Genomic DNA, 72089 nt, shown 5'->3' on the forward strand with positions numbered 1-72089 from the left:
AATCTAATCCCGAATACACAATCCTGAAACAATCTAATCCTGAATACACAAACCTAAACCAATCTAATTCCGAATAGACCATCCTGAACCAATCTGATCCCGAATATACAATCCCAAACTAATCTAATCCTGAGTACACAATACCAAACCAATCTTATCCTGAATACACAATCCTGAATCAATCTAATCCCGAATACACAATCCTGAACCTATCTAATCCTGAATACACAATTCTGAACCAATCTAATCCTGAATACACAATCCTGAACCAATCAAATCTTGAATACACAATCCTGAACCAATCAAATCCTGAGTACACAATCCCGAACCAATCTAATCCTGAATACGCAATTGCTAACCAATCAAATCCTGAATACACAAACCCAAACCAATCTAATCCTGAATATACAATCCCGAACCAATCTAATCCTGAATACACAATCCCAAACCAATCTAATCCTGAATACACAATCCTGAACCAATCAAATCCTGAATATACAATCCCGAACCAATCTAATCCTGAATACACAAACCCAAACCAATCAGATCCTGAATTCACAATCCTGAACCAATCTAATTCTGAATAAACAATGCCAATCCAATCAAATCCTGCATACACAAACCTAAACCAATCTAATTGCGAACACACAATCCCAAACCAATCTAATCCTGAAAACACAACCCTGAAACAATCTAATCCCGAATACACAATCCTGAAACAATCTAATCCTGAATACACAAACCTGAACCAATCTAATTCCGAATATACAATCCTGAAGCAATCTAATCCCGAATATACAAACCCAAACTAAGCTAATCCTGAGCACACAATACCAAACCAATCTAATCCTGAAAACACAATCCTGAACCAATCAAATCATGAGTACACAATCCCGAACCAATCCAATCCTGAATATGCAATTCCTAACCAATCAAATCCTGAATACATAAACCCAAACCAATCTAATCCTGAATATACAATCCTGAAGCATTCTAATCCTGAATACACAATCCCAAACCAATCTAATCCTGAATACACAATCCCGAACCAATCAAATCCTGAATATATAATCCCGAACCAATCTAATCCTGAATACACATACCCAAACCAATCAGATCCTGAATTCACAATCTGGAACCAATCTAATCCTGAATAAACAAGGCCAATGCAATCAAATCCTGAATACACAAACCTGAACCAATCTAATTCCGTGTATACAATCCTGAACCAATCTAATCCCGAATATACAATCCGAAACTAAGCTAATCCTGAGTACACAATACCAAACCAATCGAATCCTGAAAACACAATCCTGAACCAATCTAATCCTGAATACACAATCCCAAACCAATCAAATCCTGAGTACACAATTTGAAACCAATCTAATCCTGAATACAAAATCCCAAACCAATCTTATCCAGAATACACAATCCCGAACCAATCTAATCCTGAATACATAATTTCGAATCAATCTAATCCTGAATACATAATTCCAAACCTATCTAATCCCGAATACACAATTCTGAATCAATCTAATTGCGAATACACAATCCCGTACCAATCTAATCCTGAATACACAATTCCAAACCTATCTAATCCCGAATACACAATCCCAAACCAATCTAATGCAGAACCCACAATCCCGAACCAATCTAATCCTGAATACACAATTGCGAACCAATCTAATCCTGAATACACAATCCTGAACCAAACTAATCGTGAATACCCAATCCTGAACCAGTCAAATCCTGAGAACACAATCCCCAACCAATCTCATCCTGAATATGCAATTCCTAACCAATCAAATCCTGAATACACAAACCCAAACCAATCTAATCCTGAATATACAATCCTGAACCAATCTAATCCTGAATACACAATCCCAAACCAGTCTAATCCTGAATACACAATCCTGAACCAATCAAATCCTGAATATACAATCCCGAACCAATCTAATCCTGAATACACAAACCCAAACCAATAAGATCCTGAATTCACAATCCTGAACCAATCTAATCCTGAATAAACAATGCCATTCCAATCAAATCCTGAATAAACAAACCCAAACAAACCTAATCCTGAATATACAATCGTGAACCAATCTAATCCTGTATACACAATCCCAAACCAATCAGATCCTGAATTCACAATCCTGAACCAATCTAATTCTGAATAAACAATGCCAATCCAATCAAATCCTGCATACACAAACCTAAACCAATCTAATTGCGAACACACAATCCCAAACCAATCTAATCCTGAAAACACAACCCTGAACCAATCTAATCCCGAATACACAATCCTGAAACAATCTAATCCTGAATACACAAACCTGAACCAATCTAATTCCGAATATACAATCCTGAAGCAATCTAATCCCGAATATACAAACCCAAAGTAAGCTAATCCTGAGCACACAATACCAAACCAATCTAATCCTGAAAACACAATCCTGAACCAATCAAATCATGAGTACACAATCCCGAACCAATCCAATCCTGAATGTGCAATTCCTAACCAATCAAATCCTGAATACACAAACCCAAACCAATCTAATCCTGAATATACAATCCTGAAGCATTCTAATCCTGAATACACAATCCCAAGCCAATCTAATCCTGAATACACAATCCCGAACCAATCAAATCCTGAATATATAATCCCGAACCAATCTAATCCTGAATACACAAACCCAAACCAATCAGATCCTGAATTCACAATCTGGAACCAATCTAATTCTGAATAAACAAGGCCAATGCAATCAAATCCTGAATACACAAACCTGAACCAATCTAATTCCGTGTATACAATCCTGAACCAATCTAATCCCGAATATACAATCCGAAACTAAGCTAATCCTGAGTACACAATACCAAAGCAATCGAATCCTGAAAACACAATCCTGAACCAATCTAATCCTGAATACACAATCCCAAACCAATCAAATCCTGAGTACACAATTCGAAACCAATCTAATCCTGAATACAAAATCCCAAACCAATCTTATCCAGAATACAAAATCCCGAACCAATCTAATCCTGAATACATAATTTCGAATCAATCTAATCCTGAATACATAATTCCAAACCTATCTAATCCCGAATACACAATTCTGAATCAATCTAATTGCGAATACACAATCCCGTACCAATCTAATCCTGAATACACAATTCCAAACCTATCTAATCCCGAATACACAATCCCAAACCAATCTAATGCAGAACCCACAATCCCGAAACAATCTAATCCTGAATACACAATTGCGAACCAATCTAATCCTGAATACACAATCCTGAACCAAACTAATCGTGAATACCCAATCCTGAACCAGTCAAATCCTGAGAACACAATCCCCAACCAATCTCATCCTGAATATGCAATTCCTAACCAATCAAATCCTGAATACACAAACCCAAACCAATCTAATCCTGAATATACAATCCTGAACCAATCTAATCCTGAATACACAATCCCAAACCAGTCTAATCCTGAATACACAATCCCGAACCAATCAAATCCTGAATATACAATCCCGAACCAATCTAATCCTGAATACACAAACCCAAACCAATAAGATCCTGAATTCACAATCCTGAACCAATCTAATCCTGAATAAACAATGCCATTCCAATCAAATCCTGAATAAACAAACCCAAACAAACCTAATCCTGAATATACAATCGTGAACCAATCTAATCCTGTATACACAATCCCAAACCAATCTAATCCCGAATACACAATCCTGAACCAATCAGATCCTGAAAACTCAATCCTGAACCAATCTAATCCTGAATAAAGAATGCCAATCCAATCAAATCCTGTATACACAAACCTAAACCAATCTAATCCCGAATACACAATCCCAAACCAGTCTAATCCTGAAAACACAATCCTGAACCAATCTAAACCCGAATACACAATCCTGAATCAATCTAATCGTGAATACAATAACCTAAACCAATCTAATTCTGAATATAACATCCTGAACCAATCTAAACTCGAATATACAATCCCAAACTAAGGTAATCCTGAGTACACAATATCAAACCAATCTAATACCGAATACACAATCCTGAATCAATCTAATCCCGAATACACAATTCTAATCCTATCTAATCCTGAATACACAATTCTGAACCAATCTAATCCTGAATACACAATCCTGAACCAATCTAATCGTGAATACACAATCCTGAACCAGTCAAATCCTGAGTACACAATCCCCAACCAATCTCATCCTGAATATGCAATTCCTAATCAATCAAATCCTGAATACACAAACCCAAACCAATCTAATCCTGAACCCACAATCCCGAACCAATCTAATCCCGAATACACAATTGTGAACCAATCTAATCCTGAATACACATTCCTGAACCAATCTAATCGTGAATACACAATCCTGAACCAGCCAAATCCTGAGTACACAATCCCCAACCAATCTAATCCTGAATATGCAATTCCTAACCAATCAAATCCTGAATACACAAACCCAAACCAATCAGATCCTGAAAACTCAGTCCTGAACTAATCAAATCCACAATAAACATTGCCAATCCAATCAAATCCTGAATACACAAACCTAAACCAATCTAATCCCGAATTCACAATCCCAAACCAATCTAATCCTGAAAACACAATCCTGAACAAATCTAATCCCGAATACACAAACCTGAAACAATCTAATCCTGAATACACAAACCTAAACCAATCTAATTCCGAATAGACCATCCTGAACCAATCTGATCCCGAATATACAATCCCAAACTAATCTAATCCTGAGTACACAATACCAAACCAATCTTATCCTGAATACACAATCCTGAATCAATCTAATCCCGAATACACAATCCTGAACCTATCTAATCCTGAATACACAATTCTGAACCAATCTAATCCTGAATACACAATCCTGAACCAATCTAATCGTGAATACACAATCCTGAACCAGTCAAATCCTGAGTACACAATCCCCAACCAATCTCATCCTGAATATGCAATTCCTAATCAATCAAATCCTGAATACACAAACCCAAACCAATCTAATCCTGAACCCACAATCCCGAACCAATCTAATCCCGAATACACAATTGTGAACCAATCTAATCCTGAATACACAATCCTGAACCAATCTAATCGTGAATACACAATCCTGAACCAGCCAAATCCTGAGTACACAATCCCCAACCAATCTAATCCTGAATATGCAATTCCTAACCAATCAAATCCTGAATACACAAACCCAAACCAATCAGATCCTGAAAACTCAGTCCTGAACTAATCAAATCCACAATAAACATTGCCAATCCAATCAAATCCTGAATACACAAACCTAAACCAATCTAATCCCGAATTCACAATCCCAAACCAATCTAATCCTGAAAACACAATCCTGAACAAATCTAATCCCGAATACACAAACCTGAAACAATCTAATCCTGAATACACAAACCTAAACCAATCTAATTCCGAATAGACCATCCTGAACCAATCTGATCCCGAATATACAATCCCAAACTAATCTAATCCTGAGTACACAATACCAAACCAATCTTATCCTGAATACACAATCCTGAATCAATCTAATCCCGAATACACAATCCTGAACCTATCTAATCCTGAATACACAATTCTGAACCAATCTAATCCTGAATACACAATCCTGAACCAATCAAATCTTGAATACACAATCCTGAACCAATCAAATCCTGAGTACACAATCCCGAACCAATCTAATCCTGAATACGCAATTGCTAACCAATCAAATCCTGAATACACAAACCCAAACCAATCTAATCCTGAATATACAATCCCGAACCAATCTAATCCTGAATACACAATCCCAAACCAATCTAATCCTGAATACACAATCCTGAACCAATCAAATCCTGAATATACAATCCCGAACCAATCTAATCCTGAATACACAAACCCAAACCAATCAGATCCTGAATTCACAATCCTGAACCAATCTAATTCTGAATAAACAATGCCAATCCAATCAAATCCTGCATACACAAACCTAAACCAATCTAATTGCGAACACACAATCCCAAACCAATCTAATCCTGAAAACACAACCCTGAACCAATCTAATCCCGAATACACAATCCTGAAACAATCTAATCTGAATACACAAACCTGAACCAATCTAATTCCGAATATACAATCCTGAAGCAATCTAATCCCGAATATACAAACCCAAACTAAGCTAATCCTGAGCACACAATACCAAACCAATCTAATCCTGAAAACACAATCCTGAACCAATCAAATCATGAGTACACAATCCCGAACCAATCCAATCCTGAATATGCAATTCCTAACCAATCAAATCCTGAATACACAAACCCAAACCAATCTAATCCTGAATATACAATCCTGAAGCATTCTAATCCTGAATACACAATCCCAAACCAATCTAATCCTGAATACACAATCCCGAACCAATCAAATCCTGAATATATAATCCCGAACCAATCTAATCCTGAATACACATACCCAAACCAATCAGATCCTGAATTCACAATCTGGAACCAATCTAATCCTGAATAAACAAGGCCAATGCAATCAAATCCTGAATACACAAACCTGAACCAATCTAATTCCGTGTATACAATCCTGAACCAATCTAATCCCGAATATACAATCCGAAACTAAGCTAATCCTGAGTACACAATACCAAACCAATCGAATCCTGAAAACACAATCCTGAACCAATCTAATCCTGAATACACAATCCCAAACCAATCAAATCCTGAGTACACAATTCGAAACCAATCTAATCCTGAATACAAAATCCCAAACCAATCTTATCCAGAATACACAATCCCGAACCAATCTAATCCTGAATACATAATTTCGAATCAATCTAATCCTGAATACTTAATTCCAAACCTATCTAATCCCGAATACACAATTCTGAATCAATCTAATTGCGAATACACAATCCCGTACCAATCTAATCCTGAATACACAATTCCAAACCTATCTAATCCCGAATACACAATCCCAAACCAATCTAATGCAGAACCCACAATCCTGAACCAATCTAATCCTGAATACACAATTGCGAACCAATCTAATCCTGAATACACAATCCTGAACCAAACTAATCGTGAATACACAATCCTGAACCAGTCAAATCCTGAGAACACAATCCCCAACCAATCTCATCCTGAATATGCAATTCCTAACCAATCAAATCCTGAATACACAAACCCAAACCAATCTAATCCTGAATATACAATCCTGAACCAATCTAATCCTGAATACACAATCCCAAACCAGTCTAATCCTGAATACACAATCCCGAACCAATCAAATCCTGAATATACAATCCCGAACCAATCTAATCCTGAATACACAAACCCAAACCAATAAGATCCTGAATTCACAATCCTGAACCAATCTAATCCTGAATAAACAATGCCATTCCAATCAAATCCTGAATAAACAAACCCAAACAAACCTAATCCTGAATATACAATCGTGAACCAATCTAATCCTGTATACACAATCCCAAACCAATCTAATCCCGAATACACAATCCTGAACCAATCAGATCCTGAAAACTCAATCCTGAACCAATCTAATCCTGAATAAAGAATGCCAATCCAATCAAATCCTGTATACACAAACCTAAACCAATCTAATCCCGAATACACAATCCCAAACCAGTCTAATCCTGAAAACACAATCCTGAACCAATCTAAACCCGAATACACAATCCTGAATCAATCTAATCGTGAATACAATAACCTAAACCAATCTAATTCTGAATATACCATCCTGAACCAATCTAAACTCGAATATACAATCCCAAACTAAGGTAATCCTGAGTACACAATATCAAACCAATCTAATACCGAATACACAATCCTGAATCAATCTAATCCCGAATACACAATTCTAATCCTATCTAATCCTGAATACACAATTCTGAACCAATCTAATCCTGAATACACAAGCCTGAACCAATCTAATCGTGAATACACAATCCTGAACCAGTCAAATCCTGAGTACACAATCCCCAACCAATCTCATCCTGAATATGCAATTCCTAATCAATCAAATCCTGAATACACAAACCCAAACCAATCTAATCCTGAACCCACAATCCCGAACCAATCTAATCCCGAATACACAATTGTGAACCAATCTAATCCTGAATACACAATCCTGAACCAATCTAATCGTGAATACACAATCCTGAACCAGCCAAATCCTGAGTACACAATCCCCAACCAATCTAATCCTGAATATGCAATTCCTAACCATTCAAATCCTGAATACACAAACCCAAACCAATCAGATCCTGAAAACTCAGTCCTGAACTAATCAAATCCACAATAAACATTGCCAATCCAATCAAATCCTGAATACACAAACCTAAACCAATCTAATCCCGAATTCACAATCCCAAACCAATCTAATCCTGAAAACACAATCCTGAACAAATCTAATCCCGAATACACAAACCTGAAACAATCTAATCCTGAATACACAAACCTAAACCAATCTAATTCCGAATAGACCATCCTGAACCAATCTGATCCCGAATATACAATCCCAAACTAATCTAATCCTGAGTACACAATACCAAACCAATCTTATCCTGAATACACAATCCTGAATCAATCTAATCCCGAATACACAATCCTAACCTATCTAATCCTGAATACACAATTCTGAACCAATCTAATCCTGAATACACAATCCTGAACCAATCAAATCTTGAATACACAATCCTGAACCAATCAAATCCTGAGTACACAATCCCGAACCAATCTAATCCTGAATACGCAATTGCTAACCAATCAAATCCTGAATACACAAACCCAAACCAATCTAATCCTGAATATACAATCCCGAACCAATCTAATCCTGAATACACAATCCCAAACCAATCTAATCCTGAATACACAATTCTGAACCAATCAAATCCTGAATATACAATCCCGAACCAATCTAATCCTGAATACACAAACCCAAACCAATCAGATCCTGAATTCACAATCCTGAACCAATCTAATTCTGAATAAACAATGCCAATCCAATCAAATCCTGCATACACAAACCTAAACCAATCTAATTGCGAACACACAATCCCAAACCAATCTAATCCTGAAAACACAACCCTGAACCAATCTAATCCCGAATACACAATCCTGAAACAATCTAATCCTGAATACACAAACCTGAACCAATCTAATTCCGAATATACAATCCTGAACCAATCTAATCCCGAATATACAACCCCAAACTAAGCTAATCCTGAGCATACAATACCAAACCAATCTAATCCTGAAAACACAATCCTGAACCAATCAAATCATGAGTACACAATCCCGAACCAATCCAATCCTGAATATGCAATTCCTAACCAATCAAATCCTGAATACACAAACCCAAACCAATCTAATCCTGAATATACAATCCTGAAGCATTCTAATCCTGAATACACAATCCCAAACCAATCTAATCCTGAATACACAATCCCGAACCAATCAAATCCTGAATATATAATCCCGAACCAATCTAATCCTGAATACACATACCCAAACCAATCAGATCCTGAATTCACAATCTGGAACCAATCTAATGCTGAATAAACAAGGCCAATGCAATCAAATCCTGAATACACAAACCTGAACCAATCTAATTCCGTGTATACAATCCTGAACCAATCTAATCCCGAATATACAATCCGAAACTAAGCTAATCCTGAGTACACAATACCAAACCAATCGAATCCTGAAAACACAATCCTGAACCAATCTAATCCTGAATACACAATCCCAAACCAATCAAATCCTGAGTACACAATTCGAAACCAATCTAATCCTGAATACAAAATCCCAAACCAATCTTATCCAGAATACACAATCCCGAACCAATCTAATCCTGAATACATAATTTCGAATCAATCTAATCCTGAATACATAATTCCAAACCTATCTAATCCCGAATACACAATTCTGAATCAATCTAATTGCGAATACACAATCCCGTACCAATCTAATCCTGAATACACAATTCCAAACCTATCTAATCCTGAATACACAATCCCAAACCAATCTAATGCAGAACCCACAATCCCGAAACAATCTAATCCTGAATACACAATTGCGAACCAATCTAATCCTGAATACACAATCCTGAACCAAACTAATCGTGAATACCCAATCCTGAACCAGTCAAATCCTGAGAACACAATCCCCAACCAATCTCATCCTGAATATGCAATTCCTAACCAATCAAATCCTGAATACACAAACCCAAACCAATCTAATCCTGAATATACAATCCTGAACCAATCTAATCCTGAATACACAATCCCAAACCAGTCTAATCCTGAATACACAATCCCGAACCAATCAAATCCTGAATATACAATCCCGAACCAATCTAATCCTGAATACACAAACCCAAACCAATAAGATCCTGAATTCACAATCCTGAACCAATCTAATCCTGAATAAACAATGCCATTCCAATCAAATCCTGAATAAACAAACCCAAACAAACCTAATCCTGAATATACAATCGTGAACCAATCTAATCCTGTATACACAATCCCAAACCAATCTAATCCTGAATACACAATCCTGAACCAATCAGATCCTGAAAACCCAATCCTGAACCAATCTAATCCTAAATAAACAATGCCAATCCAATCAAATCCTGAATGCACAAACCTAAACCAATCTAATCCCGAATACACAATCCTGAACCAATCAGATCCTGAAAACTCAATCCTGAACCAATCTAAACCCGAATACACAATCCTGAATCAATCTAATCGTGAATACAATAACCTAAACCAATCTAATTCTGAATATACCATCCTGAACCAATCTAAACTCGAATATACAATCCCAAACTAAGGTAATCCTGAGTACACAATATCAAACCAATCTAATACCGAATACACAATCCTGAATCAATCTAATCCCGAATACACAATTCTGAACCTATCTAATCCTGAATACACAATTCTGAACCAATCTAATCCTGAATACACAATCCTGAACCAATCTAATCGTGAATACACAATCCTGAACCAGTCAAATCCTGAGTACACAATCCCCAACCAATCTCATCCTGAATATGCAATTCCTAACCAATCAAATCCTGAATACACAAACCCAAACCAATCTAATCCTGAACCCACAATCCCGAACCAATCTAATCCTGAATACACAATTGTGAACCAATCTAATCCTGAATACACAATCCTGAACCAATCTAATCGTGAATACACAATCCTGAACCAGCCAAATCCTGAGTTCACAAGCCCCAACCAATCTAATCCTGAATATGCAATTCCTAACCAATCAAATCCTGAATACACAAACCAAAACCAATCAGATCCTGAAAACTCAGTCCTGAACTAATTAAATCCACAATAAACATTGCCAATCCAATCAAATCCTGAATACACAAACCTAAACCAATCTAATCCCGAATTCACAATCCCAAACCAATCTAATCCTGAAAACACAATCCTGAACAAATCTAATCCCGAATACACAATCCTGAAACAATCTAATCCTGAATACACAAACCTAAACCAATCTAATTCCGAATAGACCATCCTGAACCAATCTGATCCCGAATATACAATGCCAAACTAATCTAATCCTGAGTACACAATACCAAACCAATCTTATCCCGAATACACAATCCTGAATCAATCTAATCCCGAATACACAATCCTGAACCTATCTAATCCTGAATACACAATTCTGAACCATTCTAATCCTGAATACACAATCCTGAACCAATCAAATCTTGAATACACAATCCTGAACCAGTCAAATCCTGAGTACACAATCCCGAACCAATCTAATCCTGAATACACAATTCCTAACCAATCAAATCCTGAATACACAAACCCAAATCAATCTAATCCTGAATATACAATCCCGAACCAATCTATTCCTGAATATGCAATTCCTAACCAATCAAATCCTGAATACACAAACCCAAACCAATCTAATCCTGAATATACAATCCTGAAGCATTCTAATCCTGAATACACAATCCCAAACCAATCTAATCCTGAATAGACAATCCCGATCCAATCAAATCCTGAATTTATAATCCCGAACCAATCTAATCCTGAATACACAAACCCAAACCAATCAGATCCTGAATTCACATTCCGGAACCAATCTAATCCCGAATAAACAAGGCCAATGCAATCAAATCCTGAATACACAAACCTGAACCAATCTAATTCCGAGTATACAATCCTGAACCAATCTAATCCCGAATATACAATCCCAAACTAAGCTAATCCTGAGGACACAATACCAAACCAATCGAATCCCGAAAACACAATCCTGAACCAATCTAATCCTGAATACACAATCCCAAACCAATCTAATCCTGAATACACAATCCCGAACCAATCAAATCCTGAATATATAATCCCAAACCAATCTAATCCTGAATACACAAACCCAAACCAATCAGATCCTGAATTCACAATCCGGAACCAATCTAATCCTGAATAAACAAGGCCAATGCAATCAAATCCTAAATACACAAACCTGAACCAATCTAATTCCGTGTATACAATCCTGAACCAATCTAATCCCGAATATACAATCCGAAACTAAGCTAATCCTGAGTACACAATACCAAACCAATCGAATCCTGAAAACACAATCCTGAACCAATCTAATCCTGAATACACAATCCCAAACCAATCAAATCCTGAGTACACAATTCGAAACCAATCTAATCCTGAATACAAAATCCCAAACCAATCTTATCCAGAATACACAATCCCGAACCAATCTAATCCTGAATACATAATTTCGAATCAATCTAATCCTGAATACATAATTCCAAACCTATCTAATCCCGAATACACAATTCTGAATCAATCTAATTGCGAATACACAATCCCGTACCAATCTAATCCTGAATACACAATTCCAAACCTATCTAATCCCGAATACACAATCCCAAACCAATCTAATGCAGAACCCACAATCCCGAACCAATCTAATCCTGAATACACAATTGCGAACCAATCTAATCCTGAATACACAATCCAGAACCAAACTAATCGTGAATACACAATCCTGAACCAGTCAAATCCTGAGAACACAATCCCCAAACAATCTCATCCTGAATATGCAATTCCTAACCAATCAAATCCTGAATACACAAACCCAAACCAATCTAATCCTGAATATACAATCCTGAACCAATCTAATCCTGAATACACAATCCCAAACCAGTCTAATCCTGAATACACAATCCCGAACCAATCAAATCCTGAATATACAATCCCGAACCAATCTAATCCTGAATACACAAACCCAAACCAATAAGATCCTGAATTCACAATCCTGAACCAATCTAATCCCGAATACACAATCCTGAACCAATCAGATCCTGAAAACTCAATCCTGAACCAATCTAATCCTGAATAAAGAATGCCAATCCAATCAAGTCCTGTATACACAAACCTAAACCAATCTAATCCCGAATACACAATCCCAAACCAGTCTAATCCTGAAAACACAATCCTGAACCAATCTAAACCCGAATACACAATCCTGAATCAATCTAATCGTGAATACAATAACCTAAACCAATCTAATTCTGAATATACCATCCTGAACCAATCTAAACTCGAATATACAATCCCAAACTAAGGTAATCCTGAGTACACAATATCAAACCAATCTAATACCGAATACACAATCCTGAATCAATCTAATCCCGAATACACAATTCTGAACCTATCTAATCCTGAATACACAATTCTGAACCAATCTAATCCTGAATACACAATCCTGAACCAATCTAATCGTGAATACACAATCCTGAACCAGTCAAATCCTGAGTACACAATCCCCAACCAATCTCATCCTGAATATGCAATTCCTAACCAATCAAATCCTGAATACACAAACCCAAACCAATCTAATCCTGAACCCACAATCCCGAACCAATCTAATCCTGAATACACAATTGTGAACCAATCTAATCCTGAATATACAATCCTGAAGCATTCTAATCCTGAATACACAATCCCAAACCAATCTAATCCTGAATACACAATCCCGAACCAATCAAATCCTGAATATATAATCCCGAACCAATCTAATCCTGAATACACATACCCAAACCAATCAGATCCTGAATTCACAATCTGGAACCAATCTAATGCTGAATAAACAAGGCCAATGCAATCAAATCCTGAATACACAAACCTGAACCAATCTAATTCCGTGTATACAATCCTGAACCAATCTAATCCCGAATATACAATCCGAAACTAAGCTAATCCTGAGTACACAATACCAAACCAATCGAATCCTGAAAACACAATCCTGAACCAATCTAATCCTGAATACACAATCCCAAACCAATCAAATCCTGAGTACACAATTCGAAACCAATCTAATCCTGAATACAAAATCCCAAACCAATCTTATCCAGAATACACAATCCCGAACCAATCTAATCCTGAATACATAATTTCGAATCAATCTAATCCTGAATACATAATTCCAAACCTATCTAATCCCGAATACACAATTCTGAATCAATCTAATTGCGAATACACAATCCCGTACCAATCTAATCCTGAATACACAATTCCAAACCTATCTAATCCTGAATACACAATCCCAAACCAATCTAATGCAGAACCCACAATCCCGAAACAATCTAATCCTGAATACACAATTGCGAACCAATCTAATCCTGAATACACAATCCTGAACCAAACTAATCGTGAATACCCAATCCTGAACCAGTCAAATCCTGAGAACACAATCCCCAACCAATCTCATCCTGAATATGCAATTCCTAACCAATCAAATCCTGAATACACAAACCCAAACCAATCTAATCCTGAATATACAATCCTGAACCAATCTAATCCTGAATACACAATCCCAAACCAGTCTAATCCTGAATACACAATCCCGAACCAATCAAATCCTGAATATACAATCCCGAACCAATCTAATCCTGAATACACAAACCCAAACCAATAAGATCCTGAATTCACAATCCTGAACCAATCTAATCCTGAATAAACAATGCCATTCCAATCAAATCCTGAATAAACAAACCCAAACAAACCTAATCCTGAATATACAATCGTGAACCAATCTAATCCTGTATACACAATCCCAAACCAATCTAATCCTGAATACACAATCCTGAACCAATCAGATCCTGAAAACCCAATCCTGAACCAATCTAATCCTAAATAAACAATGCCAATCCAATCAAATCCTGAATGCACAAACCTAAACCAATCTAATCCCGAATACACAATCCTGAACCAATCAGATCCTGAAAACTCAATCCTGAACCAATCTAAACCCGAATACACAATCCTGAATCAATCTAATCGTGAATACAATAACCTAAACCAATCTAATTCTGAATATACCATCCTGAACCAATCTAAACTCGAATATACAATCCCAAACTAAGGTAATCCTGAGTACACAATATCAAACCAATCTAATACCGAATACACAATCCTGAATCAATCTAATCCCGAATACACAATTCTGAACCTATCTAATCCTGAATACACAATTCTGAACCAATCTAATCCTGAATACACAATCCTGAACCAATCTAATCGTGAATACACAATCCTGAACCAGTCAAATCCTGAGTACACAATCCCCAACCAATCTCATCCTGAATATGCAATTCCTAACCAATCAAATCCTGAATACACAAACCCAAACCAATCTAATCCTGAACCCACAATCCCGAACCAATCTAATCCTGAATACACAATTGTGAACCAATCTAATCCTGAATACACAATCCTGAACCAATCTAATCGTGAATACACAATCCTGAACCAGCCAAATCCTGAGTTCACAAGCCCCAACCAATCTAATCCTGAATATGCAATTCCTAACCAATCAAATCCTGAATACACAAACCAAAACCAATCAGATCCTGAAAACTCAGTCCTGAACTAATTAAATCCACAATAAACATTGCCAATCCAATCAAATCCTGAATACACAAACCTAAACCAATCTAATCCCGAATTCACAATCCCAAACCAATCTAATCCTGAAAACACAATCCTGAACAAATCTAATCCCGAATACACAATCCTGAAACAATCTAATCCTGAATACACAAACCTAAACCAATCTAATTCCGAATAGACCATCCTGAACCAATCTGATCCCGAATATACAATGCCAAACTAATCTAATCCTGAGTACACAATACCAAACCAATCTTATCCCGAATACACAATCCTGAATCAATCTAATCCCGAATACACAATCCTGAACCTATCTAATCCTGAATACACAATTCTGAACCATTCTAATCCTGAATACACAATCCTGAACCAATCAAATCTTGAATACACAATCCTGAACCAGTCAAATCCTGAGTACACAATCCCGAACCAATCTAATCCTGAATACACAATTCCTAACCAATCAAATCCTGAATACACAAACCCAAATCAATCTAATCCTGAATATACAATCCCGAACCAATCTATTCCTGAATATGCAATTCCTAACCAATCAAATCCTGAATACACAAACCCAAACCAATCTAATCCTGAATATACAATCCTGAAGCATTCTAATCCTGAATACACAATCCCAAACCAATCTAATCCTGAATAGACAATCCCGATCCAATCAAATCCTGAATTTATAATCCCGAACCAATCTAATCCTGAATACACAAACCCAAACCAATCAGATCCTGAATTCACATTCCGGAACCAATCTAATCCCGAATAAACAAGGCCAATGCAATCAAATCCTGAATACACAAACCTGAACCAATCTAATTCCGAGTATACAATCCTGAACCAATCTAATCCCGAATATACAATCCCAAACTAAGCTAATCCTGAGGACACAATACCAAACCAATCGAATCCCGAAAACACAATCCTGAACCAATCTAATCCTGAATACACAATCCCAAACCAATCTAATCCTGAATACACAATCCCGAACCAATCAAATCCTGAATATATAATCCCAAACCAATCTAATCCTGAATACACAAACCCAAACCAATCAGATCCTGAATTCACAATCCGGAACCAATCTAATCCTGAATAAACAAGGCCAATGCAATCAAATCCTAAATACACAAACCTGAACCAATCTAATTCCGTGTATACAATCCTGAACCAATCTAATCCCGAATATACAATCCGAAACTAAGCTAATCCTGAGTACACAATACCAAACCAATCGAATCCTGAAAACACAATCCTGAACCAATCTAATCCTGAATACACAATCCCAAACCAATCAAATCCTGAGTACACAATTCGAAACCAATCTAATCCTGAATACAAAATCCCAAACCAATCTTATCCAGAATACACAATCCCGAACCAATCTAATCCTGAATACATAATTTCGAATCAATCTAATCCTGAATACATAATTCCAAACCTATCTAATCCCGAATACACAATTCTGAATCAATCTAATTGCGAATACACAATCCCGTACCAATCTAATCCTGAATACACAATTCCAAACCTATCTAATCCCGAATACACAATCCCAAACCAATCTAATGCAGAACCCACAATCCCGAACCAATCTAATCCTGAATACACAATTGCGAACCAATCTAATCCTGAATACACAATCCAGAACCAAACTAATCGTGAATACACAATCCTGAACCAGTCAAATCCTGAGAACACAATCCCCAAACAATCTCATCCTGAATATGCAATTCCTAACCAATCAAATCCTGAATACACAAACCCAAACCAATCTAATCCTGAATATACAATCCTGAACCAATCTAATCCTGAATACACAATCCCAAACCAGTCTAATCCTGAATACACAATCCCGAACCAATCAAATCCTGAATATACAATCCCGAACCAATCTAATCCTGAATACACAAACCCAAACCAATAAGATCCTGAATTCACAATCCTGAACCAATCTAATCCCGAATACACAATCCTGAACCAATCAGATCCTGAAAACTCAATCCTGAACCAATCTAATCCTGAATAAAGAATGCCAATCCAATCAAGTCCTGTATACACAAACCTAAACCAATCTAATCCCGAATACACAATCCCAAACCAGTCTAATCCTGAAAACACAATCCTGAACCAATCTAAACCCGAATACACAATCCTGAATCAATCTAATCGTGAATACAATAACCTAAACCAATCTAATTCTGAATATACCATCCTGAACCAATCTAAACTCGAATATACAATCCCAAACTAAGGTAATCCTGAGTACACAATATCAAACCAATCTAATACCGAATACACAATCCTGAATCAATCTAATCCCGAATACACAATTCTGAACCTATCTAATCCTGAATACACAATTCTGAACCAATCTAATCCTGAATACACAATCCTGAACCAATCTAATCGTGAATACACAATCCTGAACCAGTCAAATCCTGAGTACACAATCCCCAACCAATCTCATCCTGAATATGCAATTCCTAACCAATCAAATCCTGAATACACAAACCCAAACCAATCTAATCCTGAACCCACAATCCCGAACCAATCTAATCCTGAATACACAATTGTGAACCAATCTAATCCTGAATACACAATCCTGAACCAATCTAATCGTGAATACACAATCCTGAACCAGCCAAATCCTGAGTTCACAAGCCCCAACCAATCTCATCCTGAATATGCAATTCCAAACCAATCAAATCCTGAATACACAAACCCAAACCAATCTAATCCTGAATGTACAATCCTGAACCAATCTAATCCTGAATACACAATCCCAAACCAATCTAATCCTGAATACAAAATCCCGAACCTATCAAATCCTGAATATACAATCCCAAACAATCTAATCCTGAATACACAAAAAAAACAATAAGATCCTGAATTCACAATCCTGAACCAATCTAATCCTGAATAAACAATGCCATTCCAATCAAATCCTGAATAAACGAACCCAAACAAACCTAATCCTGAATATACAATCGTGAACCAATCTAATGCTGTATACACAATCCCAAACCAATCTAATCCTGAATACACAATCCTGAACCAATCAGATCCTGAAATCTCAATCCTGAAACAATCTAATCCTGAATAAACAATGCCAATCAAAACAAATCCTGAATACACAAACCTAAACCAATCTAATCCCAAATACACAATCCCAAACCAGTCTAATCCTGAAAACACAATCCTGAACCAATCTAAAACCGAATACACAATCCTGAAACAATCTAATCCTGAATACACAAACCTAAACCAATCGAATTCCGAATATACCATCCTGAACCAATCTAATCTCGAATATACAATCCCAAACTAAGGTAATCCTGAGTACACAATATCAAACCAATCTAATCCCGAATACACAATCCTGAATCAATCTAATCCCGAATACACAATTCTGAACCTATCTAATCCTGAATACACAATTCCGAACCAATCTAATCCTGAATACACAATCCTGAACCAATCTAATCGTTAATACACAACCCTGAACAAGTCAAATCCTGAGTACACAATCCCAAACCAATCTCATCCTGAATATGCAATTCCAAACCAATCAAATCCTGAATACACAAACCCAAACCAATCTAATCCTGAATGTACAATCCTGAACCAATCTAATCCTGAATACACAATCCCAAACCAATCTAATCCTGAATACAAAATCCCGAACCTATCAAATCCTGAATATACAATCCCAAACAATCTAATCCTGAATACACAAAAAAAACAATAAGATCCTGAATTCACAATCCTGAACCAATCTAATCCTGAATAAACAATGCCATTCCAATCAAATCCTGAATAAACAAACCCAAACAAACCTAATTCTGAATATACAACCGTGAACCAATCTAATCCTGTATACACAAGCCCAAACCAATCTAATCCTGAATACACAATCCTGAACCAATCAGATCCTGAAAACTCAATCCTGAACCAGTCTAATCCTGAAAACACAATCCTGAACCAATCTAAACCCGAATACACAATCCTGAAACAATCTATCCTGAATACATAAACCTAAACCAATCTAATTCCGAATATACCATCCTGAACTAATCTAATCTCGAATACACAATCCCAAATAAAGGTAATCCTGAGAACACAATATCAAACCAATCTAATCCCGAATACACAATCCTGAATCCATCTAATCCCAAATACACAATTCTGAAACAATCTAATCCTGAATACACAATTCCGAACCAAACTAATCCTGAATACACAATCCTGAACCAATCTAATCGTGAATACACAATCCTGAACCAGTCACATCCTGAGTACACAATCCCCAACCAATCTCATCCTGAATATGCAATTCCTAACCAATCAAATCCTGAATACACAAACCCAAACCAATCTAATCCTGAATATACAATCCTGAACCAATCTAATCCTGAATACACAATCCCAAACCAATCTAATCCTGAATACACAATCCCGAACCAATCAAATCCTGAATATACAATCCCGAACCAATCTAATCCTGAATACACAAACCCAAACCAATAAGATCCTGAATTCACAATCCTGAACCAATCTCAGCCTGAATAAACAATGCCATTCCAATCAAATCCTGAATAATCAAACCAAACAAACCCAATCCTGAATAGACAATCGTGAACCAATCTAATGCTGTATACAAAATTCCAAACCAATCTAATCCTGAATACATAAACCCAAACCAATAAGATCCTGAATTCACAATCCTGAACCAATCTAATCCTGAATAAACAATGCCATTCCAATCAAATCCTGAATAAACAAACCCAAACAAACCTAATTCTGAATATACAACCGTGAACCAATCTAATCCTGTATACACAAGCCCAAACCAATCTAATCCTGAATACACAATCCTGAACCAATCAGATCCTGAAAACTCAATCCTGAACCAATCTAATCCTGAATAAACAATGCCAAACCAATCAAATCCCGAATACACAAAGCTAAACCAATCTAATCCCGAATACACAATCCCAAACCAGTCTAATCCTGAAAACACAATCCTGAACCAATCTAAACCCGAATAAACAATCCTGAAACAATCTAATCCTGAATACACAAACCTAAACCAATCTAGTTCCGAGTATAGCATCCTGAACCAATCTAATGTCGAAAATACAATCCCAAACTAAGGTAATCCTGAGTACACAATATCAAACCAATCTAATCCAGAATACACAATCCTGAATCAATCTAATCCCGAATACACAATTCTGAACCAATCTAATCCTGAAGACACAATTCCGAACCAATCTAATCCTGAATACACAATCCTGAATCAATCTAATCGTGAATACACAATCCTGAACCCATCAAATCGTGAATATGCAATTCCTAACAAATCAAATCCTGAATACACAAACCCAAACCAAACTAATCCTGAATATACTATCCTGAACCAATCTAATCCTGAATACAAAAACCCAAACCAATCTAATCCTGAATACACAATCCTGAACCAATCAAATTCTGAATATACAATCCCGAACCAATCTAATCCTGAATACACTAACCCAAACCAATCAGATCCTGAATTCACAATCCTGAACCAATCTAATTCTGAATAAACAATGCCAATCCAATCAAATCCTGAATACACTAACCCAAACCAATCTAATCCTGAAAACACAATCCTGAACCAATCTAATTCTGAATAAACAATGCCAATCCAATCAAATCCTGAATACACTAACCCAAACCAATCTAATCCTGAAAACACAAACCTGAACCAATCTAATTCTGAATATACAATCCTGAACCAATGTAATCCCGAATATACAATCCCAAACTAAGCTAATCCTGAGTACACAATACCAAACCAATCTAATCCTGAAAACACAATCCTGAACCAATCAAATCCTGAGTACACAATCCCGAAACAATCTAATCCTGAATACACAAACCCAAACCAATCAGATCCTGAATTCACAATCCTGAACCAATCTAATCCTGAATAAACAAGGCCAATGCAATCAAATCCTGAATACACAAACCTGAACCAATATAATTCCAAATATACAATCTTGAACCAATCTAATCCCGAATATACAATCCCAAACTAAGCTAATCCTGAGGACACAATACCAAACCAATCTAATCCTGAAAACACAATCCTGAACCAATCTAATCCTGAGTACACAATCCCAAAGCAATCAAATCCTGAGTACACAATTCGAAACCAATCTACTCCTGAAAACAAAATCCCAAACCAGTCTAATCCAGAATACACAATTCCGAACCAATCTAATCCTTAATACATAATTTCGAACCAATCTAATCCTGAATACATAATTGCAAAACTATCTAATCCCGAATACACAATTCTGAATCAAGCTAATCGTGAATACGCAATCCCGAACCAATCTAATCCTGAATACACAATTCCAAACCTATCTAATCCCGAATACACAATCCCAAAACAATCTAATCCAGAACCCACAATCCCGAACCAATCTAATCCTGAATACACAATTGCGAACCAATCTAATCCTGAATACACAATCCTGAACCAATCTAATCGTGAATACACAATCCTGAACCAGTCAAATCCTGAGTACACAATCCCCAACCAATCTCATCCTGAATATGAAATTCCTAACCAATCAAATCCTGAATACAAAAACCCAAACCAATCTAATCCTGAATATACAATCCTGAACCAATCTAATCCTGAATACACAATCCCAAACCAATCTAATCCTGAATACACAATCCCAAACCAATCAAATCCTGAATATACAATCCCGAACCAATCTAATCCTGAATACACAAACCCAAACCAATAAGATCCTGAATTCACAATCCTGAACCAATCTAATCCTGAATAAACAATGCCATTCCAATCAAATCCTGAATAAACAAACCCATACAAACCTAATCCTGAATATACAATCGTGAACCAATCTAATCCTGTATACACAATCCCAAACCAATTTAATCCTGAATACAAAATCCTGAACCAATCAGATCCTGAAAACCCAATCCTGAACCAATCTAATCCTGAATAAACAATGCCAATCCAATCAAATTCTGAATATACAAACCTAAACCAATCTAATCCCGAATACACAATCCCAAACCAGTCTAATCCTGAAAACACAATCCTGAACCAATCTAAACCCGAATACACAATCCTGAAACAATCTATCCTGAATACATAAACCTAAACCAATCTAATTCCGAATATACCATCCTGAACTAATCTAATCTCGAATACACAATCCCAAATAAAGGTAATCCTGAGAACACAATATCAAACCAATCTAATCCCGAATACACAATCCTGAATCCATCTAATCCCAAATACACAATTCTGAACCAATCTAATCCTGAATACACAATTCCGAACCAAACTAATCCTGAATACACAATCCTGAACCAATCTAATCGTGAATACACAATCCTGAACCAGTCACATCCTGAGTACACAATCCCCAACCAATCTCATCCTGAATATGCAATTCCTAACCAATCAAATCCTGAATACACAAACCCAAACCAATCTAATCCTGAATATACAATCCTGAACCAATCTAATCCTGAATACACAATCCCAAACCAATCTAATCCTGAATACACAATCCCGAACCAATCAAATCCTGAATATACAATCCCGAACCAATCTAATCCTGAATACACAAACCCAAACCAATAAGATCCTGAATTCACAATCCTGAACCAATCTCAGCCTGAATAAACAATGCCATTCCAATCAAATCCTGAATAAACAAACCAAACAAACCCAATCCTGAATAGACAATCGTGAACCAATCTTATCCTGTATACAAAATTCCAAACCAATCTAATCCTGAATTCATAAACCCAAACCAATAAGATCCTGAATTCACAATCCTGAACCAATCTAATCCTGAATAAACAATGCCATTCCAATCAAATCCTGAATAAACAAACCCAAACAAACCTAATTCTGAATATACAACCGTGAACCAATCTAATCCTGTATACACAAGCCCAAACCAATCTAATCCTGAATACACAATCCTGAACCAATCAGATCCTGAAAACTCAATCCTGAACCAATCTAATCCTGAATAAACAATGCCAAACCAATCAAATCCCGAATACACAAAGCTAAACCAATCTAATCCCGAATACACAATCCCAATCCAGTCTAATCCTGAAAACACAATCCTGAACCAATCTAAACCCGAATAAACAATCCTGAAACAATCTAATCCTGAATACACAAACCTAAACCAATCTAGTTCCGAGTATAGCATCCTGAACCAATCTAATGTCGAATATACAATCCCAAACTAAGGTAATCCTGAGTACACAATATCAAACCAATCTAATCCCGAATACACAATCCTGAATCAATCTAATCCAGAATACACAATTCTGAACCAATCTAATCCTGAAGACACAATTCCGAACCAATCTAATCCTGAATACACAATCCTGAATCAATCTAATCGTGAATACACAATCCTGAACCCATCAAATCGTGAATATGCAATTCCTAACAAATCAAATCCTGAATACACAAACCCAAACCAAACTAATCCTGAATATACAATCCTGAACCAATCTAATCCTGAATACAAAAACCCAAACCAATCTAATCCTGAATACACAATCCTGAACCAATCAAATTCTGAATATACAATCCCGAACCAATCTACTCCTGAATACACTAACCCAAACCAATCAGATCCTGAATTCACAATCCTGAACCAATCTAATTCTGAATAAACAATGCCAATCCAATCAAATCCTGAATACACTAACCCAAACCAATCTAATCCTGAAAACACAATCCTGAACCAATCTAATCCAGAATACACAATCCTGAAACAATCTAATCCTGAATACACAAACCTGAACCAATCTAATTCCGAATATACAATCCTGAACCAATGTAATCCCGAATATACAATCCCAAACTAAGCTAATCCTGAGTACACAATACCAAACCAATCTAATCCTGAAAACACAATCCTGAACCAATCAAATCCTGAGTACACAATCCCGAAACAATCTAATCCTGAATACACAAAACCAAACCAATCAGATCCTGAATTCACAATCCTGAACCAATCTAATCCTGAATAAACAAGGCCAATGCAATCAAATCCTGAATACACAAACCTGAACCAATATAATTCCAAATATACAATCTTGAACCAATCTAATCCCGAATATACAATCCCAAACTAAGCTAATCCTGAGGACACAATACCAAACCAATCTAATCCTGAAAACACAATCCTGAACCAATCTAATCCTGAGTACACAATCCCAAACCAATCAAATCCCGAGTACACAATTCGAAACCAATCTACTCCTGAAAACAAAATCCCAAACCAGTCTAATCCAGAATACACAATTCCGAACCAATCTAATCCTTAATACATAATTTCGAACCAATCTAATCCTGAATACATAATTGCAAAACTATCTAATCCCGAATACACAATTCTGAATCAATCTAATCGTGAATACGCAATCCCGAACCAATCTAATCCTGAATACACAATTCCAAACCTATCTAATCCCGAATACACAATCCCAAAACAATCTAATCCAGAACCCACAATCCCGAACCAATCTAATCCTGAATACACAATTCCGAACCAATCTAATCCTGAATACACAATCCTGAACCAATCTAATCCCGAATACACAATCCTGAAACAATCTAATCCTGAATACACAAACCTGAACCAATCTAATTCCGAATATACAATCCTGAACCAATGTAATCCCGAATATACAATCCCAAACTAAGCTAATCCTGAGTACACAATACCAAACCAATCTAATCCTGAAAACACAATCCTGAACCAATCAAATCCTGAGTACACAATCCCGAAACAATCTAATCCTGAATACACAAAACCAAACCAATCAGATCCTGAATTCACAATCCTGAACCAATCTAATCCTGAATAAACAAGGCCAATGCAATCAAATCCTGAATACACAAACCTGAACCAATATAATTCCAAATATACAATCTTGAACCAATCTAATCCCGAATATACAATCCCAAACTAAGCTAATCCTGAGGACACAATACCAAACCAATCTAATCCTGAAAACACAATCCTGAACCAATCTAATCCTGAGTACACAATCCCAAACCAATCAAATCCTGAGTACACAATTCGAAACCAATCTACTCCTGAAAACAAAATCCCAAACCAGTCTAATCCAGAATACACAATTCCGAACCAATCTAATCCTTAATACATAATTTCGAACCAATCTAATCCTGAATACATAATTGCAAAACTATCTAATCCCGAATACACAATTCTGAATCAATCTAATCGTGAATACGCAATCCCGAACCAATCTAATCCTGAATACACAATTCCAAACCTATCTAATCCCGAATACACAATCCCAAAACAATCTAATCCAGAACCCACAATCCCGAACCAATCTAATCCTGAATACACAATTCCGAACCAATCTAATCCTGAATACACAATCCTGAACCAATCTAATCGTGAATACACAATCCTGAACCAGTCAAATCCTGAGTACACAATCCCCAACCAATCTCATCCTGAATATGAAATTCCTAACCAATCAAATCCTGAATACAAAAACCCAAACCAATCTAATCCTGAATATACAATCCTGAACCAATCTAATCCTGAATACACAATCCCAAACCAATCTAATCCTGAATACACAATCCCAAACCAATCAAATCCTGAATATACAATCCCGAACCAATCTAATCCTGAATACACAAACCCAAACCAATAAGATCCTGAATTCACAATCCTGTACCAATCTAATCCTGAATAAACAATGCCATTCCAATCAAATCCTGAATAAACAAACCCAAACAAACCTAGTCCTGAATATACAATCGTGAACCAATCTAATCCTGTATACACAATCCCAAACCAATTTAATCCTGAATACAAAATCCTGAACCAATCAGATCCTGAAAACGCAATCCTGAACCAATCTAATCCTGAATAAACAATGCCAATCCAATCAAATTCTGAATATACAAACCTAAACCAATCTAATCCCGAATACACAATCCCAAACCAGTCTAATCCTGAAAACACAATCCTGAACCAATCTAAACCCGAATACACAATCCTGAAACAATCTATCCTGAATACATAAACCTAAACCAATCTAATTCCGAATATACCATCCTGAACTAATCTAATCTCGAATACACAATCCCAAATAAAGGTAATCCTGAGAACACAATATCAAACCAATCTAATCCCGAATACACAATCCTGAATCCATCTAATCCCAAATACACAATTCTGAACCAATCTAATCCTGAATACACAATTCCGAACCAAACTAATCCTGAATACACAATCCTGAACCAATCTAATCGTGAATACACAATCCTGAACCAGTCACATCCTGAGTACACAATCCCCAACCAATCTCATCCTGAATATGCAATTCCTAACCAATCAAATCCTGAATACACAAACCCAAACCAATCTAATCCTGAATATACAATCCTGAACCAATCTAATCCTGAATACACAATCCCAAACCAATCTAATCCTGAATACACAATCCCGAACCAATCAAATCCTGAATATACAATCCCGAACCAATCTAATCCTGAATACACAAACCCAAACCAATAAGATCCTGAATTCACAATCCTGAACCAATCTCAGCCTGAATAAACAATGCCATTCCAATCAAATCCTGAATAATCAAACCAAACAAACCCAATCCTGAATAGACAATCGTGAACCAATCTAATGCTGTATACAAAATTCCAAACCAATCTAATCCTGAATACATAAACCCAAACCAATAAGATCCTGAATTCACAATCCTGAACCAATCTAATCCTGAATAAACAATGCCATTCCAATCAAATCCTGAATAAACAAACCCAAACAAACCTAATTCTGAATATACAACCGTGAACCAATCTAATCCTGTATACACAAGCCCAAACCAATCTAATCCTGAATACACAATCCTGAACCAATCAGATCCTGAAAACTCAATCCTGAACCAGTCTAATCCTGAAAACACAATCCTGAACCAATCTAAACCCGAATACACAATCCTGAAACAATCTATCCTGAATACATAAACCTAAACCAATCTAATTCCGAATATACCATCCTGAACTAATCTAATCTCGAATACACAATCCCAAATAAAGGTAATCCTGAGAACACAATATCAAACCAATCTAATCCCGAATACACAATCCTGAATCCATCTAATCCCAAATACACAATTCTGAAACAATCTAATCCTGAATACACAATTCCGAACCAAACTAATCCTGAATACACAATCCTGAACCAATCTAATCGTGAATACACAATCCTGAACCAGTCACATCCTGAGTACACAATCCCCAACCAATCTCATCCTGAATATGCAATTCCTAACCAATCAAATCCTGAATACACAAACCCAAACCAATCTAATCCTGAATATACAATCCTGAACCAATCTAATCCTGAATACACAATCCCAAACCAATCTAATCCTGAATACACAATCCCGAACCAATCAAATCCTGAATATACAATCCCGAACCAATCTAATCCTGAATACACAAACCCAAACCAATAAGATCCTGAATTCACAATCCTGAACCAATCTCAGCCTGAATAAACAATGCCATTCCAATCAAATCCTGAATAATCAAACCAAACAAACCCAATCCTGAATAGACAATCGTGAACCAATCTAATGCTGTATACAAAATTCCAAACCAATCTAATCCTGAATACATAAACCCAAACCAATAAGATCCTGAATTCACAATCCTGAACCAATCTAATCCTGAATAAACAATGCCATTCCAATCAAATCCTGAATAAACAAACCCAAACAAACCTAATTCTGAATATACAACCGTGAACCAATCTAATCCTGTATACACAAGCCCAAACCAATCTAATCCTGAATACACAATCCTGAACCAATCAGATCCTGAAAACTCAATCCTGAACCAATCTAATCCTGAATAAACAATGCCAAACCAATCAAATCCCGAATACACAAAGCTAAACCAATCTAATCCCGAATACACAATCCCAAACCAGTCTAATCCTGAAAACACAATCCTGAACCAATCTAAACCCGAATAAACAATCCTGAAACAATCTAATCCTGAATACACAAACCTAAACCAATCTAGTTCCGAGTATAGCATCCTGAACCAATCTAATGTCGAATATACAATCCCAAACTAAGGTAATCCTGAGTACACAATATCAAACCAATCTAATCCCGAATACACAATCCTGAATCAATCTAATCCCGAATACACAATTCTGAACCAATCTAATCCTGAAGACACAATTCCGAACCAATCTAATCCTGAATACACAATCCTGAATCAATCTAATCGTGAATACACAATCCTGAACCCATCAAATCGTGAATATGCAATTCCTAACAAATCAAATCCTGAATACACAAACCCAAACCAAACTAATCCTGAATATACAATCCTGAACCAATCTAATCCTGAATACAAAAACCCAAACCAATCTAATCCTGAATACACAATCCTGAACCAATCAAATTCTGAATATACAATCCCGAACCAATCTAATCCTGAATACACTAACCCAAACCAATCAGATCCTGAATTCACAATCCTGAACCAATCTAATTCTGAATAAACAATGCCAATCCAATCAAATCCTGAATACACTAACCCAAACCAATCTAATCCTGAAAACACAATCCTGAACCAATCTAATCCCGAATACACAATCCTGAAACAATCTAATCCTGAATACACAAACCTGAACCAATCTAATTCCGAATATACAATCCTGAACCAATGTAATCCCGAATATACAATCCCAAACTAAGCTAATCCTGAGTACACAATACCAAACCAATCTAATCCTGAAAACACAATCCTGAACCAATCAAATCCTGAGTACACAATCCCGAAACAATCTAATCCTGAATACACAAAACCAAACCAATCAGATCCTGAATTCACAATCCTGAACCAATCTAATCCTGAATAAACAAGGCCAATGCAATCAAATCCTGAATACACAAACCTGAACCAATATAATTCCAAATATACAATCTTGAACCAATCTAATCCCGAATATACAATCCCAAACTAAGCTAATCCTGAGGACACAATACCAAACCAATCTAATCCTGAAAACACAATCCTGAACCAATCTAATCCTGAGTACACAATCCCAAACCAATCAAATCCTGAGTACACAATTCGAAACCAATCTACTCCTGAAAACAAAATCCCAAACCAGTCTAATCCAGAATACACAATTCCGAACCAATCTAATCCTTAATACATAATTTCGAACCAATCTAATCCTGAATACATAATTGCAAAACTATCTAATCCTGAATACACAATTCTGAATCAATCTAATCGTGAATACGCAAACCCGAACCAAACTAATCCTGAATACACAATTCCAAACCTATCTAATCCCGAATACACAATCCCAAAACAATCTAATCCAGAACCCACAATCCCGAACCAATCTAATCCTGAATACACAATTCCGAACCAATCTAATCCTGAATACACAATCCTGAACCAATCTAATCGTGAATACACAATCCTGAACCAGTCAAATCCTGAGTACACAATCCCCAACCAATCTCATCCTGAATATGAAATTCCTAACCAATCAAATCCTGAATACAAAAACCCAAACCAATCTAATCCTGAATATACAATCCTGAACCAATCTAATCCTGAATACACAATCCCAAACCAATCTAATCCTGAATACACAATCCCAAACCAATCAAATCCTGAATATACAATCCCGAACCAATCTAATCCTGAATACACAAACCCAAACCAATAAGATCCTGAATTCACAATCCTGAAACAATCTAATCCTGAATAAACAATGCCATTCCAATCAAATCCTGAATAAACAAACCCATACAAACCTAATCCTGAATATACAATCGTGAACCAATCTAATCCTGTATACACAATCCCAAACCAATTTAATCCTGAATACAAAATCCTGAACCAATCAGATCCTGAAAACCCAATCCTGAACCAATCTAATCCTGAATAAACAATGCCAATCCAATCAAATTCTGAATATACAAACCTAAACCAATCTAATCCCGAATACACAATCCCAAACCAGTCTAATCCTGAAAACACAATCCTGAACCAATCTAAACCCGAATACACAATCCTGAAACAATCTATCCTGAATACATAAACCTAAACCAATCTAATTCCGAATATACCATCCTGAACTAATCTAATCTCGAATACACAATCCCAAATAAAGGTAATCCTGAGAACACAATATCAAACCAATCTAATCCCGAATACACAATCCTGAATCCATCTAATCCCAAATACACAATTCTGAACCAATCTAATCCTGAATACACAATTCCGAACCAAACTAATCCTGAATACACAATCCTGAACCAATCTAATCGTGAATACACAATCCTGAACCAGTCACATCCTGAGTACACAATCCCCAACCAATCTCATCCTGAATATGCAATTCCTAACCAATCAAATCCTGAATACACAAACCCAAACCAATCTAATCCTGAATATACAATCCTGAACCAATCTAATCCTGAATACACAATCCCAAACCAATCAAATCCTAAATACACAATCCCGAACCAATCAAATCCTGAATATACAATCCCGAACCAATCTAATCCTGAATACACAAACCCAAACCAATAAGATCCTGAATTCACAATCCTGAACCAATCTCAGCCTGAATAAACAATGCCATTCCAATCAAATCCTGAATTAACAAACCCAAACAAACCCAATCCTGAATAGACAATCGTGAACCAATCTTATACTGTATACACAATTCCAAACCAATCTAATCCTGAATACACAATCCTGAACCAATCAGATCCTGAAAACTCAATCCTGAATCAATCTAATCCCGAATACACAATTCTGAATCAATCTAATCCCGAATACACAATTCTGAACCAATCTAATCCTGAAGACACAATTCCGAACCAATCTAATCCTGAATACACAATCCTGACTCAATCTAATCGTGAATACACAATCCTGAACCCATCAAATCGTGAATATGCAATTCCTAACAAATCAAATCCTGAATACACAAACCCAAACCAAACTAATCCTGAATATACAATCCTGAACCAATCTAATCCTGAATACAAAAACCCAAACCAATCTAATCCTGAATACACAATCCTGAACCAATCAAATTCTGAATATACAATCCCGAACCAATCTAATCCTGAATACACTAACCCAAACCAATCAGATCCTGAATTCACAATCCTGAACCAATCTAATTCGGAATAAACAATGCCAATCCAATCAAATCCTGAATACACTAACCCAAACCAATCTAATCCTGAAAACACAAACCTGAACCAATCTAATTCTGAATATACAATCCTGAACCAATGTAATCCCGAATATACAATCCCAAACTAAGCTAATCCTGAGTACACAATACCAAACCAATCTAATCCTGAAAACACAATCCTGAACCAATCAAATCCTGAGTACACAATCCCGAAACAATCTAATCCTGAATACACAAAACCAAACCAATCAGATCCTGAATTCACAATCCTGAACCAATCTAATCCTGAATAAACAAGGCCAATGCAATCAAATCCTGAATACACAAACCTGAACCAATATAATTCCAAATATACAATCTTGAACCAATCTAATCCCGAATATACAATCCCAAACTAAGCTAATCCTGAGGACACAATACCAAACCAATCTAATCCTGAAAACACAATCCTGAACCAATCTAATCCTGAGTACACAATCCCAAAGCAATCAAATCCTGAGTACACAATTCGAAACCAATCTACTCCTGAAAACAAAATCCCAAACCAGTCTAATCCAGAATACACAATTCTGAACCAATCTAATCCTTAATACATAATTTCGAACCAATCTAATCCTGAATACATAATTGCAAAACTAACTAATCCCGAATACACAATTCTGAATCAATCTAATCGTGAATACGCAATCCCGAACCAATCTAATCCTGAATACACAATTCCAAACCTATCTAATCCCGAATACACAATCCCAAAACAATCTAATCCAGAACCCACAATCCCGAACCAATCTAATCCTGAATACACAATTCCGAACCAATCTAATCCTGAATACACAATCCTGAACCAATCTAATCGTGAATACACAATCCTGAACCAGTCAAATCCTGAGTACACAATCCCCAACCAATCTCATCCTGAATGTGAAATTCCTAACCAATCAAGTCCTGAATACAAAAACCCAAACCAATCTAATCCTGAATATACAATCCTGAACCAATCTAATCCTGAATACACAATCCCAAACCAATCTAATCCTGAATACACAAACCCAAACCAATAAGATCCTGAATTCACAATCCTGAACCAATCTAATCCTGAATAAACAATGCCATTCCAATCAAATCCTGAATAAACAAACCCATACAAACCTAATCCTGAATATACAATCGTGAACCAATCTAATCCTGTATACACAATCCCAAACCAATTTAATCCTGAATACAAAATCCTGAACCAATCAGATCCTGAAAACCCAATCCTGAACCAATCTAATCCTGAATAAACAATGCCAATCCAATCAAATTCTGAATATACAAACCTAAACCAATCTAATCCCGAATACACAATCCCAAACCAGTCTAATCCTGAAAACACAAACCTGAACCAATCTAAACCCGAATACACAATCCTGAAACAATCTATCCTGAATACATAAACCTAAACCAATCTAATTCCGAATATACCATCCTGAACTAATCTAATCTCGAATACACAATCCCAAATAAAGGTAATCCTGAGAACACAATATCAAACCAATCTAATCCCGAATACACAATCCTGAATCCATCTAATCCCAAATACACAATTCTGAACCAATCTAATCCTGAATACACAATTCCGAACCAAACTAATGCTGAATACACAATCCTGAACCAATCTAATCGTGAATACACAATCCTGAACCAGTCAAATCCTGAGTACACAATCCCCAACCAATCTCATCCTGAATATGCAATTCTTAACCAATCAAATCCTGAATACACAAACCCAAACCAATCTAATCCTGAATATACAATCCTGAACCAATCTAATCCTGAATACACAATCCCAAACCAATCTAATCCTGAATACACAATCCCGAACCAATCAAATCCTGAATATACAATCCCGAACCAATCTAATCCTGAATACACAAACCCAAACCAATAAGATCCTGAATTCACAATCCTGAAACAATCTAATCCTGAATAAACAATGCCATTCCAATCAAATCCTGAATAAACAAACCCATACAAACCTAATCCTGAATATACAATCGTGAACCAATCTAATCCTGTATACACAATCCCAAACCAATTTAATCCTGAATACAAAATCCTGAACCAATCAGATCCTGAAAACCCAATCCTGAACCAATCTAATCCTGAATAAACAATGCCAATCCAATCAAATTCTGAATATACAAACCTAAACCAATCTAATCCCGAATACACAATCCCAAACCAGTCTAATCCTGAAAACACAATCCTGAACCAATCTAAACCCGAATACACAATCCTGAAACAATCTATCCTGAATACATAAACCTAAACCAATCTAATTCCGAATATACCATCCTGAACTAATCTAATCTCGAATACACAATCCCAAATAAAGGTAATCCTGAGAACACAATATCAAACCAATCTAATCCCGAATACACAATCCTGAATCCATCTAATCCCAAATACACAATTCTGAACCAATCTAATCCTGAATACACAATTCCGAACCAAACTAATCCTGAATACACAATCCTGAACCAATCTAATCGTGAATACACAATCCTGAACCAGTCACATCCTGAGTACACAATCCCCAACCAATCTCATCCTGAATATGCAATTCCTAACCAATCAAATCCTGAATACACAAACCCAAACCAATCTAATCCTGAATATACAATCCTGAACCAATCTAATCCTGAATACACAATCCCAAACCAATCAAATCCTAAATACACAATCCCGAACCAATCAAATCCTGAATATACAATCCCGAACCAATCTAATCCTGAATACACAAACCCAAACCAATAAGATCCTGAATTCACAATCCTGAACCAATCTCAGCCTGAATAAACAATGCCATTCCAATCAAATCCTGAATTAACAAACCCAAACAAACCCAATCCTGAATAGACAATCGTGAACCAATCTTATACTGTATACACAATTCCAAACCAATCTAATCCTGAATACACAATCCTGAACCAATCAGATCCTGAAAACTCAATCCTGAATCAATCTAATCCCGAATACACAATTCTGAATCAATCTAATCCCGAATACACAATTCTGAACCAATCTAATCCTGAAGACACAATTCCGAACCAATCTAATCCTGAATACACAATCCTGACTCAATCTAATCGTGAATACACAATCCTGAACCCATCAAATCGTGAATATGCAATTCCTAACAAATCAAATCCTGAATACACAAACCCAAACCAAACTAATCCTGAATATACAATCCTGAACCAATCTAATCCTGAATACAAAAACCCAAACCAATCTAATCCTGAATACACAATCCTGAACCAATCAAATTCTGAATATACAATCCCGAACCAATCTAATCCTGAATACACTAACCCAAACCAATCAGATCCTGAATTCACAATCCTGAACCAATCTAATTCGGAATAAACAATGCCAATCCAATCAAATCCTGAATACACTAACCCAAACCAATCTAATCCTGAAAACACAAACCTGAACCAATCTAATTCTGAATATACAATCCTGAACCAATGTAATCCCGAATATACAATCCCAAACTAAGCTAATCCTGAGTACACAATACCAAACCAATCTAATCCTGAAAACACAATCCTGAACCAATCAAATCCTGAGTACACAATCCCGAAACAATCTAATCCTGAATACACAAAACCAAACCAATCAGATCCTGAATTCACAATCCTGAACCAATCTAATCCTGAATAAACAAGGCCAATGCAATCAAATCCTGAATACACAAACCTGAACCAATATAATTCCAAATATACAATCTTGAACCAATCTAATCCCGAATATACAATCCCAAACTAAGCTAATCCTGAGGACACAATACCAAACCAATCTAATCCTGAAAACACAATCCTGAACCAATCTAATCCTGAGTACACAATCCCAAAGCAATCAAATCCTGAGTACACAATTCGAAACCAATCTACTCCTGAAAACAAAATCCCAAACCAGTCTAATCCAGAATACACAATTCTGAACCAATCTAATCCTTAATACATAATTTCGAACCAATCTAATCCTGAATACATAATTGCAAAACTAACTAATCCCGAATACACAATTCTGAATCAATCTAATCGTGAATACGCAATCCCGAACCAATCTAATCCTGAATACACAATTCCAAACCTATCTAATCCCGAATACACAATCCCAAAACAATCTAATCCAGAACCCACAATCCCGAACCAATCTAATCCTGAATACACAATTCCGAACCAATCTAATCCTGAATACACAATCCTGAACCAATCTAATCGTGAATACACAATCCTGAACCAGTCAAATCCTGAGTACACAATCCCCAACCAATCTCATCCTGAATGTGAAATTCCTAACCAATCAAGTCCTGAATACAAAAACCCAAACCAATCTAATCCTGAATATACAATCCTGAACCAATCTAATCCTGAATACACAATCCCAAACCAATCTAATCCTGAATACACAAACCCAAACCAATAAGATCCTGAATTCACAATCCTGAACCAATCTAATCCTGAATAAACAATGCCATTCCAATCAAATCCTGAATAAACAAACCCATACAAACCTAATCCTGAATATACAATCGTGAACCAATCTAATCCTGTATACACAATCCCAAACCAATTTAATCCTGAATACAAAATCCTGAACCAATCAGATCCTGAAAACCCAATCCTGAACCAATCTAATCCTGAATAAACAATGCCAATCCAATCAAATTCTGAATATACAAACCTAAACCAATCTAATCCCGAATACACAATCCCAAACCAGTCTAATCCTGAAAACACAAACCTGAACCAATCTAAACCCGAATACACAATCCTGAAACAATCTATCCTGAATACATAAACCTAAACCAATCTAATTCCGAATATACCATCCTGAACTAATCTAATCTCGAATACACAATCCCAAATAAAGGTAATCCTGAGAACACAATATCAAACCAATCTAATCCCGAATACACAATCCTGAATCCATCTAATCCCAAATACACAATTCTGAACCAATCTAATCCTGAATACACAATTCCGAACCAAACTAATGCTGAATACACAATCCTGAACCAATCTAATCGTGAATACACAATCCTGAACCAGTCAAATCCTGAGTACACAATCCCCAACCAATCTCATCCTGAATATGCAATTCTTAACCAATCAAATCCTGAATACACAAACCCAAACCAATCTAATCCTGAATATACAATCCTGAACCAATCTAATCCTGAATACACAATCCCAAACCAATCTAATCCTGAATACACAATCCCGAACCAATCAAATCCTGAATATACAATCCCGAACCAATCTAATCCTGAATACACAAACCCAAACCAATAAGATCCTGAATTCACAATCCTGAACCAATCTAAGCCTGAATAAACAATGCCATTCCAATCAAATCCTGAATAAACAAACCAAACAAACCCAATCCTGAATAGACAATCGTGAACCAATCTTATCCTGTATACAAAATTCCAAACCAATCTAATCCTGAATACATAAACCCAAACCAATAAGATCCTGAATTCACAATCCTGAACCAATCTAATCCGGAATAAACAATGCCATTCCAATCAAATCCTGAATAAACAAACCCAAACAAACCTAATTCTGAATATACAACCGCGAACCAATCTAATCCTGTATACACAAGCCCAAACCAATCTAATCCTGAATACACAATCCTGAACCAATCAGATCCTGAAAACTCAATCCTGAACCAATCTAATCCTGAATAAACAATGCCAAACCAATCAAATCCCGAATACACAAAGCTAAACCAATCTAATCCCGAATACACAATCCCAAACCAGTCTAATCCTGAAAACACAATCCTGAACCAATCTAAACCCGAATAAACAATCCTGAAACAATCTAATCCTGAATACACAAACCTAAACCAATCTAGTTCCGAGTATAGCATCCTGAAACAATCTAATGTCGAATATACAATCCCAAACTAAGGTAATCCTGAGTACACAATATCAAACCAATCTAATCCCGAATACACAATCCTGAATCAATCTAATCCAGAATACACAATTCTGAACCAATCTAATCCTGAAGACACAATTCCGAACCAATCTAATCCTGAATACACAATCCTGAATCAATCTAATCGTGAATACACAATCCTGAACCCATCAAATCGTGAATATGCAATTCCTAACAAATCAAATCCTGAATACACAAACCCAAACCAAACTAATCCTGAATATACAATCCTGAACCAATCTAATCCTGAATACACTAACCCAAACCAATCAGATCCTGAATTCACAATCCTGAACCAATCTAATTCTGAATAAACAATGCCAATCCAATCAAATCCTGAATACACTAACCCAAACCAATCTAATCCTGAAAACACAATCCTGAACCAATCTAATCCCGAATACACAATCCTGAAACAATCTAATCCTGAATACACAAACCTGAACCAATCTAATTCCGAATATACAATCCTGAACCAATGTAATCCCGAATATACAATCCCAAACTAAGCTAATCCTGAGTACACAATACCAAACCAATCTAATCCTGAAAACACAATCCTGAACCAATCAAATCCTGAGTACACAATCCCGAAACAATCTAATCCTGAATATACAAAACCAAACCAATCAGATCCTGAATTCACAATCCTGAACCAATCTAATCCTGAATAAACAAGGCCAATGCAATCAAATCCTGAATACACAAACCTGAACCAATATAATTCCAAATATACAATCTTGAACCAATCTAATCCCGAATATACAATCCCAAACTAAGCTAATCCTGAGGACACAATACCAAACCAATCTAATCCTGAAAACACAATCCTGAACCAATCTAATCCTGAGTACACAATCCCAAACCAATCAAATCCTGAGTACACAATTCGAAACCAATCTACTCCTGAAAACAAAATCCCAAACCAGTCTAATCCAGAATACACAATTCCGAACCAATCTAATCCTTAATACATAATTTCGAACCAATCTAATCCTGAATACATAATTGCAAAACTATCTAATCCCGAATACACAATTCTGAATCAATCTAATCGTGAATACGCAATCCCGAACCAATCTAATCCTGAATACACAATTCCAAACCTATCTAATCCTGAATACACAATCCCAAAACAATCTAATCCAGAACCCACAATCCCGAACCAATCTAATCCTGAATACACAATTCCGAACCAATCTAATCCTGAATACACAATCCTGAACCAATCTAATCGTGAATACACAATCCTGAACCAGTCAAATCCTGAGTACACAATCCCCAACCAATCTCATCCTGAATATGAAATTCCTAACCAATCAAATCCTGAATACAAAAACCCAAACCAATCTAATCCTGAATATACAATCCTGAACCAATCTAATCCTGAATACACAATCCCAAACCAATCTAATCCTGAATACACAATCCCAAACCAATCAAATCCTGAATATACAATCCCGAACCAATCTAATCCTGAATACACAAACCCAAACCAATAAGATCCTGAATTCACAATCCTGAACCAATCTAATCCTGAATAAACAATGCCATTCCAATCAAATCCTGAATAAACAAACCCATACAAACCTAATCCTGAATATACAATCGTGAACCAATCTAATCCTGTATACACAATCCCAAACCAATTTAATCCTGAATACAAAATCCTGAACCAATCAGATCCTGAAAACCCAATCCTGAACCAATCTAATCCTGAATAAACAATGCCAATCCAATCAAATTCTGAATATACAAACCTAAACCAATCTAATCCCGAATACACAATCCCAAACCAGTCTAATCCTGAAAACACAATCCTGAACCATCTAAACCCGAATACACAATCCTGAAACAATCTATCCTGAATACATAAACCTAAACCAATCTAATTCCGAATATACCATCCTGAACTAATCTAATCTCGAATACACAATCCCAAATAAAGGTAATCCTGAGAACACAATATCAAACCAATCTAATCCCGAATACACAATCCTGAATCCATCTAATCCCAAATACACAATTCTGAACCAATCTAATCCTGAATACACAATTCCGAACCAAACTAATCCTGAATACACAATCCTGAACCAATCTAATCGTGAATACACAATCCTGAACCAGTCACATCCTGAGTACACAATCCCCAACCAATCTCATCCTGAATATGCAATTCCTAACCAATCAAATCCTGAATACACAAACCCAAACCAATCTAATCCTGAATATACAATCCTGAACCAATCTAATCCTGAATACACAATCCCAAACCAATCAAATCCTAAATACACAATCCCGAACCAATCAAATCCTGAATATACAATCCCGAACCAATCTAATCCTGAATACACAAACCCAAACCAATAAGATCCTGAATTCACAATCCTGAACCAATCTCAGCCTGAATAAACAATGCCATTCCAATCAAATCCTGAATAAACAAACCCAAACAAACCCAATCCTGAATAGACAATCGTGAACCAATCCTATCCTGTATACACAATTCCAAACCAATCTAATCCTGAATAAACAATCCTGAACCAATCAGATCCTGAAAACTCAATCCTGAATCAATCTAATCCCGAATACACAATTCTGAATCAATCTAATCCCGAATACACAATTCTGAACCAATCTAATCCTGAAGACACAATTCCGAACCAATCTAATCCTGAATACACAATCCTGAATCAATCTAATCGTGAATACACAATCCTGAACCCATCAAATCGTGAATATGCAATTCCTAACAAATCAAATCCTGAATACACAAACCCAAACCAAACTAATCCTGAATATACAATCCGGAACCAATCTAATCCTGAATACAAAAACCCAAACCAATCTAATCCTGAATACACAATCCTGAACCAATCAAATTCTGAATATACAATCCCGAACCAATCTAATCCTGAATACACTAACCCAAACCAATCAGATCCTGAATTCACAATCCTGAACCAATCTAACTCTGAATAAACAATGCCATTCCAATCAAATCCTGAATACACTAACCCAAACCAATCTAATCCTGAAAACACAATCCTGAACCAATCTAATCCCGAATACACAATCCTGAAACAATCTAATCCTGAATACACAAACCTAAACCAATCTAATTCCGAATATACAATCCTGAACCAATGTAATCCCGATTATACAATCCCAAACTAAGCTAATCCTGAGTACACAATACCAAACCAATCTAATCCTGAAAACACAATCCTGAACCAATCAAATCCTGAGTACACAATCCCAAAACAATCTAATCCTGAATACAAAAACCCAAACCAATCAGATCCTGAATTCAGAATCCTGAACCAATCTAATCCTGAATAAACAAGGCCAATGCAATCAAATACTGAATACACAAACCTGAACCAATATAATTCCAAATATACAATCTTGAAACAATCTAATTCCAAATATATAATCCCAAACTAAGCTAATCCTGAGGACACAATACCAAACCAATCTAATCCTGAAAACACAATCCTGAACCAATCTAATCCTGAATACACAATCCCAAACCAATCAAATCCTGAATACACAATTCCAAACCAATCTAATCCTGAATACATAACTTCGAACCAATCTAATACTGAATACATAATTCCAAACCAATCTAATCCCGAATACACAATTCTGAATCAAGCTAATCGCGAATACGCAATCCCGAACCAATCTAATCCTGAATACACAATTCCAAACCTATCTAATCCCGAATACACAATCCCAAACCAATCTAATCCAGAACCCACAATCCTGAACCAATCTAAACCTGAATACACAATTGCGGAAAAATCTAATCCTGAATACACAATCCTGAACCAATCTAATCGTGAATACACAGTCCTGAACCAGTCAAATCCTGAGTACACAATCCCCAACCAATCTCATTCTGAATAAGCAATTCCTAACCAATCAAATCCTGAATACACAAACCCAAACCAATCTAATCCTGAATATACAATCCTGAACCAATCTAATCCCTAATACACAATCCCAAACCAATCTAATCCTGAATACACAATCCCGAACTAATCAAATCCTGAATATACAATCCTGAACCAATCTAATCCCTAATACACAATCCCAAACCAATCTAATCCTGAATACACAAACCCAAACCAATAATATCCTGAATTCACAATCCTGAACCAACCTAATCCTGAATAAACAATGCAATTCCAATCAAATCCTGAATATACAAACCCAAACAAACCTAATCCTGAATATACAATCGTGAACCAATCTAATCCTGTATACACAATACCAAACCAATCTAATCCTGAATACACAATCCTGAACCAATCAGATCCTGAAAACCCAATCCTGAACCAATCTAATCCTGAATAAACAATGCCAATCCAATCAAATCCTGAATACACAAACCTAAACCAATCTAATCCTGAATACACAAACCTAAACCAATCTAATTCCGAATATACCATCCTGAACCAATCTAATCTCGAATATACAATTCCAAACTAAGGTAATCCTGAGTACACAATATCAAACCAATCTAATCCCGAATACACAATCCTGAATCAATCTAATCCCGAATACACAATTTTGAACCTATCTAATCCTGAATACACAATTCCGAGCCAATCTAATCCTGAATACACAATCCTGAAACAATCTATCCTGAATACATAAACCTAAACCAATCTAATTCCGAATATACCATCCTGAACTAATCTAATCTCGAATACACAATCCCAAATAAAGGTAATCCTGAGAACACAATATCAAACCAATCTAATCCCGAATACACAATCCTGAATCCATCTAATCCCAAATACACAATTCTGAAACAATCTAATCCTGAATACACAATTCCGAACCAAACTAATCCTCAATACACAATCCTGAACCAATCTAATCGTGAATACACAATCCTGAACCAGTCAAATCCTGAGTACACTATCCCCAACCAATCTCATCCTGAATATGCAATTCCTAACCAATCAAATCCTGAATACACAAACCCAAAGCAATCTAATCCTGAATATACAATCCTGAACCAATCTAATCCTGAATACACAATCCCAAACCAATCAAATCCTGAATACACAATCCCGAACCAATCAAATCCTGAATATACAATCCCGAACCAATCTAATCCTGAATACACAAACCCAAACCAATAAGATCCTGAATTCACAATCCTGAACCAATCTCAGCCTGAATAAACAATGCCATTCCAATCAAATCCTGAATAAACAAACCCAAACAAACCCAATCCTGAATAGACAATCGTGAACCAATCTTATCCTGTATACACAATTCCAAACCAATCTAATCCTGAATACACAATCCTGAACCAATCAGATCCTGAAAACTCAATCCTGAATCAATCTAATCCCGAATACACAATTCTGAATCAATCTAATCCCGAATACACAATTCTGAACCAATCTAATCCTGAAGACACAATTCCGAACCAATCTAATCCTGAATACACAATCCTGAATCAATCTAATCGTGAATACACAATCCTGAACCCATCAAATCGTGAATATGCAATTCCTAACAAATCAAATCCTGAATACACAAACCCAAACCAAACTAATCCTGAATATACAATCCTGAACCAATCTAATCCTGAATACAAAAACCCAAACCAATCTAATCCTGAATACACAATCCTGAACCAATCAAATTCTGAATATACAATCCCGAACCAATCTAATCCTGAATACACTAACCCTAACCAATCAGATCCTGAATTCACAATCCTGAACCAATCTAACTCTGAATAAACAATGCCATTCCAATCAAATCCTGAATACACTAACCCAAACCAATCTAATCCTGAAAACACAATCCTGAACCAATCTAATCCCGAATACACAATCCTGAAACAATCTAATCCTGAATACACAAACCTGAACCAATCTAATTCCGAATATACAATCCTGAACCAATGTAATCCCGATTATACAATCCCAAACTAAGCTAATCCTGAGTACACAATACCAAACCAATCTAATCCTGAAAACACAACCCTGAACCAATCAAATCCTGAGTACACAATCCCGAAACAATCTAATCCTGAATACAAAAACCCAAACCAATCAGATCCTGAATTCAGAATCCTGAACCAATCTAATCCTGAATAAACAAGGCCAATGCAATCAAATCCTGAATACACAAACCTGAACCAATATAATTCCAAATATACAATCTTGAAACAATCTAATTCCAAATATATAATCCCAAACTAAGCTAATCCTGAGGACACAATACCAAACCAATCTAATCCTGAAAACACAATCCTGAACCAATCTAATCCTGAATACACAATCCCAAACCAATCAAATCCTGAATACACAATTCCAAACCAATCTAATCCTGAATACATAATTTCGAACCAATCTAATACTGAATACATAATTCCAAACCTATCTAATCCCGAATACACAATTCTGAATCAAGCTAATCGCGAATACGCAATCCCGAACCAATCTAATCCTGAATACACAATTCCAAACCTATCTAATCCCGAATACACAATCCCAAACCAATCTAATCCAGAACCCACAATCCTGAACCAATCTAATCCTGAATACACAATTGCGGAAAAATCTAATCCTGAATACACAATCCTGAACCAATCTAATCGTGAATACACAGTCCTGAACCAGTCAAATCCTGAGTACACAATCCCCAACCAATCTCATCCTGAATAAGCAATTCCTAACCAATCAAATCCTGAATACACAAACCCAAACCAATCTAATCCTCAATATACAATCCTGAACCAATCTAATCCTGAATACACAATCCCAAACCAATCTAATCCTGAATACACAATCCCGAACTAATCAAATCCTGAATATACAATCCCGAACCAATCTAATCCTGAATACACAAACCCAAACCAATAATATCCTGAATTCACAATCCTGAACCAACCTAATCCTGAATAAACAATGCCATTCCAATCAAATCCTGAATAAACAAACCCAAACAAACCTAATCCTGAATATACAATCGTGAACCAATCTAATCCTGTATACACAATACCAAACCAATCTAATCCTGAATACACAATCCTGAACCAATCAGATCCTGAAAACCCAATCCTGAACCAATCTAATCCTGAATAAACAATGCCAATCCAATCAAATCCTGAATACACAAACCTAAACCAATCTAATCCCGAATACACAATCCCAAACCAGTCTAATCCTGAAAACACAATCCTGAACCAATCTAAACCTGAATACAAAATCCTGAAACAATCTAATCCTGATTACACAAACCTAAACCAATCTAATTCCGAATATACCATCCTGAACCAATCTAATCTCGAATATACAATCCCAAACTAAGGTAATCCTGAGTACACAATATCAAACCAATCTAATCCCGAATGCACAATCCTGAATCAATCTAATCCCGAATACACAATTCTGAACCTATCTAATCCTGAATACACAATTCCGAACCAATCTAATCCTGAATACACAATCCTGAACCAATCTAATCGTGAATACACAACCCTGAACCATTCAAATCCTGAGTACACAATCCCAAACCAATCTCATCCTGAATATGCAATTCCAAACCAATCAAATCCTGAATACACAAACCCAAACCAATCTAATCCTGAATGTACAATCCTGAACCAATCTAATCCTGAATACACAATCCCAAACCAATCTAATCCTGAATACAAAATCCCGAACTAATCAAATCCTGAATATACAATCCCGAACCAATCTAATCCTGAATACACAAACCCAAACCAATAATATCCTGAATTCACAATCCTGAACCAACCTAATCCTGAATAAACAATGCCATTCCAATCAAATCCTGAATAAACAAACCCAAACAAACCTAATCCTGAATATACAATCGTGAACCAATCTAATCCTGTATACACAATACCAAACCAATCTAATCCTGAATACACAATCCTGAACCAATCAGATCCTGAAAACCCAATCCTGAACCAATCTAATCCTGAATAAACAATGCCAATCCAATCAAATCCTGAATACACAAACCTAAACCAATCTAATCCCGAATACACAATCCCAAACCAGTCTAATCCTGAAAACACAATCCTGAACCAATCTAAACCTGAATACAAAATCCTGAAACAATCTAATCCTGATTACACAAACCTAAACCAATCTAATTCCGAATATACCATCCTGAACCAATCTAATCTCGAATATACAATCCCAAACTAAGGTAATCCTGAGTACACAATATCAAACCAATCTAATCCCGAATGCACAATCCTGAATCAATCTAATCCCGAATACACAATTCTGAACCTATCTAATCCTGAATACACAATTCCGAACCAATCTAATCCTGAATACACAATCCTGAACCAATCTAATCGTGAATACACAACCCTGAACCATTCAAATCCTGAGTACACAATCCCAAACCAATCTCATCCTGAATATGCAATTCCAAACCAATCAAATCCTGAATACACAAACCCAAACCAATCTAATCCTGAATGTACAATCCTGAACCAATCTAATCCTGAATACACAATCCCAAACCAATCTAATCCTGAATACAAAATCCCGAACCTATCAAATCCTGAATATACAATCCCAAACCAATCTAATCCTGAATACACAAAAAAAAACCAATAAGATCCTGAATTCACAATCCTGAACCAATCTCAGCCTGAATAAACAATGCCATTCCAATCAAATCCTGAATAAACGAACCCAAACAAACCTAATCCTGAATACACAATCCTGAACCAATCAGGTCCTGAAATCTCAATCCTGAACCAATCTAATCCTGAATAAACAATGCCAATCAAAACAAATCCTGAATACACAAACCTAAACCAATCTAATCCCAAATACACAATCCCAAACCAGTCTAATCCTGAAAACACAATCCTGAACCAATCTAAAACCGAATACACAATCCTGAAACAATCTAATCCTGAATACACAAACCTAAACCAATCTAATTCCGAATATACCATCCTGAAGCAATCTAATCTCGAATATACAATCCCAAACTAAGGTAATCCTGAGTACACAATATCAAACCAATCTAATCCCGAATACACAACCCTGAATCAATCTAATCCCGAATACACAATTCTGAACCAATCTAATCCTGAATACACAATTCCGAACCAATCTAATCCTGAATACACAATCCTGAACCAATCCAATCCTGAATATACAATCCCGAACCAATCTAATCCTGAATACACAAACCCAAACCAATAAGATCCTGAATTCACAATCCTGAACCAATCTAATCCTGAATAAACAATGCCATTCCAATCAAATCCTGAATAAACAAACCCAAACAAACCTAATTCTGAATATACAACCGTGAACCAATCTAATCCTGTATACACAAGCCCAAACCAATCTAATCCTGAATACACAATCCTGAACCAATCAGATCCTGAAAACGCAATCCTGAACCAATCTAATCCTGAATACACAAAACCAAACCAATCAGATCCTGAATTCACAATCCTGAACCTATCTAATCCTGAATACACAAAACCAAACCAATCAGATCCTGAATTCACAATCCTGAACCTATCTAATCCTGAATAAACAAGGCCAATGCAATCAAATCCTGAATACACAAACCTGAACCAATATAATTCCAAATATACAATCTTGAACCAATCTAATCCCGAATATACAATCCCAAACTAAGCTAATCCTGAGGACACAATACCAAACCAATCTAATCCTGAAAACACAATCCTGAACCAATCTAATCCTGAGTACACAATCCCAAACCAATCAAATCCTGAGTACACAATTCGAAACCAATCTACTCCTGAAAACAAAATCCCAAACCAGTCTAATCCAGAATACACAATTCCGAACCAATCTAATCCTTAATACATAATTTCGAACCAATCTAATCCTGAATACATAATTGCAAAACTATCTAATCCCGAATACGCAATTCTGAATCAATCTAATCGTGAATACGCAATCCCGAACCAATCTAATCCTGAATACACAATTCCAAACCTATCTAATCCCGAATACACAATCCCAAAACAATCTAATCCAGAACCCACAATCCCGAACCAATCTAATCCTGAATACACAATTCCGAACCAATCTAATCCTGAATACACAATCCTGAACCAATCTAATCGTGAATACACAATCCTGAACCAGTCAAATCCTGAGTACACAATCCCCAACCAATCTCATCCTGAATATGAAATTCCTAACCAATCAAATCCTGAATACAAAAACCCAAACTAATCTAATCCTGAATATACAATCCTGAACCAATCTAATCCTGAATACACAATCCCAAACCAATCTAATCCTGAATACACAATCCCAAACCAATCAAATCCTGAATATACAATCCCGAACCAATCTAATCCTGAATACACAAACCCAAACCAATAAGATCCTGAATTCACAATCCTGAACCAATCTAATCCTGAATAAACAATGCCATTCCAATCAAATCCTGAATAAACAAACCCATACAAACCTAATCCTGAATATACAATCGTGAACCAATCTAATCCTGTATACACAATTCCAAACCAATTTAATCCTGAATACAAAATCCTGAACCAATCAGATCCTGAAAACCCAATCCTGAACCAATCTAATCCTGAATAAACAATGCCAATCCAATCAAATTCTGAATATACAAACCTAAACCAATCTAATCCCGAATACACAATCCCAAACCAGTCTAATCCTGAAAACACAATCCTGAACCAATCTAAACCCGAATACACAATCCTGAAACAATCTATCCTGAATACATAAACCTAAACCAATCTAATTCCGAATATACCATCCTGAACTAATCTAATCTCGAATACACAATCCCAAATAAAGGTAATCCTGAGAACACAATATCAAACCAATCTAATCCCGAATACACAATCCTGAATCCATCTAATCCCAAATACACAATTCTGAACCAATCTAATCCTGAATACACAATTCCGAACCAAACTAATCCTGAATACACAATCCTGAACCAATCTAATTGTGAATACACAATCCTGAACCAGTCAAATCCTGAGTACACAATCCCCAACCAATCTCATCCTGAATATGCAATTCCTAACCAATCAAATCCTGAATACACAAACCCAAACCAATCTAATCCTGAATATACAATCCTGAACCAATCTAATCCTGAATACACAATCCCAAACCAATCTAATCCTGAATACACAATCCCGAACCAATCAAATCCTGAATATACAATCCCGAACCAATCTAATCCTGAATACACAAACCCAAACCAATAAGATCCTGAATTCACAATCCTGAACCAATCTCAGCCTGAATAAACAATGGCATTCCAATCAAATCCTGAATAAACAAACCCAAACAAACCCAATCCTGAATAGACAATCGTGAACCAATCTTATCCTGTATACACAATTCCAAACCAATCTAATCCTGAATACACAATCCTGAACCAATCAGATCCTGAAAACTCAATCCTGAATCAATCTAATCCCGAATACACAATTCTGAATCAATCTAATCCCGAATACACAATTCTGAACCAATCTAATCCTGAAGACACAATTCCGAACCAATCTAATCCTGAATACACAATCCTGAATCAATCTAATCGTGAATACACAATCCTGAACCCATCAAATCGTGAATATGCAATTCCTAACAAATCAAATCCTGAATACACAAACCCAAACCAAACTAATCCTGAATATACAATCCTGAACCAATCTAATCCTGAATACAAAAACCCAAACCAATCTAATCCTGAATACACAATCCTGAACCAATCAAATTCTGAATATACAATCCCGAACCAATCTAATCCTGAATACACTAACCCAAACCAATCAGATCCTGAATTCACAATCCTGAACCAATCTAACTCTGAATAAACAATGCCATTCCAATCAAATCCTGAATACACTAACCCAAACCAATCTAATCCTGAAAACACAATCCTGAACCAATCTAATCCCGAATACACAATCCTGAAACAATCTAATCCTGAATACACAAACCTGAACCAATCTAATTCCGAATATACAATGCTGAACCAATGTAATCCCGAATATACAATCCCAAACTAAGCTAATCCTGAGTACACAATACCAAACCAATCTAATCCTGAAAACACAATCCTGAACCAATCAAATCCTGAGTACACAATCCCGAAACAATCTAATCCTGAATACACAAAACCAAACCAATCAGATCCTGAATTCACAATCCTGAACCTATCTATTCCTGAATAAACAAGGCCAATGCAATCAAATCCTGAATACACAAACCTGAACCAATATAATTCCAAATATGCAATCTTGAACCAATCTAATCCCGAATATACAATCCCAAACTAAGCTAATCCTGAGGACACAATACCAAACCAATCTAATCCTGAAAACACAATCCTGAACCAATCTAATCCTGAGTACACAATCCCAAACCAATCAAATCCTGAGTACACAATTCGAAACCAATCTACTCCTGAATACAAAATCCCAAACCAGTCTAATCCAGAATACACAATCCCGAACCAATCTAATCCTTAATACATAATTTCGAACCAATCTAATCCTGAATACATAATTGCAAAACTATCTAATCCCGAATACACAATTCTGAATCAATCTAATTGTGAATACGCAATCCCGAACCAATCTAATCCTGAATACACAATTCCAAACCTATCTAATCCCGAATACACAATCCCAAAACAATCTAATCCAGAACCCACAATCCCGAACCAATCTAATCCTGAATACACAATTGCGAACCAATCTAATCCTGAATACACAATCCTGAACCAATCTAATCGTGAATACACAATCCTGAACCAGTCAAATCCTGAGTACACAATCCCCAACCAATCTCATCCTGAATATGAAATTCCTAACCAATCAAATCCTGAATACAAAAACCCAAACCAATCTAATCCTGAATATACAATCCTGAACCAATCTAATCCTGAATAAACAAGGCCAATGCAATCAAATCCTGAATACACAAACCTGAACCAATATAATTCCAAATATACAATCTTGAACCAATCTAATCCCGAATATACAATCCCAAACTAAGCTAATCCTGAGGACACAATACCAAACCAATCTAATCCTGAAAACACAATCCTGAACCAATCTAATCCTGAGTACACAATCCCAAAGCAATCAAATCCTGAGTACACAATTCGAAACCAATCTACTCCTGAAAACAAAATCCCAAACCAGTCTAATCCAGAATACACAATTCCGAACCAATCTAATCCTTAATACATAATTTCGAACCAATCTAATCCTGAATACATAATTGCAAAACTATCTAATCCCGAATACACAATTCTGAATCAATCTAATCGTGAATACGCAATCCCGAACCAATCTAATCCTGAATACACAATTCCAAACCTATCTAATCCCGAATACACAATCCCAAAACAATCTAATCCAGAACCCACAATCCCGAACCAATCTAATCCTGAATACACAATTGCGAACCAATCTAATCCTGAATACACAATCCTGAACCAATCTAATCGTGAATACACAATCCTGAACCAGTCAAATCCTGAGTACACAATCCCCAACCAATCTCATCCTGAATATGAAATTCCTAACCAATTAAATCCTGAATACAAAAACCCAAACCAATCTAATCCTGAATATACAATCCTGAACCAATCTAATCCTGAATACACAATCCCAAACCAATCTAATCCTGAATACACAATCCCAAACCAATCAAATCCTGAATATACAATCCCGAACCAATCTAATCCTGAATACACAAACCCAAACCAATAAGATCCTGAATTCACAATCCTGAACCAATCTAATCCTGAATAAACAATGCCATTCCAATCAAATCCTGAATAAACAAACCCATACAAACCTAATCCTGAATATACAATCGTGAACCAATCTAATCCTGTATACACAATCCCAAACCAATTTAATCCTGAATACAAAATCCTGAACCAATCAGATCCTGAAAACGCAATCCTGAACCAATCTAATCCTGAATAAACAATGCCAATCCAATCAAATTCTGAATATACAAACCTAAACCAATCTAATCCCGAATACACAATCCCAAACCAGTCTAATCCTGAAAACACAATCCTGAACCAATCTAAACCCGAATACACAATCCTGAAACAATCTATCCTGAATACATAAACCTAAACCAATCTAATTCCGAATATACCATCCTGAACTAATCTAATCTCGAATACACAATCCCAAATAAAGGTAATCCTGAGAACACAATATCAAACCAATCTAATCCCGAATACACAATCCTGAATCCATCTAATCCCAAATACACAATTCTGAACCAATCTAATCCTGAATACACAATTCCGAACCAAACTAATCCTGAATACACAATCCTGAACCAATCTAATCGTGAATACACAATCCTGAACCAGTCAAATCCTGAGTACACAATCCCCAACCAATCTCATCCTGAATATGCAATTCCTAACCAATCAAATCCTGAATACACAAACCCAAACCAATCTAATCCTGAATATACAATTCTGAACCAATGTAATCCTGAATACACAATCCCAAACCAATCAAATCCTGAATATACAATCCCGAACCAATCTAATCCTGAATACACAAACCCAAACCAATAAGATCCTGAATTCACAATCCTGAACCAATCTAATCCTGAATAAACAATGCCATTCCAATCAAATCCTGAATAAACAAACCCATACAAACCTAATCCTGAATATACAATCGTGAACCAATCTAATCCTGTATACACAATCCCAAACCAATTTAATCCTGAATACAAAATCCTGAACCAATCAGATCCTGAAAACCCAATCCTGAACCAATCTAATCCTGAATAAACAATGCCAATCCAATCAAATTCTGAATATACAAACCTAAACCAATCTAATCCCGAATACACAATCCCAAACCAGTCTAATACTGAAACCACAATCCTGAACCAATCTAAACCCGAATACACAATCCTGAAACAATCTATCCTGAATACATAAACCTAAACCAATCTAATTCCGAATATACCATCCTGAACTAATCTAATCTCGAATACACAATCCCAAATAAAGGTAATCCTGAGAACACAATATCAAACCAATCTAATCCCGAATACACAATCCTGAATCCATCTAATCCCAAATACACAATTCTGAACCAATCTAATCCTGAATACACAATTCCGAACCAAACTAATCCTGAATACACAATCCTGAACCAATCTAATCGTGAATACACAATCCTGAACCAGTCAAATCCTGAGTACACAATCCCCAACCAATCTCATCCTGAATATGCAATTCCTAACCAATCAAATCCTGAATACACAAACCCAAACCAATCTAATCCTGAATACACAATCCCGAACCAATCAAATCCTGAATATACAATCCCGAACCAATCTAATCCTGAATACACAAACCCAAACCAATAAGATCCTGAATTCACAATCCTGAACCAATCTCAGCCTGAATAAACAATGCCATTCCAATCAAATCCTGAATAAACAAACCCAAACAAACCCAATCCTGAATAGACAATCGTGAACCAATCTTATCCTGTATACACAATTCCAAACCAATCTAATCCTGAATACACAATCCTGAACCAATCAGATCCTGAAAACTCAATCCTGAATCAATCTAATCCCGAATACACAATTCTGAATCAATCTAATCCCGAATACACAATTCTGAACCAATCTAATCCTGAAGACACAATTCCGAACCAATCTAATCCTGAATACACAATCCTGAATCAATCTAATCGTGAATACACAATCCTGAACCCATCAAATCGTGAATATGCAATTCCTAACAAATCAAATCCTGAATACACAAACCCAAACCAAACTAATCCTGAATATACAATCCTGAACCAATCTAATCCTGAATACAAAAACCCAAACCAATCTAATCCTGAATACACAATCCTGAACCAATCAAATTCTGAATATACAATCCCGAACCAATCTAATCCTGAATACACTAACCCAAACCAATCAGATCCTGAATTCACAATCCTGAACCAATCTAACTCTGAATAAACAATGCCATTCCAATCAAATCCTGAATACACTAACCCAAACCAATCTAATCCTGAAAACACAATCCTGAACCAATCTAATCCCGAATACACAATCCTGAAACAATCTAATCCTGAATACACAAACCTGAACCAATCTAATTCCGAATATACAATCCTGAACCAATGTAATCCCGAATATACAATCCCAAACTAAGCTAATCCTGAGTACACAATACCAAACCAATCTAATCCTGAAAACACAATCCTGAACCAATCAAATCCTGAGAACACAATCCCGAAACAATCTAATCCTGAATACACAAAACCAAACCAATCAGATCCTGAATTCACAATCCTGAACCAATCTATTCCTGAATAAACAAGGCCAATGCAATCAAATCCTGAATACACAAACCTGAACCAATATAATTCCAAATATACAATCTTGAACCAATCTAATCCCGAATATACAATCCCAAACTAAGCTAATCCTGAGGCCACAATACCAAACCAATCTAATCCTGAAAACACAATCCTGAAGCATTCTAATCCTGAGTACGCAATCCCAAACCAATCAAATCCTGAGTACACAATTCGAAACCAATCTACTCCTGAATACAAAATCCCAAACCAGTCTAATCCAGAATACACAATCCCGAACCAATCTAATCCTTAATACATAATTTCGAACCAATCTAATCCTGAATACATAATTGCAAAACTATCTAATCCCGAATACACAATTCTGAATCAATCTAATTGTGAATACGCAATCCCGAACCAATCTAATCCTGAATACACAATTCCAAACCTATCTAATCCCGAATACACAATCCCAAAACAATCTAATCCAGAACCCACAATCCCGAACCAATCTAATCCTGAATACACAATTGCGAACCAATCTAATCCTGAATACACAATCCTGAACCAATCTAATCGTGAATACACAATCCTGAACCAGTCAAATCCTGAGTACACAATCCCCAACCAATCTCATCCTGAATATGAAATTCCTAACCAATCAAATCCTGAATACAAAAACCCAAACCAATCTAATCCTGAATATACAATCCTGATCCAATCTAATCCTCAATACACAATCCCAAACCAATCTAATCCTGAATACACAATCCCTAACCAATCAAATCCTGAATATACAATCCCGAACCAATCTAATCCTGAATACACAAACCCAAACCAATAAGATCCTGAATTCACAATCCTGAACCAATCTAATCCTGAATAAACAATGCCATTCCAATCAAATCCTGAATAAACAAACCCATACAAACCTAATCCTGAATATACAATCGTGAACCAATCTAATCCTGTATACACAATGCCAAACCAATTTAATCCTGAATACACAATCCTGAACCAATCAGATCCTGAAAACGCAATCCTGAACCAATCTAATCCTGAATAAACAATGCCAATCCAATCAAATTCTGAATATACAAACCTAAACCAATCTAATCCCGAATACACAATCCCACACCAGTCTAATCCTGAAAACACAATCCTGAACCAATTTAAACCCGAATACACAATCCTGAAACAATCTATCCTGAATACATAAACCTAAACCAATCTAATTCCGAATATAACATCCTGAACTAATCTAATCTCGAATACACAATCCCAAACGAAGGTAATCCTGAGAACACAATATCAAACCAATCTAATCCCGAATACACAATCCTGAATCAATCTAATCCCAAATACACAATTCTGAACCAATCTAATCCTGAATACACAATTCCGAACCAAACTAATCCTGAATACACAATCCTGAACCAATCTAATCATGAATACACAATCCTGAACCAGTCAAATCCTGAGTACACAATCCCCAACCAATCTCATCCTGAATATGCAATTCCTAACCAATCAAATCCTGAATACACAAACCCAAAGCAATCTAATCCTGAATATACAATCCTGAACCAATCTAATCCTGAATACAAAATCCCAAACCAATCTAATCCTGAATACACAATCCCGAACCAATTAAATCTTGAATATACAATTCCGAACCAATCTAATCCTGAATACAAAAACCCAAACCAATAAGATCCTGAATTCACAATCCTGAACCAATCTAAATCTGAATAAACAATGCCATTCCAATCAAATCCTGAATAAACAAACCCAAACAAACCCAATCCTGAATAGACAATCGTGAACCAATCTTATCCTGTATACACAATTCCAAACCAATCTAATCCGGAATACACAATCCTGAACCAATCAGATCCTGAAAACTCAATCCTGAACCAATCTAATCCTGAATAAACAATGCCAATCCAATCAAACCCTGAATACACAAACCTAAACAAATCTAATGCCGAATACACAATCCCAAAATAGTCTAATCCTGAAAACACAATCCTGAACCAATCTAAACAAGAATACACAATCCTGAAACAATCTAATCCTGAATACACAAACCTAAACCAATCTAATTCCGAATATAGCATCCTGAACCAATTTAATCTCGAATATACAATCCCAAACTAAGGTAATCCTGAGTACACAATATCAAACCAATCTAATCCCGAGTACACAATACTGAATCAATCTAATCCCGAATACACAATTCTGAACCAATATAATCCTGAATACACAATTCCGAACCAGTCTAATCCTGAATACACAATCCTGCTCCAATCTAATTGTGAATACAAAATCCTGAACCAATCAAATCCTGATACACAATCCAGAACCAATCTAATCCTAAATATGCAATTCCTAACCAATCAAATCCTGAATACACAAACCCAAACCAATCTAATCGTGAATATACAATCCTGAACCAATCTAATCCTGAATACACAATCCCAAACCAATCTAATCCTGAATTCACTATCCCGTGAAAATCTAATCCTGAATACAAAACCTCAAAGCCATTTAATCCTGAATACATAATCCTGAACCAATCAAATGCCAACAACACAATCCTAAATGAATATACTCACGAATACACAATTCCAAACAAATCCCAAATGCACAATCCCAAACAAATTTAATCCTGAATACACAATCCCGAACAAATCTAATCCTGAATACACAAGCTCACACCAATCAAATCCTGCATACACAATCCCGAACCAATCTAATCCTGAATTCACAAACCCAAACAAATCTAATCCCGTATGTACAAATTTGAACCAATCTAATCCTGAAGAGACAATCCTGCACCAATCTAATCCTGAATACACAATCCCAATCCAATCAAATCCTGAATACACAAACCTAAACCAATCTAAACATGAACTCACAATCCCAAACCAATCTAATCCTGAAAAAACAATCCAGAACCAATCTAATCCCGAATAAACAATCCTGAAAAAATCTAATCCTGAATACACAAACCTGAACCAATCTAATTCCGAATATACAATCCTGAACCAATCTAATCCCGAATATACAATCCTAAACTAAGCTAATCCTGAGTACAAAATACCAAACCAATCTAATCCTGAAAACACAAACCTGAACCAATCTAATCCTGAATACACAATCCCAAACCAATCAAATCCTGAGTACACAATTCGAAACCAATCTAATCCTGAATACACAATCCCAAACCAATCTAATCCAGAATACACAATCCCGAAACAATCTAATCCTGAATACATAATTTCGAACCAATATAATCCTGAATACATAATTCCAAACCTATCTAATCCCGAATACACAATCCTGAATCAATCTAATCCCGAATAAACAATCCCGAACCAATCTAATCCTGAATACACAATCCCGAACCAATCTAATGCTGAATACATAACCTCAAAGCCATTTAATCCTGAATACATAATCCTGAACCAATCAAATCCCAACCACACAATCCTAAATGAATATACTCACAAATACACAATTCCAAACAAATCCCAAATGCACAATCCCAAACAAATTGAATCCTGAATACACAATCCCGAACCAATCTAATCCTGAATACACAATCCCAATCCAATCAAATCCTGAATACACAAACCTAAACCAATCTAATTCTGAATAAACAATCCAAACAGATCTAATCCTGAAAACACAATCCTGAACCAATCTAATCCGAATACACAATCCTGAAACAATCTAATCCTGAATATACAATCCTGAAACAATCTAATCCTGAATACACAATTTTGAAACAATCCAATCCTGAATACATAATTCTGAACCAATATAATCCTGAATACAGAATTCCAAACATTTCTAATTCCGAGTACACAATCCTGAATCAATGTAATCCCGAATACACAACCCTGAACCAATCGAATCCTGAATACAAAATTTTGAACCAATCTAATCCTGAATACAAATGCTCAAAGCCATTTAATCCTGAATACATAACCCTGAACCAATCAAATCCCAACCACACAATCCTAAATGAAAATACTCATGAATACTCAATCCCAAATAAATCCCAAATGTGCAATCCCAAACCAATCTAATCCTGAATACACAATGCCGAAACAATCAAATCCTGAATTCATAAAACCAAACCAATCTAATCCCGAATACACAATTCTGAACAAATCGAATCCTGAATACACAATCGCAAACCAATCTAATCCTGAACCCACAATCCAGAAACATTCTAATCCTGAATACACAATTCCGAACAAATGTAACACTGAATGTACAATCCTGAATCAATCTAATTGTGAATACACAATCCTGAACCAATCAAATCCTGAGTACGCAATCCTGAACCAATCTAATCCTGAATATGCAATTCCTAACCAATCAAATACTGAATGCACAAACCCAAACCAATCTAATCCTGAATATACAATCCTGAACCAATCTAATCCTGAATACACAAACCCAAACCAATAAGATCCTGAATTCACAATCCTGAACCAATCTAATCCTGAATAAACAATGCCATTCCAATCAAATCCTGAATAAACAAACCCATACAAACCTAATCCTGAATATACAATCGTGAACCAATCTAATCCTGTATACACAATCCCAAACCAATCTAATCCTGAATACACAATCCTGATCCAATCAGATCCTGAAATCTCAATCCTGAACCAATCTAATCCTGAATAAACAATGCCAATCCAATCAAATCCTGAATATACAAACCTAAACCAATCTAATCCCGAATACACAATCCCAAACCAGTCTAATCCTGAAAACACAATCCTGAACCAATCCAAACCCGAATGCACAATCCTGAAACAATCTATCCTGAATACATAAACCTAAACCAATCTAATTCAGAATATAACATCCTGAACTAATCTAATCTCGAAATCACATTCCCAAACGAAGGTAATCCTGAGAACACAATATCAAACCAATCTAATCCCGAATACACAATCCTGAATCAATCTAATCCCAAATACACAATTCTGAACCAATCTAATCCTGAATACACAATTCCGAACCAAACTAATCCTGAATACACAATCCTGAACCAATCTAATCGTGAATACACATTCCTGAACCAGTCAAATCCTGAGTACACAATCCCCAACCAATCTCATCCTGAATATGCAATTCCTAACCAATCAAATACTGAATACACAAACCCAAACCAATCTAATCCTGAATATACAATCCTGAACCAATCTAATCCTGAATACACAATCCCAAACCAATCTAATCCTGAATACACAATCCCAAACCAATCAAATCCTGAATATACAATCCCGAACCAATCTAATCCTGAATACACAAACCCAAACCAATAAGATCCTGAATTCACAATCCTGAACCAATCTAAGCCTGAATAAACAATGCCATTCCAATCAAATCCTGAATAAACAAACCCAAACAAACCCCATCCTGAATAGACAATCGTGAACCAATCTAGTCCTGTATACACAATCCCAAACCAATCTAATCCTGAATACACAATCCTGAACCAATCAGATCCTGATAACGCAATCCTGAACCAATCTAATCCTGAATAAACAATGCCAATCCAATCAAACCCTGAATACACAAACCTAAACAAATCTAATCCCGAATACACAATCCGAAAATAGTCTAATCCTGAAAACACAATCCTGAACCAATCTAAACAAGAATACACAATCCTGATACAATCTAATCCTGAATACACAAACCTAAACCAATCTAATTCCGAATATAGCATCCTGAACCAATTTAATCTCGAATATACAATCCCAAACTAAGGTAATCCTGAGTACACAATATCAAACCAATCTAATCCCAAGTACACAATACTGAATCAATCTAATCCCGAATACACAATTCTGAACCAATATAATCCTGAATACACAATTCCGATCCAATCTAATCCTGAATACACAATCCTGAACCAATCTAATTGTGAATACAAAATCCTGAACCAATCAAATCCTGATACACAATCCAGAACCAATCTAATCCTAAATATGCAATTCCTAACCAATCAAATCCTGAATACACAAACCCAAACCAATCTAATCGTGAATATACAATCCTGAACCAATCTAATCCTGAATACACAATCCCAAACCAATCTAAACCTGAATTCACTATCCCGTGCAAATCTAATACTGAATACAAAACCTCAAAGCCATTTAATCCTGAATACATAATCCTGAACCAATCAAATGCCAACAACACAATCCTAAATGAATATACTCACGAATACACAATTCCAAACAAATCCCAAATGCACAATCCCAAACAAATTTAATCCTGAATACACAATCCCGAACAAATCTAATCCTGAATACACAAGCTCACACCAATCAAATCCTGCATACACAATCCCGAACCAATCTAATCCTGAATTCACAAACCCAAACAAATCTAATCCCGTATGTACAAATTTGAACCAATCTAATCCTGAAGAGACAATCCTGCACCAATCTAATCCTGAATACACAATCCCAATCCAAACAAATCCTGAATACACAAACCTAAACCAATCTAAACATGAACTCACAATCCCAAACCAATCTAATCCTGAAAAAACAATCCAGAACCAATCTAATCCCGAATAAACAATCCTGAAAAAATCTAATCCTGAATACACAAACCTGAACCAATCTAATTCCGAATATACAATCCTGAACCAATCTAATCCCGAATATACAATCCTAAACTAAGCTAATCCTGAGTACAAAATACCAAACCAATCTAATCCTGAAAACACAAACCTGAACCAATCTAATCCTGAATACACAATCCCAAACCAATCAAATCCTGAGTACACAATTCGAAACCAATCTAATCCTGAATACACAATCCCAAACCAATCTAATCCAGAATACACAATCCCGAAACAATCTAATCCTGAATACATAATTTCGAACCAATATAATCCTGAATACATAATTCCAAACCTATCTAATCCCGAATACACAATCCTGAATCAATCTAATCCCGAATAAACAATCCCGAACCAATCTAATCCTGAATACACAATCCCGAACCAATCTAATGCTGAATACATAACCTCAAAGCCATTTAATCCTGAATACATAATCCTGAACCAATCAAATCCCAACCACACAATCCTAAATGAATATACTCACAAATACACAATTCCAAACAAATCCCAAATGCACAATCCCAAACAAATTGAATCCTGAATACACAATCCCGAACCAATCTAATCCTGAATACACAATCCCAATCCAATCAAATCCTGAATACACAAACCTAAACCAATCTAATTCCAAATAAACAATCCAAACAGATCTAATCCTGAAAACACAATCCTGAACCAATCTAATCCGAATACACAATCCTGAAACAATCTAATCCTGAATATACAATCCTGAAACAATCTAATCCTGAATACACAAACCTGAACCGATCTAATTCCGAATATACAATCCTGAACCAATCTAATCCCGAATATACAATCCCAAACTAAGCTAATCCTGAGTACACAATACCAAACCAATCTAATCCTGAAAACAGAATCATGAACCAATCAAATCCTGAGTACACAATCCCGAACCAATCTAATCCTGAATATGCAATTCCTAACCAATCAAATCCTGAATATACAATCCCGAACCAATCTAATCCTGAATACACAAACCCAAACCAATAAGATCCTGAATTCACAATCCTGAACCAATCTAAGCCTGAAAACACAATCCTGAACCAATCTAAACCCGGATACAAAATCCTGAAGCAATCTATCCTGAATACATAAACCTAAACCAATCTAATTCCGAATATAACATCCTGAAATAATCTAAACTCGAAAACACAATCCCAAACTAAGGTAATGCTGAGAACACAATATCAAACCAATCTAATCCCGAATACACAATCCTGAATCAATCTAATCCCGAATACACAATTCTGAACCAATCTAATCCTGAATACACAATTCCGAACCAAACTAATCCTGAATACACAATCCTGAACCAATCAAATCCTGAATATACAATCCCGAACCAATCTAATCCTGAATACACAAACCCAAACCAATAAGATCCTGAATTCACAATCCTGAACCAATCTAAGCCTGAATAAACAATGCCATTCCAATCAAATCCTGAATAAACAAACCCAAACAAACCCAATCCTGAATATACAATCATGAACCAATCTAATCCTGTATACACAAAACCAAACCAATCTAATTCTGAATACACAATCCTGAACCAATCAGATCCTGAAAACTCAATCCTGAACCAATCTAATACTGAATAAACAATGCCAATCCAATCAAATCCTGAATAAACAAACCTAAACCAATCTAATCCCGAATACACAATCCCAAACAGATCTAATCCTGAAAACACAATCCTGAACCAATCTAATGTGAATACACAATCCTGAAACAATTTAATCCTGAATACATAAACCTAAACCAATCTAATTCCGAATATAACATCCTGAAATAATCTAATCTCGAATACACAATCCCAAACGAAGGTAATCCTGAGAACACAATATCAAACCAATCTAATCCCGAATACACAATCCTGAATCAATCTAACCCCGAAAACACAATTCTGAACCACTCTAATCCTGAATACACAATTCCGAACCAAACTAATCCTGAATACACAATCCTGAACCAATCTAATCGTGAATACACAACCCTGAACCAGTCAAATCCTGAGTACACAATCCCCAACCAATCTCATCCTGAATATGCAATTCCTAACCAATCAAATCCTGAATACACAAACCCAAACCAATCTAATCCTGAATATACAATCCTGAACCAATCTAATCCTGAATACACAATCCCAAACCAATCTAATCCTGAATACACAATCCCGAACCAATCAAATCCTGAATATACAATCCCGAACCAATCTAATCCTTAATACACAAACCCAAACCAATAAGATACTGAATTCACAATCCTGAACAAATCTAATCCTGAATAAACAATGCCATTCCAATCAAATCCAGAATAAACAAACCCAAACAAACCCAATCCTGAATATACAATCGTGAACCAATCTAATCCTGTATACACAATCCCAAACCAATCTAATTCTGAATACACAATCCTGAACCAATCAGATCCTGAAAACTCAATCCTGAATCAATCTAATCCCGAATACACAATTCTGAACCAATCTAATCCTGAATACACAATTCCGAACCAAACTAATCCTGAATACACAATCCTGAACCAATCTAATCGTGAATACACAATCCTGAACCAGTCAAATACTGAGTACACAATCCCCAACCAATCTCATCCTGAATATGCAATTCCTAACCAATCAAATCCTGAATACACAAACCCAAACCAATCTAATCCTGAATATAGAATCCTGAACCAATCTAATCCTGAATACACAATCCCAAACCAATCTAATCCTGAATACACAATCCCAAACCAATAAAATCCTGAATATACAATCCCGAACCAATCTAATGCTGAATACACAAACTCAAACCAATAAGATCCTGAATTCACAATCCTGAACCAATCTAACCCCGAATATACAATCCCAAACTAAGCTAATCCTGAGTACACAATACCAAACCAATCTAATCCTGAAAACAGAATCATGAACCAATCAAATCCTGAGTACACAATCCCGAACCAATCTAATCCTGAATATGCAATTCCTAACCAATCAAATCCTGAATATACAATCCCGAACCAATCTAATCCTGAATACACAAACCCAAACCAATAAGATCCTGAATTCACAATCCTGAACCAATCTCAGCCTGAATAAACAATGCCATTCCAATCAAATCCTGAATAAACAAACCCAAACAAACCCAATCCTGAATATACAATCGTGAACCAATCTAATCCTGTATACACAATCCCAAACCAATCTAATCCTGAATACACAATCCCGAACCAAACTAATGCTGAATACATAACCTCAAAGCCATTTAATCCTGAATACATAATCCTGAACCAATCAAATCCCAACCACACAATCCTAAATGAATATACTCACAAATACACAATTCCAAACAAATCCCAAATGCACAATCCCAAACAAATTTAATCCTGAATACACAATCCCGAACCAATCTAATCCTGAATACACAATCCCAATCCAATCAAATCCTGAATACACAAACCTAAACCAATCTAATTCCGAATAAACAATCCAAACAGATCTAATCCTGAAAACACAATCCTGAACCAATCTAATCCGAATACACAATCCTGAAACAATCTAATCCTGAATATACAATCCTGAAACAATCTAATCCTGAATACACAATTTTGAACCAATCTAATCCTGATTACATAATTCTGAACCAATATAATCCTGAATACAGAATTCCAAACATTTCTAATTCCGAGTACACAATCCTGAATCAATGTAATCCCGAATACACAACCCTGAACCAATCGAATCCTGAATACAAAATTTCGAACCAATCTAATCCTGAATACAAATGCTCAAAGCCATTTAATCCTGAATACATAACCCTGAACCAATCAAATCCCAACCACACAATCCTAAATGAAAATACTCATGAATACTCAATCCCAAATAAATCCCAAATGTACAATCCCAAAACAATCTAATCCTGAATACACAATGCCGAAACAATCAAATCCTGAATTCATAAAACCAAACCAATCTCAATCCCGAATACACAATTCTGAACCAATCGAATCCTGAATACACAATCCCAAACCAATCTAATCCTGAACCCACAATCCCGAAACAATCTAATCCTGAATACACAATCCCGAACCAATCTAATCCTGAATACACAATCCCAATCCAATCAAATCCTGAATACACAAACCTAAACCAATCTAATTCCGAATAAACAATCCAAACAGATCTAATCCTGAAAACACAATCCTGAACCAATCTAATCCGAATACACAATCCTGAAACAATCTAATCCTGAATATACAATCCTGAAACAATCTAATCCTGAATACAGAATTTTGAACCAATCTAATCCTGAATACATAATTCTGAACCAATATAATCCTGAATACAGAATTCCAAACATTTCTAATTCCGAGTACACAATCCTGAATCAATGTAATCCCGAATACACAACCCTGAACCAATCGAATCCTGAATACAAAATTTCGAACCAATCTAATCCTGAATACCAATGCTCAAAGTCATTTAATCCTGAATACATAACCCTGAACCAATCAAATCCCAACCACACAATCCTAAATGAAAATACTCATGAATACTCAATCCCAAATAAATCCCAAATGTGCAATCCCAAACCAATCTAATCATGAATACACAATGCCGAAACAATCAAATCCTGAATTCATAAAACCAAACCAATCTAATCCCGAATACACAATTCTGAACAAATCGAATCCTGAATACACAATCCCAAACCAATCTAATCCTGAACCCACAATCCCGAAACAATCTAATCCTGAATACACAATTCCGAACCTATGTAATACTGAATGTACAATCCTGAAGCAATCTAATTGTGAATACACAATCCTGAACCAATCAAATCCTGAGTACGCAATCCTGAACCAATCTAATCCTGAATATGCAATTCCTAACCAATCAAATCCTGAATGCACAAACCCAAACCAATCTAATCCTGAATATACAATCCAGAACCAATCTAATCCTGAATATACAATCCCGAACCAATCTAATCCTGAATACACAAACCCAAACCAATAAGATCCTGAATTCACAATCCTGAACCAATCTAATCCTGAATAAACAATGCCATTCCAATCAAATCCTGAATAAACAAACCCAAACAAACCCAATCCTGAATACACAATCCTGAAACAATCAGATCCTGAAAATTCAATCCTGAATCAATCTAAACCCGAAAACACAATTCTGAACCAATCTAATCCTGAATACACAATTCCGAACCAAACTAATCCTGAATACACAATCCTGAACCAATCTAATCGTGAATACACAATCCTGAACCAGTCAAATCCTGAGTACTCAATCCCCAACCAATCTCATCCTGAATATGCAATTCCTAACCAATCAAATACTGAATACACAAACCCAAACCAATCTAATCCTGAATATACAATCCTGAACCAATCTAATCCTGAATACACAATCCCAAACCAATCTAATCCTGAATACACAATCCCAAACCAATCAAATCCTGAATATACAATCCCGAACCAATCTAATCCTGAATACACAAACCCAAACCAATAAGATCCTGAATTCACAATCCTGAACCAATCTAATTCTGAATAACCAATGCCAATCCAATCATATCCTGAATACACAAACCTAAACCAATCTAATCGCGAACACACAATCCCACACCAATCTAACCCTGAAAACACAACCCTGAAACAATCCAATCTCGAATACACAATCCTGAAAGAATCTAATCCTGAATACACAAACCTGAACCAATCTAATTCCGAATATACAATCCTGAACCAATCTAATTCCGAATATACAATCCTAAACTGAGCTAATCGTGAGTACACAATACCAAACCAATCTAATCCTGAAAACACAATCCCAAACCAATCAAATCCTGAATACACAAACCCAAACCAATCTAATCCTGAAGATACAATCCTGAACCAATCTAATCCTGAATACACAATCCCAAACCAATCTAATCCTGAATACACAATCCCAAACCAATCAAATCCTGAATATACAATCCCGAACCAATCTAATCCTGAATACACAAACCCAAACAAATAAGATCCTGAATTCACAATCCTGAACCAATCTAAGCCTGAATAAACAATGCCATTCCAATCAAATCCTGAATAAACAAACCCAAACCTGAATATACAATCGTGAACCAATCTAATCCTGTATACACAATCCCAAACCAATCTAATCCTGAATACAGAATCCTGAACCAATCAGATACTGAAAACTCAATCCTGAACCAATCTAATCCTGAATAAACAATGCCAATCCAATCAAATCCTGAATGCACAAACCTAAACCAATCTAATCCCGAATACACAATCCCAAACCAGTCTAATCCTGAAAACACAATCCTGAACCAATCTAAACCCGAATACACAATACTGAAACAATCAAATCCTGAATACACAAACCTAAACCAATCTAATTCCGAATATACCATCCTGAACCAATCTAATCTCGAATATACAATCCCAAATTAAGGTAATCCTGAGTACACACTATCAAACCAATCTAATCCCGAGTACACAATACTGAATCAATCTAATCCCGAATACACAATTCTGAACAAATCTAATCCTGAATACACAATTCCGAACCAATCTGATCCTGAACACACAATCCTGAACCAATCTAATCGTGAATACACAATCCTGAACAAGTCAAATCCTGAGTACACAATCCCCAACCAATCTCATCCTGAATATGCAATTCCTAACCAATCAAATCCTGAATACACAAACCCAAACCAATCTCATCCTGAATATACAATCCTGAACCAATCTAATCCTGAATACACAATCCCAAACCAATCTAATCCTGAATACACAATCCCAAACCAATCAAATCCTGAATATACAATCCCGAACCAATCTAATCCTGAATACACAAACCCAAACCAATAAGATCCTGAATTCACAATCCTGAACCAATCTAATCCTGAATAAACAATGCCATTCCAATCAAATCCTGAATAAACAAACCCAAACAAACCCAATCCTGAATATACAATCGTGAACCAATCTAATCCTGTATACACAATCCCAAACCAATCTAATCCTGAAAACACAATCCTGAACCAATCAGATCCTGAAAACTCAATCCTGAATCAATCTAATCCCAAATACACAATTCTGAACCAATCTAATCCTGAATACACAATTCCGAACCAAACTAATCCTGAATACACAATCCTGAACCAATCTAATCGTGAATACACAATCCTGAACCAGTCAAATCCTGAGTACACAATCCCCAACCAATCTCATCCTGAATATGCAATTCCTAACCAATCAAATCCTGAATACACAAACCCAAACCAATCTAATCCTGAATATACAATCCTGAACCAATCTAATCCTGTATACACAATCCCAAAGCAATCTAATCCTGAATACACAATCCCGAACCAATCTAATCCTGAATACACAAACCCAAACTAATAAGATCCTGAAATCACAATCCTGAACCAATCTAAGCCTGAATAAACAATGCCAATCCAATCAAATCCTGAATACACAAACCTAAACCAATCTAATCGCGAACACACAATCCCAAACCAATCTAATCCTGAAAACACAACCCTGAAACAATCTAATCCCGAATACACAATCCTGAAACAATCTAATTCTGAATACACAAACCTGAACCAATCTAATTCCGAATATACAATCCTGAACCAATCTAATTCCGAATATACAATCCCAAACTGAGCTAATCGTGAGTACACAATACCAAACCAATCTAATCCTGAAAACACAATCCCAAACCAATCAAATCCTGAATACACAAACCCAAACCAATCTAATCCTGAAGATACAATCCTGAACCAATCTAATCCTGAATACACAATCCCAAACCAATCTAATCCTGAATACACAATCCCAAACCAATCAAATCCTGAATATACAATCCCGAACCAATCTAATCCTGAATACACAAACCCAAACCAATAAGATCCTGAATTCACAATCCTGAACCAATCTAAGCCTGAATAAACAATGCCATTCCAATCAAATCCTGAATAAACAAACCCAATTCTGAATATACAATCGTGAACCAATCTAATCCTGTATACACAATCCCAAACCAATCTAATCCTGAATACAGAATCCTGAACCAATCAGATCCTGAAAACTCAATCCTGAACCAATCTAATCCTGAATAAACAATGCCAATCCAATCAAATCCTGAATACACAAACCTAAACCAATCTAATCCCGAATACACAATCCCAAACCAGTCTAATCCTGAAAACACAATCCTGAACCAATCTAAACCCGAATACACAATACTGAAACAATCAAATCCTGAATACACAAACCTAAACCAATCTAATTCCGAATATACCATCCTGAACCAATCTAATCTCGAATATACAATCCCAAATTAAGGTAATCCTGGGTACACAATATCAAACCAATCTAATCCCGAGTACACAATACTGAATCAATCTAATCCCGAATACACAATTCTGAACCAATCTAATCCTGAATACACAATGCCATTCCAATCAAATCCTGAATAAACAAACCCAAACAAACCCAATCCTGAATATAAAATCGTGAACCAATCTAATCCTGTATACACAATCCCAAACCAATCTAATCCTGAAAACACAATCCTGAACCAATCAGATCCTGAAAACTCAATCCTGAATCAATCTAATCCCAAATACACAATTCTGAACCAATCTAATCCTGAATACACAATTCCGAACCAAACTAATCCTGAATACACAATCCTGAACCAATCTAATCGTGAATACACAATCCTGAACCAGTCAAATCCTGAGTACACAATCCCCAACCAATCTCATCCTGAATATGCAATTCCTAACCAATCAAATCCTGAATACACAAACCCAAACCAATCTAATCCTGAATATACAATCCTGAACCAATCTAATCCTGAATACACAATCCCAAACCAATCTAATCCTGAATACACAATCCCAAACCAATCAAATCCTGAATATACAATCCCGAACCAATCTAATCCTGAATACACAAACCCAAACCAATAAGATCCTGAATTCACAATCCTGAACCAATCTAATTCTGAATAAACAATGCCAATCCAATCAAATCCTGAATACACAAACCTAAACCAATCTAATCGCGAACACACAATCCCAAACCAATCAAATCCTGAATACACAAACCCAAACCAATCTAATCCTGAAGATACAATCCTGAACCAATCTAATCCTGAATACACAATCCCAAACCAATCTAATCCTGAATACACAATCCCAAACCAATCAAATCCTGAATATACAATCCCGAACCAATCTAATCCTGAATACACAAACCCAAACCAATAAGATCCTGAATTCACAATCCTGAACCAATCTAAGCCTGAATAAACAATGCCATTCCAATCAAATCCTGAATAAACAAACCCAATTCTGAATATACAATCGTGAACCAATCTAATCCTGTATACACAATCCCAAACCAATCTAATCCTGAATACAGAATCCTGAACCAATCAGATCCTGAAAACTCAATCCTGAACCAATCTAATCCTGAATAAACAATGCCAATCCAATCAAATCCTGAATACACAAACCTAAACCAATCTAATCCCGAATACACAATCCCAAACCAGTCTAATCCTGAAAACACAATCCTGAACCAATCTAAACCCGAATACACAATACTGAAACAATCAAATCCTGAATACACAAACCTAAACCAATCTAATTCCGAATATACCATCCTGAACCAATCTAATCTCGAATATACAATCCCAAATTAAGGTAATCCTGGGTACACAATATCAAACCAATCTAATCCCGAGTACACAATACTGAATCAATCTAATCCCGAATACACAATTCTGAACCAATCTAATCCTGAATACACAATGCCATTCCAATCAAATCCTGAATAAACAAACCCAAACAAACCCAATCCTGAATATAAAATCGTGAACCAATCTAATCCTGTATACACAATCCCAAACCAATCTAATCCTGAAAACACAATCCTGAACCAATCAGATCCTGAAAACTCAATCCTGAATCAATCTAATCCCAAATACACAATTCTGAACCAATCTAATCCTGAATACACAATTCCGAACCAAACTAATCCTGAATACACAATCCTGAACCAATCTAATCGTGAATACACAATCCTGAACCAGTCAAATCCTGAGTACACAATCCCCAACCAATCTCGTCCTGAATATGCAATTCCTAACCAATCAAATCCTGAATACACAAACCCAAACCAATCTAATCCTGAATATACAATCCTGAACCAATCTAATCCTGAATACACAATCCCAAACCAATCTAATCCTGAATACACAATCCCAAACCAATCAAATCCTGAATATACAATCCCGAACCAATCTAATCCTGAATACACAAACCCAAACCAATAAGATCCTGAATTCACAATCCTGAACCAATCTAATTCTGAATAAACAATGCCAATCCAATCAAATCCTGAATACACAAACCTAAACCAATCTAATCGCGAACACACAATCCCAAACCAATCAAATCCTGAATACACAAACCCAAACCAATCTAATCCTGAAGATACAATCCTGAACCAATCTAATCCTGAATACACAATCCCAAACCAATCTAATCCTGAATACACAATCCCAAACCAATCAAATCCTGAATATAC

The sequence above is a fragment of the Carcharodon carcharias genome, chromosome 18, assembly GCF_017639515.1.
Source record: "Carcharodon carcharias isolate sCarCar2 chromosome 18, sCarCar2.pri, whole genome shotgun sequence".
Lineage (NCBI taxonomy): Eukaryota > Metazoa > Chordata > Chondrichthyes > Lamniformes > Lamnidae > Carcharodon > Carcharodon carcharias.